We start from the raw sequence: 72,089 nt of genomic DNA on the forward strand, positions 1-72,089 counted from the left end.
ACTGATGGGATGAATGGACTTGGAGGCTCATTATTTCATCTAACAACCATAATTTGAGTTTACTATATTCTATGCTTTGCTTTAATCCATGAGCTTATGGCAATAAATGGGAGAAAATATTTCTGTTCCAGTGGATTTTATATTTGTTAGGCATGACAAATATCAGGAAATAAAGTTGGAGAGGTGACCATTAGCCTATTCAAATAGAGAGTCTCATCATTTGTGATTTAAAAGTTTGACATTATTCATTACTATAATAGAGTATGTTTAGAAGATTCTGGAGAGGTATGTGTGGGGGGGTTGGGGGGGTGTGTGTATTAAGGGGAGTGAATGGCATGACATAATAATATCCACATGTGTAAAAATGGTAACAACAGATCTTTAGGGCTACAATATGGAGTATACACCTGCTGCAGACAATGAAAGATGTCTGTTTCTAAGTTTCTGGGGTGAGGAAAAGAGAGATGTGTTCTCTCCTATGTGAAGAAAATTGGAGTGAATGTAAGAAAGGAAGGAGTTGGATTCCATAATAACATGGATATAGAATGTGCCAATTCATGGTTCTCAGGCATCAGTGTTTGAGTGGTGTCTTGATCATTTGTTCAGCAAATTCAACCTGAAGAGACCAGTCTTTTCAATAACTCTCATCCTCAAAATTCAAGACTGACAATTCTGTTCACATTTATGATTACACTTACCCATTACCCCACCTCTTTGTGGTTGATCTTTGCAACAACTATTCAGATCACTGTATTATGGACCTCAAGCATGGCTTAGAATAAGCTAACACAAAAGATAGTAAACTTGCAGCTTGAGAAAATGCTGGATTTATGTTTTATTATTTATCTTGACTTAGTTTAATAGGTGTTTAGAGTTGAATTCTATTTTGAGAACTCATAGGAGAGCATAGATTTTTTTGTTTTGTTTTTATGTTAGAACACTCTATACCGTTTTATTCCATGAGAAATAAATTTGGGTGTATCTAGAGTCTCTTTATTTTCTTTCTCCTTAAAGAAAGTGGTTATGTTTCATAGTTCAGTGTATTACTTATGTACAGTTTTTAATCTTGCTTCTACATTGTAGACCCCAACAAAAGAAAACAACTGTAGCTGGAGAAATTTATTGTTACTTGAAATTATTTTTACTTTTGGAATGTTTGTTTGCATTTATGACATAAAATATTGTTGGAGAGCTGGGCGGTGGTGGCACACGCCTTTAATCCCAGCACTCGGGAGGCAGAGACAGGCCGATCTCTGTGAGTTTGAGGCCAGGCTGGACCGACAGCCTCCAAAACAATACAGAGAAACCCTGTCTCGTAAAACCAAAAAAAAATCAAAAAAATATTGTTGGAGAATAATGACTGCAACTAGTTTTCATCCCTGTTTCCCCAGCCACCAGCCTCTTTCCTCTCAAAGCTGACGATCAATTAAAAGCTACCTGAGTTTGCTTATGGCAACAGTGTTGAAGAAAGGTAAGGTTTCTAGGGGATGAGAAGTCAGTGTATTGGAAAACAGTCATATAAATGTTAAATCACTTAAAATTCTGTCAGGAAAGGTGTGAAGAATGGACTATGGCCCAGGGCCTTAAAGCATCAATAATTGAGTGGAAATGGCATAGAGGTAATTAGATGCTAGTGACGAAGAGAAAGTAGGTATTATATGCTACCAGCATAGATCTCAGAGTGGAATACGTTTCTAGAACAACAAGGGAGAAAGGTTATGGCTAGACAATGGTACTGGAAAAGAAAACACCACCTACTTACTACACTTCCTAGGTGTGAGATCTGAAGAATGTGTAAAAGCAAATACACAATGATAAGTTGTTTCAGGGAAGAGAAGGCCCTCAGATAGGGCAAGGAAGGAAAAGGAAATTACAGAGAAAGAACTGAAAATAGAAAATGTGCTAACAATGGCTTAAGATGTTCAGAGGATAACAGTGCAAAGAGAGTATCCTTGTACAATTTAACTCTTCCCCAACCCATGCTTTCCCATAAGGGACACAGCGTGATGTTAGCAAAATGGTGTTATTTAACACATGCTAATAAGGGAAACATTGTAACATGGACTAGTAATATATTTATGTTAATGCAGATATTATCTTCTCATCAGTTAGAAATCTCATTCTGAAACAGATAGCTGAGTATTTGACATTCATTGCTCGCCAGGGCAAACTTTCGACTTTGATAGCTTTTAGTACCTGCTTTAAAACAGGCTTGGATAAAGAGCAACTATAAGTAGATTTAGTCAAAGAATGTTGGGATAATTCACTGAGTTGTTAAGGGCCATCTATGCATTTAGCTATAAACAATGCTCTGTGGAGTCATGAAAAATAGCAGTTTATGTCCCTTGTGCCTTTTCAACATCAGTTTTCATTATCAATTTTGTTTTTCTTAGTCACTGATAAAATTATTTTAATTTTATTTCCCAACTGAGTATAAAATTCATTTTTATGCTCCTTTCCCCCAATCTGTATCTGGTCAAAAGGTGATGGAGAGAGGGGGTAGAGTTGCCTTAGCAACCAGGATATGCAACAATAAGTAAAAAGTCCTATGAGATTTGGGGCAAAGACTTATAGTTCATAATATAAATAACTTCCTTAAAATGCAATTTTGATCTTTCTTCAACTTTAGGGAAAAGAAATAATTTAAATGGTATTTGCATTTTTTAAATAGACTCTCTAGCTTGCGGATTAGAGGAAGATAATACAGCAAAGAAGAGACAAGTATCTATAGACAGAAATAACAGTAAAATCTTTTTTACATAAAGGATTCCAGAATGAGAAGCAATGTAGATGTACCAAAGGGCTTTTGGGATGGGCTGAGGGGTAGATTAAAAACCAGGTGAAGATTTGTTGCCTCCAGTGCACAGGAAGTGTCAGGTCCTCTTCAGGTAACTCTCTCTCCCTTCCAAGCACATAGAGCATGCCTATTCAGTGAATTTTACTCAAGTTAGTTGAAGATTGATGATTATAAAAGCCATTGAGAATCAGCATATTAATTGCTGTATTCCAAACCCATTCCTTCTCCTTGCTCTAAGAACAAAGATCATTTAAACCTGTACTGTGCATGCCTTCCTCTTGCAGGATATTGCATATCTGTAAACTCTGGACACAGAGGCTGAAGTCATGAATTTGAGGATCACTCGAGCTACATAATAACTGTCTCAAACAAAACAAAACCTCATTAAAAAGAACATGCCCAGTCACCAAAATGGATTTCAAACTAGAACTATTCAGGAGAGTCGTGTTCATAGAAGGAAACACAAAACAAACAAGCAAAAAAAAAAAAAAACATCAAGAGTCTATCACAAGCCAAGAATCTCTGGAGTCTACTTGCATCGCAGTCTTGGCCCCTAAGACCTCTGCTTGAGGTGAGACTGGATTCTCCCCAGGCCCAACTCCCTCCATCTCCTCCCTGGAACTTCTTCCCCAGCAGCTCGAAATAAACAGAGTCTGCCTGCAACACAGTCTTGGCCCCCCTATGCCCTCCAGTTGAGCTTGAGCTTTAGTTTTGCCACTTCTATACCCTTTGCTAGAGCTTGAGGAGAACACGAGAAGAGGTTGAACCATCGAGGGTTGCCAACATCAAAGTCTTGGCCCACCTACACTCAATGGGAAACAAGAGGAGAGGGAGAGACCCCACCTGCACCCACTGGAAGAAGGGATGGGAAGACAACAGGATAAGAACACAACAACAGAAAGGCAAATATGACACCACCAGAATCTAGGAAATCTACACCAGCAAGACCAGAACATCCGACACAGATGCAGCAGAAGAGAAGGACCTTTAAAATAACTTTAGGAAGATGTTAGACACCATCAAAGAGGAAATGAGATAATCCCTTAAAGAAATGGAAGAAAAAACAAAAAATTACATAAAATGGAGGAAAATACAAACCAAAAATTCAAGAAATGAACAAATGTCTTAAAGAAAGCAAGGAAAGTCAAGAAAAAACAACCAAACAAGTGAAGGAAAAAATTCAAACAGTTCAAGACTTGAAAGCTGAAATACCTAATAAAATATTGGCAAATCGAATCCAAGATCACATCAGAAAAATCAAGTAGGCTGCATCCCAGCAATGCAAGGATGGTTCAACATATGAAAATCCATCAACGTAATCCACTATATGAACAAACTGAAAAAGAAAAAAAAGCACATGAGCATCTCACTAGATGCTGAAAAGCTTTGGACAAATTCAATACCCCTTCATGATAAAGGTCCTGGAGAGATCAGGGATAACAGGAACACACCTGATCATAATAAAGGCAATATAAAATAAACAAACAACAGCCAACATCAAACTAAATAGAGAGAAACTCAACGGGATTCCTCAAAAAGCAGGAACAAGACAAGGCTGTCCACTCTCTCCGTATCTCTTCCGTATTGTACTTGATGTTCTAGCTAGAGCAATAAGACAACAAGAGGATATCAAGGGAGTACAAATTGGAAAGGAAGAAGTCAAACTTTCACTATTTGTAGATCGTATGAAAGTTTGCATAAGTGACCCAAAAAAGTCTACCTGGTAATTCCTACAGCTGATAAACACCTTCAGCAAAATGTCAGCATATAATATTAACTCAAAAAGTCAATAGCCCTACTACATACAGATGATAAATGGGCTAAGAAAGAAATCAGAGAAACATCGCCCTTTATAAGAGCCATAAGCAACATAAAATATCTTGGTATAATGCTAACCAAACAAGTAAAATACCTGTATAGAAAGAACTTTGAGACTTTAAAGAAAGAAATTAAAGAAGATACCAGAAAATGGGAAGATCTCCCATGCTCTTGGATAGGTAGGATCAACATAGTAAAAACTGCAATCTTTCCAAAAGCAATCTGTGGACTCAATGCAATCTCCATCAAAATACCATCACAATTCTTCACAGATATTGAAAGAACAATACTCAACTTTATATGGAAAAACAAAAATCCTTGGGAATCAGGGGTAGCTTGGGGGGAGGTTGGTAGGGGCCATGGGAAGATGGGAGGGAGAGAGATTGGGGGAATTGATATGTAAAATGATTGTTTCTAAAGAAAAAAAAGGAAAAAGATTCAGCAAATGAGCTGAAGAGACAGCTAGAGGTTAAGAGCACTGGTTGCTCTTCCAAGGTCCTGAGTTCAAGTCCCAGAAACCCATATAGTGGTTTACAACCATCTGTAATGAGATGTGGTGCCATCTTCTGGCATGCAGGCATACACGCAGGCAGAACACTATACATAATAAATGAATAAATCTTTTTTAAAAAAGGAGGCTATTACATTCTAAACATGTACACACCAAACATGTTCACATCAATTTTCAAAACATGTCCTACTTAATCTAAATTGCAAATTAAACCCAGCATTGTGATAGTGGGTGACTTTGGTAACCAACTCTCACCCATGGGCACAAAAATAAACAAGACAGCTGGTGTTTACTTTAGACTGCTTTCTTATAACACCCAGGACCACCAGTCCAGGGGTGGGACAGTCTATAGTGAGCAGGGCTCTCTGACACCAGTAATCAATCAAGAAAATGATGAAGGGCATTTCCAAAGGCTTATGTGGTCAGACATTTTTTTAAACAGAGATTCCTTTATCTGAAATGATGATAGCTTGGGTCAAGTTGACATAACCAATAAACTCCAAAATCTAAAATTAATGAACAAATTTCTAGATGTACACAGCATACCAACATTTACCGAAAGAGGGAATGAATCTTTAAACAGACCTACAACCAGCAATGAGATTGAAATCATAATAAAAGTCTCTCAACTAAAGAAGCCCAGGGCAGGATGATTCACAGCAGAATTTCAAAGAACTATCAACAATAGTACTTTAATTAGTCTATAAACTAAGAAAGGAAGGAAAGCTTCCCAATACTTTTTCTGATGCCAAAATTACCTTGACACCAAAACCAGATAATAGCACAGCAAAATAAGAGAAATGCAGACCAATCTCTCTGATGAACATAGTTGCAAAAGTCTCAACAAAACACTGGCAAAATGAACCTAAGATCATATCAAAAAGATCACTAATCTTGACCAAGTTGGCTTCATTATCACTATGCAAGGATGAATCAACATGCATAAATCAATAAATGTTATCCATCACATAAATAGACTGTAAGACATAAATCATTTTATCATTGGATAGAAAAGCCGTCCCTTCATGATAAGTGTCCTAGAGATACAGTGTCCTAGAAATACAGAGGGCATATTTCCTCACAGCAGAAGGATGTATAATATGCTCACAGCTAAATGGTAAAAACAAACAAACAAACAAACAAAAACATTATTTCCACCAAGATCAGGAACATCCTGCTTGTGGTTTGAGACATAAGCTCTCAGCTACTCCTATCACATGCCTTTGCTGTGCCATCATGCACTCCAGCTCTTTGGAGCTATAAGCCCAATTGAATACTTTCTTTTATAAGATACCTTTCTCATCTTGCTCATGGTATTTTATATAGCAATAGAAGAGTAAAAATACATACAGATAAAAGACAACCTCAAAATGTAGTGTACTTTAGATACTATTTGAGAATCTATGCTCCGGTAGTAAGAGGAAATAAAGAAAATGAGAAAAATACACTAGGACCTCAAAGTCTAAAAGAGAATGGAGATAGAGGCTTAGGGAAAACTAGTTCTAATGGCTGGTCTAATCAAAACTGAGGATATATAAATGAACCTTATGAAAGTCCACTTGTTTTCAAGATAATTGTGTGTATATGTATGTGTATGTGTGTGTGAAAACAGAACTTTGTCAGAAATATCAAACATCAGTAAACAATACTACTCCCAAATGACATAGGTTAATAAATGACAATCATAGTGCTAGTTATGGGTTACCTCTCTATGAGTTGTTGGTCTCAGGGCAAATAATACAGAAACTGTCATTTCTCATGTTTCCTGACTGTAATTAGATGGAAAGACACTGTGGTTAAAGATGTTACTCACTTTGGCTGCAGAACACAGAGAAATAAGTTATAAATTAACTGAGAAACTATGTCTGCTTGCTAGCTTTCATAGGGCTGAATGCTGTTATATAGGCTTGATGTAGGGGTTGTAGAGATATCAATGATACTATCTGGTGCTGAAGCCTGTATGCTACAATACTAACATGCCACAAAATATGTGTTCACTGAGGAAATAATGGCATGATTATTATGGGAGAAGCCAAGTTCATTTTTATTAGACCTGAGGCCTATTCCACAAGAGGAAATTCATGCCTGGTATTGTAAATATGGTCAAACCCTGATTAGAGTGGTTACAGGCCTCTGGGAGAACTTATTAATGTTACTCTTCTAAATGGTCATGTTGTCAAAATGTCTTCTAAATATTTCAATTAATATCCACATATTTGTGCTTCTTATTGCAGCGGGTAGTTGGCTAATTCAGAAATGCCCTACAGTTAAAAATTCTGAAAATAAGCAACTATGAGTGCTCAAACACAAATAGATAGCAGTGCCAACTCCTTCACCAAAGCTCAGGGAACATAACAAAAAGGGGTCAGAAAGAATAAGAACCAAAGGATGAGAAGGAGAGCTGTGGCATGCTGTCCTCGAATATGGCATGGCTATTGTGCACATGAACTCATAGCAGATGTAGTTAGCACTATACGATCTATGTATGATCAAGTCAGTTGAAAATGTAAGCATGGGTTGTGGATGGGATCCCAAGGTGTCACCCTTAACTGAGAATCTATTGTTTCAAGAAGGAAAGTCAGTTTTCTTTAGGAACATAGACAGTAGTACGTTGTCTATACCTTAGTGAATGACTCCACATACACATAAGGCCAGCACTAATTGGAATCAGGGGGTTAAAAAACAAAATTATATTATTATAATATGAATGGACAATTGTAAAAAGAAAACATAAGTATGGAGGAGATGAAGGCCCTGGGGGAATTATAGGAGATGAGTGAAAAGTAAATATTAACCGGATATATTATATACATATACAAAATTTTCAAAGAATAAATAATGTTTTTAATTCCCAGAAAGGAAAACTAACAAACAATGAGAATAAGTTCAACAAATGGGCATAAAATTGGCAAATAACAATATGTTGTAGACAAATTTGAAGAAATATAAGGTTCAAAATTAGTTATCAATATCTGGTTCAAAATCAAATTCTTAAAATTTCTGTATTCATTCTTACTAATCAAAATAGGCAGATAATAACATCACATACTTCAGTGTTATTAAGTGATTTGCATGAGACAATGTGTAGAATGCACTGTCACCATTAGCTATACATTTACTGATGACACAGTTACCACACATTTAAAAAATATTTTTAATTAAATAATTAACTTTACTCATTTATTTTACATCCTAATTGCAGTTTTTACTCCCTCCTCTCCTCCTAGTCCCTCCTCTTACCTCCCTACTAGCAACCCATATCTGTTCAGAGAGGGGCAGGTATCCCATTGGTGTCAACAAACCATGGCATACCAAGTTGAAGTGATACAAGCTCTTCCACTTGTATTAAGGCTGGGTCAAGGCAATCCAGTATGAGGAATAAGTCGTAGAAGCTAGCCAAACTTTCAGTAGAAAGAATTAGCTGGGACCCCACAGGATGGTTACTTGGAAAAAGTGCTTGACACTAATCCTAACAACCAGAGTCCTATTCCCTGGACCTGAATAGTAGAAGTAAGAACCAACTCTAATACGTTGTCCTCTGACTTCCACACATGTACTGTTACCCAGATGTGTACACACACACACACACACACACACACACACACACACACACACACACAAATCAAAAAGATAATTTTAAAAAAACTATCTGGAGTCCTGATAGTGGGAAATGTCTTCATTTTTTGCTATACTCAAATGAGTAAGGACTTACCAAGCCTACAATATTACATAGAAAAGGTTGAAGTATTTAATTTACATGTTTGAATACATAACTGTAAAACCAATAGTTTTAATAATTGAAAGTGTGAGAATCAAAATTGGTGACTTAAAATGCAATTTCAATAACCACTTGGCACAGGGCAATGTTATAATTTTATAAAAACATTGTTAGCCAATAAAAATATCTATGCAATGACTGAAAATTATCAAAGTATTTGAGCATAACATTTTTAGAAGAAACACAAAAAAGTAGGCATTAAACACACTAAAAATAGGAAACTTAGTACATATCAAACTGAGTTTGAGAGACTGGAATTTGGTTAAAAAACATACAATTCAGTTCCATAAGAATTATCTTCATTATTCTTTGTTTCAATATTTTTTCATTATTACCTTTGTTTAATCTCTACTACTTACTAGGACCAAGGCTGTCTTAGAGAAGGCCTCAATGGTCTTGTTCAAAGCAACTCTCTCTGCAAAGTTAAACAAGCATTTAAGGTGTACTGTATAACTTCAGCTCCCGCAGTACTACTATTGAGGTTCAGAAAATCTTAATTTCAAAAATAATACTTCGAACTTCAAGTTGAGAACTTGTTGCAGACAGGAGACAGAGGGAAATGGAAAACAATAATCATTATTAAATCAAAAACAGATAAAATGGTGGTTATTGATATGTTCTAATTATCTGCTTTTTGTTGCTATATCAAAATGCCAAAGGCCTTTGAAAATTATGATAAGGTGTGTGGGGGACCTTGGTGGATTTCATGGCAGGTGAGGGTGACGAAGGTTGGGACAAACATGCCAAGCAGTCAGAGCTTAGTGAGAAGTTTCATTAGAAAGTAAAAGGGGGAATTATAGAGAAAAGAGGTAAACAGAAACAGAGACAGAGAGAGGATAGAAGGGAAGAGGGAGACAGGAAAAGTCCTGTCTGCCCCAAGAGATTAGTGGTAAAGAAGTTGGGAAGAGGGCACAGGGAATGAAAGAGTAAAAAGAGAGCATAAGTGGGCGGGGGTCTTTCTTTTAAAGGGGTCCTTTATATCTACATGCAGACTAGTAGTCATGGAACTCTGGGCTGACCAGGATACTGCCTGAGTACATTCTGCCAGGTGACAGGGTTAGATCAGCCTGAATCCTTACAAAAGTGAATTATCAGTAACCCATCAGTTTGACTACTGGTGACAACTCAGAACCAGAACCATGTGGATGTGAGAGAAAGATTCATGAGTCGGGTTCTCTCTTTTATAGTAACTTGGTATCATATGTGCTAGTTCTCTCACAAAGGGAAAAAGCAAACTTTTCTGAGGGCAGTATTCTCAATGCTCCACCTAGAATCTACAACTAAATGGTTTCTTCAATTCTTACAGATTCATACTGGGGAGCAAGATTACAACATGCTGCTTTGGAAAAATGTCAAACTACCTTCTATATAGTTATATTATTTATATTATATATAGATTTGTGCTGATCTCAACCTTGGTCAGTGGAGCTTCTTATTGTAGTGAGCAGTGGTTAACACAGAGATTAATAACAGATCAAATTATTGAGTACAAGCAACTGTTAGTGTCCAGATATAGATGGTGTATACATATCTATTCTGCCTTCCAAGCCTCTGGCATCATCTCAGAAGATGACACAGAAGGCATGCTAGAGTCAGAGTATGGGAAGGCACGCTTTGAAATGTTGTCCTCTGGACATGGCATGGCTTTTGCACACTGAAGTCACAGCAGCTGTGCTAACCTATATAAGACTTGTACCAGATTAAGCCAGTAAAAATTTCCAGCATGGTGGGGTGTGGGTTACTGTGGCCCCATCCCTTCAATGAGGGCAGGAGAGACAATTTTGATTAAGAATGTTGCCGCTGGTGCTAGCATGTTGTCTATGCTCCTGGGGATAACCTCATGCCCATGAACATATGGGCAACACTCAGCTGAACTCAAAGAATTTAAAACAACAACAAAACAACAAAAACAAAAAAGGACATGAAGTTGGTATGTTGTGGGAGCCTGGGAGCAGTTGGAAGTAGGAAGTGGGAGTGGATATGATCAAGATACATTGTATACATACATTAAATTTTCAAATGATAAAAACAATGCCTACAGACTTTGTGTAGTGGCTAATCATGTTTGCCAACCTGACTACATCTAGAATCAACTAAAGCTCAAACTTCTCAGCACTCCTAAACAATAATTTTCTCTTAGTGGGATAATTTGATTGGGTTACACTTATTGACTGCCCATGGGAAAGAATATGGATAAAGGTGACTTTGTTCTTTGCTTTTCACTCTTGTTGAAAAGTTTATTTGTTCTGTTACTATTGCCAGTGCTAAATCCAATGCCATCCGGATTCCAACATATAGACTGAAAACGATCAGCTCTTCAAGAATCTTCTGGGACTCAAACACCATACTGGGACTGCTAAGATATACCCAGCCTTGTGGACTGAACAACTACCAGATTTTTGGTCTTTCCACCTTGAGACAAACATTCTTGGACTAGCTAGACTACATCTTATAAATCAGTCTAATGCCATAAACTAACAAAAGTCTTCATTAAAGAATTGTAGCTTTCCTTCTAGTAGCCCATTGGGCACTTCCAACTGCAATACTCTAAAATAAATAATGGTTTCCTATCCAAATAAGTCATATTATGTCTGATTGAAGACAGAATTAAGCCTTCTTTCAAGGCAAAAGGAGAGACTATGGATCAAAGCAGAGGAGCTGCCCCTTCCAATTAAGACAGGCTAATGTATCACCTGGGTGAAGTGGTACACTGTAGTTCCACAGTAATACCTTATATTCCAGCAATCTAGAAAATGAAAGGGGAGCCAGTGAGATGATTGAATTGTTGTAGTGTTTACTGTGTAAGTGTGAGGATCTAGTTGGAATCCCCAGCAATCACATAAAAATCTTGACATGGCTATGCATTCCTATAATACAAGCACTGAGGAGGCAGAGACAGGAGGATTGCTTGGACATTTTGAAAAGTTAATTTTTCCAATTGTTATCTTTAGGTTCAGTAAAAGATGTTTTATCAAATATAACTTCCTATATAATTCTAAATCTAGATATCATCAATTAGAAAAGTAATTTATATTCAACTATCTGTATCAATCAACACTTCTAGAAGTGATTGGCAGACAGACCGAGTTAAATTAGTCAGAAGTCTACCAGGAGAGTCTAAGGGGAAATTTGAAGAATGGAGAGAGATAGAAGTTGGTGGGCATGGTAGTTTTTAATGAAAATGCAACCATCAGGCTGGTATGTTTGAATACTTGGTTTCCAGTTAGTGGAATTATTTTGAAAAGATAACAGGTATGCCCTTATTGGAGTAGGTATGCCCTTGTTTCCTACCATGGTGGTTGTGTCCTAACTCTCTAAAACTATAAGCAAGGCCCCAATTAAATATTCCTTTTTTATAAGAGTTACCTTAGTCATGGTGTCTCTTGATAGCAATTTAACAGTAACTAAGATAATGGGTTTGCTCTACAAAAACTAGCAGTGGCTATCTCTTAAGTTGTCATCATACTCTACTGAGAAGAAACAAGGCTAATGTCAAGTATATTGATAACTATTGAATTTTGTGAAATATCCCTGGATAAACAAAATCTTTGAAGACGTAGGAATGATGAAATTCTGCTTCCTAAGTTATCTAATACATTACAAGATCATGCTTTCACCAATACTATACCAGAAGCCAGGGAACTATTAGAAAAAAAATTATTTCTTAGTAAATTATTTGGCTAACTAAATGGATTTCCATCTCTAGTGGCACTTCACATTCTCACATGCTAATATAATCTGGCCATTAACAGTATCATACGTACTTTATTAATAATTTAACCTTTGTATCTGCCATTATTTAAGAAATAATAAATTTAATACCTTTTAGTTGAAATGATATCATGGCATCCACTTTGATTGATATGTGATATTGACTAACACATTTTATCCTTCCAGGAAATAAAACTTTGCTTTGACTCTAATCTTTGATATTCTTCCCATGTGCTGATAAAAATCTCTTGTCTCTCAATATATCTATATATCATATATTTGAATAAGAAAAGACTTGGTTCCTAGAAGTTCCCCTTGCTTTAGTAAAAGCCAAATGCTTTGAAACATCATTTCATACAGTGCAATGTTAAGAAACTCATGAGCAGTACAAGTATTCTGAGGAGCAATTATATTCTATATCCATCAAGTTACATTGTATATTCATATTCGTATGGCTCTACCAAGGGGAGATGTTGCAGAGATACTTCACTCTTAAAGGAGAGTCCACAAGTATATCTAGGATCCATTTATTAAGACAGTCCATGTGGATTGACCAAGGTAACACTTCTTTTCACAAGCTACCCAAGCTTTGCCATGCCTGATTCAAAATCCTCATAGGTAATCAATATGGGGGAAAGTGATGAAGGCCTTGGAATAGTACTAAAGAGAAGCCAATATGGTGTATGGTTTGTAAACAAACATCTGCAGTGAATTTATGTTAGAGTACAAGTTGAGGATGCTCATTAACACCCAGCAAGAATTAAAAAAAAAAAAAGCCCATCAATTGATCCAATGGAAGACTAAGGTAAACTAGCTCCATAGACTCAGTGACACCTAGTGGCTAATCTGAGTGCCAGGCAACACAGAATGGCATTTGGCCATCTAGTCAGAAACAAGCAAAATGTGTTTATTTTACAATGGAGTCCTTAAAGAACCACAATACTGGTTCTTACCTAAAAGAATACTATTTTGACCCATATACTAGATATATAAAGCATCTACATTTCCAGCCACTAATTATAGACTGTCATTAGTAAAAGCCAGCTTTCTGTAAACCTGTTTCCATTTGGTGGGTTGGGTTGGTTTTGTCAGAGATGATCCTATAGAAGGGCTGATGTGTATTTAAAATAGGCCCTGGAACCTGCCTTTCCAGTATACAGCCACCAGCATTTGAGTCAGAAAGACAAAATCAGTAGTGGAGTTGCATTCAAATTCTACCTCCAATGCCAAAAGCCATAGGGCCCTTAAGTTATTGAACATATTTGAGCCCTATTTTTAAAGGTCTCTAAACTATATAGAAGTAATAACTACTACTAGAATTAAGTTATTATGCATACTTTAATGAATTTATCTCTGTATAGTCCTAAACACACAATTTAAAAATTATAAATGTTAGAATTTTAAAGTCTTTTAAAAGGATACGATGCAGAGAGTTTAAAAGTCACAAAGGAAAAGGTACACAGACAGGCTGTTTATGTGTTGTAATTTATTTGAGTTTAGTACCTCTCACATGCTAGCAGGCTTTCTAACATTGAATAATCTCCCATTCCTTTTCATCATTTTAAAATTTTGCGACAGACTTTCACTAAATTTGCCAGGATGACGTTGAATTTAAAATCCTTCTGCTTCAGCCACCTGAAGATCTAGGATTACAAGTCTGTGCCATCAGAACCCCAAACAGATTTTCTTTAATTTTATAACTTTGTAAATATCAAACTATTATTATTTTTCCCTTGACTGTTCAAAGTGTGTAAAAATCTGTATAGTATTGACAGACTGGAATAAATGTCAGAATTTTAGGATCAGGTAATTTCCCCTTCCCTTACATTTTTGCAGTAGCCTTTATAACACCAAATGATACCTTCTTTGGCTGTGTGGTGCTTTCTCAGAATGATGTTTTAGAACACATAAGGAGGTTGAATTGCACCTGTGGTTATTAGTGTTTGTACAGTGACTTACAATCAGACTGCTGCTGTTTCAGAAAAGTAGCTTGCCCGCACTGGATCATAAATTCAGAAGCAAATTAATCACACAGTATTGTTAAGTAAGCTCTTCCTCAGACCCTCTCCTCGCAGAATTCCATTCAGCGTTTATCACCTTATAAGTTTATATCCCTGCTGATAGCAGAAAATAAATCTTACGCAGTAACAACACTGTGATCAAAAGTTAACATATCTGTTTGCTACTGAGAGTTATTATCCTTAATTACATTCCTGTCTTCTTTCATGTGACCACATTGAAGTTAGGCCTATGAGTTCTCAGCAGCACTGAATATAGAAATGGCTGCCCATGGGACATGCTCAGTCAGAATATGACATCTGTCCTGGGTGTCGCCCTGGCAGGCACTGAGGAGGCTAAAAAGATTTATCCAGACTACTTCTGGCTACCTCTATGCTTTTATTTAAATTGGTGAATGTTTAAAAATAGGCAGGGAATCATCTTCAGAAGCCACAGGATCATGGTCTTTTCATTCCTTTTGTCACTAATCTTTACAAGAGCAAAGGGCAGCTATGTGATATATAATAATAAGCTAAATTGTGTCTCAAGATGATAGAAGGCTCATCCTGCGTGGAGATGGATTGTGTCTCTCAGTGTCAAGTGAAAATGTTTTTGCCTGGAAGATAACAGGCTTGAAATTTTTTACTGAAGACAGGGGAATAAGAGAGATAAATGTCTTGGACAATAAGAATACAGTACAGAAAATAGTGTGGGGATTGATGGTGAGTAGCAACCAAAGGAGGCAGAAAATACCTCAAATACCCAGATACTGGAGAACAATTCAGTAAGAAAACGTACATTTTATTTAAAAGAGTTATTAAAACAGTATGTAAGAGATACCCATAAGACTATAAGATGCATCAAGGATTAAAGGTAATCTACCTACTCTGAATGATGAAATTTTACCACAAGAAAACCTTTAGGACCATGGCTCAGCACACAAGGTAAGAAAATGGCAGTTGGAGGCTGTGGGAGTTTACGTCACTTACCTACTTACAAGGTACACAATACAAAACTATTATAAATGGAAAGTGTAGGCGTAATGAGAAATTTCAACAGCACTGAATGTTTCTAAATGTCTTATTAGTTTCGGTAGAAAACAATCCAGCTGACACAAAATATCCCTCCCTCTCTCACATCCTTAGAGAGCAGAAGAAGCAATTAAATGGCGCGCTGCCCCATATTGCATTCTGACAGGCAAGGCAGCATTATAAGCCACGTTGAGAGAAGACTGAAAAGGTCAATTTGGGATCCAGCTACTGCTATCAGAAACTCTGGAATTGTCCTCAGATTAAATAAAACCAAACTTAAGTTCTCAGAGATGGTAAGATTTTTTTTTAAATCGAAGTTAAACCACACAGTTCTGCTTCTTACTTGTACATACTGCTGGGTTCTATTACATTAATTATAGAGCTACACTTTGTGACTTTTTTTCTTGTTTGACATCTAGTTTTCCCCACATTTTCTTAAAATAATATTGCTGTAAGTTGTCTCCATTTATAATCATGGACTCTAGCAAGGAGTTTGTACCTGAATAAATATCTAGAGCTGGATGATTATTGACCACTGTTAGAGATTAGCACTCAATTACATTACTCTGTCCACTTGTCAATACAGCATTCTCTGGCCATTTAAGGCTTTCTAATCTAATGATTTAATCTTTTTAGTTAGTCCCAAGACTGAGTATGATACAGACATAAATTAAAAATGTACATTGTATTTTGACATTTTTAGCCATTTTATTTTTTCCCCTACTTCTTTATAGGCATTTTCAAAATAGTCCATTTATTAGTACATATAAATAGGACACTGTCACATGATTATAACACATGTCCCCTTTTAGCATATGGCCTCTTTGTTTTACCTAAGCAATGTAGTCATTTTAAGAACCAATATCATAATTTAAAGACAAATTTATCATCAAAGATACTATAGTGGAAAGATACTCCATTGTTTATTTTTCAAATTGGAAATCATAGATATTTGTATAAAGAACAAATGATATGACCAAAAGAGAGCTAGATAGAACAAGATGATGATAAAGTACTGATTTTGTTTTTATTAATGCCCTTGTTCATTAATTTTGGTACAATATACTTTAGATATTTAAAATCTAATAACATGCCTCAACTATGTTTATAGCAGCTTTATTGAACCTGGAAATAACGGGGTTGCATTTCAGGGTTAAGTAAAAACTTGGCACAAGGGACTCTCCCAAGAGTCTACAAGGATGACTCCGTCTAAGACTTCTAGCAATAGCAGACAAGTAGCCTGAATTGGTCATATCCTGTGACCAGGCAAGACTTCAAATGGAGGGAAACCAACCAAGCCACATAACCTTTAACCTACATTCTGTCCTGCATATGGCCTAAAGATTGCGGGAGTGGCCAACCAGTGACGTGACTAGTACAGCCTAAATCCCCTGCCTAGAGTATCAGAACCAACAGGCTGGATGAGATGGAGACCTATAGAACCAAACATTACTGGAGGGAAAAAGTCAATGTAATGACACCTAATTATATTCTGCTATACACATAGATTGGTGCCTAGCCAAATGTCATCAGAGAGGCTTCATCCAGCAACTGATGGAAACAGATGCAGACCCACAAACAAACTTAGGTGGGTGTTTGGGGAATCTTGCAGAAGATTAGGAGAAAGGACTGTAGGAGCCAGAAGTTGGAGTATCTTTTCATTTCTTTAATGGAGAGTTTGCAGGGCTGGAAAGATGACTTTGAGTGTAAGAGCACTGGTTGCTCTTCCAGAGGACTCAAGTTTAATCTCCAGTACCCACATGGAAAGTTAGAACTGGAGATTTAGAAACACAAAAATGTATTTTTATTATTCTTCCCTGTTTTTCTTCTTATATACAAAGCCCGATGAACTGGCTTCTCTGTAAGGTCTTCCAATTGACATTATCAAGTGCAAAAACATCCTCTCAAGCTGTGTAGAACATAACACACTAAATAATAAGTTGTAGAAAATGAGTTTCATGACTCGAAATTTTTTCATCCTATTGACTAATACAGGAAAACAATCAAGCTGTTCAATACTATATTTATTTAGCTATGTTAATTCTACTTTAATAATTAAAAGTCTTAGAAATAAAAGGAGCAGAGAAAATCCAATATTTTTAAAAATGATGAGGCTACTGATTGTAGCCTCTAATAGTTCTTGATGACTAAGATCCTCAAGCCCCTAAAGCAATGTTAGGGCGATAAATGGAGGAAGCCAAGTCACTGACAGCCCCAGAAAGGTTAAGTAGAATGACTCTGGGAGTCATGCTCTCTGATTCAACTGATAAATGCACAGAGTTTGCACAACACAGGTAAATCCGATTGAAAAGTGTGGAGCACAGAGAGAGACATTTACATTTCCTGTACTGGTAACTACTTGTTCTCAAAAATGAATCTCTCATATACAACTCTTGAAGGATACTCTAATTGTGCTTCATATGAAAAAGTGTACAATGATAAATATACCCAGGTATCTCAACTGGGCAAATGATACTATAAAAGGAGAAAACTCATCTATTCCCGCACAGTATTTACCAGATTGTTTACAACAACCTCAGTTTAAATATACATTATTATTTATCATATATATTTTCTACACTGACTGCTATGAAAGATACTAGCAAGCTTTACTATTGAGTGTAGAAACTCTGCCACAGTTCAGAACTCTTTTAAAAAGCTTTATTTTTTCTTATTTTATGTATATGAGTGTCTGCCTACATGTATGTATATGCACTATGTGTATACTTTTGGAACTCAGAACTATAGTGATAGATGGTTGTAATGGAGTTGGGACACTCTTAATTTAGTTTTGAAAGATGGGTAGACATAATTCAAGGGCCAACTGCAACTTGAAACTATTCTCTCACAGTGCCTTAAACAAAACAAAACAACAGAACTAGAACTCCTCAGGCATTAGCCTGTCAACAGAATAATTCACTGTAAGATACTTTGCTGCCCATTTGATATTTCTTCTCACAAACAATGACAAAACATAATGAGCCAATGCTCAGCAGGAGTGGTCATATTAGCAAAACTGCTGAACAATAATCAAAGAGAATGGATCATGGTGTTCAAGCTCCAGCAGTGACTACTCCTTTGTGGGGCTATTAACAAAACCAGATGATTGGATCAGAATTAAATTTTAATGAAGTCAAGAGAGCATAGATAGAAGGCATAAAGGAAGTGTTTTCTGAGCCCTTGGCCATGGTGAGCACTTGTAGTCAACTTGTACAAATTAATGGCATTGTCACTTTTGGAAAAATACTAACCAGTGATCACATATGCAGTCATCTGTGACTGTCACATATCACCAGCCCTGGCTTGTTTTTGCTTTATTTTAACTAAAAATGATCAACTTCATTATGCAAAGAGGGGAAAGTAAGGTTGTATTTCCCAGGCACGAAACAGGTATAAACTCAGCATTTCCTACATAAATCAAATTTCTTCATATTATATGCACATGTGTGTACGATGGTTCAGATGCATGTGTGAACTCATATATGAGCAGGCACACGTGTGTCTGAGTGTGGAAGCCTAACATTGATACTGGAAATCTTCCTTGGTGGCTCTTCTACTTTACTCTTTGAGATAGGTCTCCTAACCAAAGCTAGAGCTCACTGATGTTAGTGACTTTACTCAGCAGCTAGGACCTGGGAATCACCGGGCTCTGCTTTCCAATTTTAGGGTTACAGCTGGTATTTGTATGGATTCTGGGGATTTGTAGCATGAACTTTAGCTACTGAGTCATCCCATATGATTTAAAAAAAAACCAAACCTCTGCAGATACTAATTTATTTCAGTTTCTTTACTATTTTTTATAAAAAGAATTGGATCTCTTAAAATATGACTGTTTTTAATCATTCCATATTTTTAAAGCTGTTATAAAATAATTATATGGAAATTTACATATCCATTTTTTTTCTTTCCTTGTTTTCCTTGCTTTTTAACATGAATTCCTGAGACGATTGCACCAATTATTTTCTGCATTGAACAGGAACAGGATCAACTTACTGGCCTAGCAAAGTGCTTTCTAGGTTCTGTCAGGATATCTATTTGAAATATGCAAGTGCTGACTACTCATCCAGGCTTTGGGATGATTTTTTAGTAAGGGAAACAAACAGACTTTCCTTTCATGACAACACATGCACACACACACAAAACCCTAAAATAATATTTAAATAAAAATATCAACAATACAAAACATGAATTGACTCAAAAAGGGCCAAGAAAGAAGAAATGAGAACCACAGAACAACAGTATATGAAAAATGCAACAGAGATCAGTACAATCAAGTTAAAATATTATAGTTACACTGTGCATGTGAACAAATGAACAACTTAAAAAAAGAGATATCCTCATGTTATAAAAAGATCACTAGCAATATGACATTTAAAAGGAATACAACTAAAATATATATAGAAAACTTGCAGTTAAAGAGATGAAAATTGCTCTTAACAAACTTGAAGCATTTAAGAAAACATAAGTTGGGTGGGGCCATTCATTTAGGGATGGTCACTGACTTTGTGCCTGCAGTGGTTATTTTATAAGTCTTTTTTTTCTATGTGTTTTTCACATCATGAATCTTGATTTCATTTATTCCCCATCCCATTTCATCTGCCCTCCATCCCTGAACTCCACACCAAATAAAACAAAAATTCACGAGGAAGAAAATAAAATGAGAAAATGAAAAAGGGAAGGAATTAAAAATCTCTCCATGGCAGCTGCAGTGTGACTCAATAGTCACACTGTATACCATTGTCCACATAATAGTATTTGCAAGTGTTCACTGAAAAGTTATTGGTCTGGTTTGGGGCCCCTGGTCTCCACTAGAAGCTCGATGCAGGGCCCGCGCTAGGACTCTTATTGGAATCCTACTGCCACCCTGTGTTTTGGAGATCCTGTAGCTGTAGGTGCATGGTTCAGATCCCTTCACATGCTCCAGTGGATCATAGATTTGGGGTGGATTTGGGGCTGGGCAGGTTATAACCCTCGGTCTGCGCCTAGACAGCTATAGGGTTGGTATGCCAGATGGGAAATGGGGACAGCTCTCCCATGGTCACAATTTCAGGGCTGGCTTAACTAGACCTGTGCTAACTGCGTTGGCTCTATTGTTCTGCCCTGGCGAGATACAGGGAACATTTTCCTGAGTGTTGCAACTGGTGAATCAGGGGTGGCTCTCCCACTCTTATAACCACAGGGTCAACTTTCCCACTTGCCTTCAACATTGATCATCTGAAGGGGGGGCAGGAACAATTCTCCCCTGCCCATGTTGCCACAAAACAGATGGGTAAAGGGGACAGGACGCCCACGGTCACAGTTTCGGGCATGGCTCACCCATATCTGAGCTAACAGTGTTGGTTCAGCTGTGCTGCTTTGGGGAGGTGCAGGGCCTGCTCTCCCAAGTGTTACAGATGGTGGGGATCAGGGATAACTGTCCCACTCTTATGACCATAGGGTCATCTCTCTCACCTCCCCCAAGCCATTGATGGGTGGTAGTGCATGCCAGGCAGGTGGGGGTGGCTTTCCCCCACCCATGCTCCCACAAGACAGATAAGAAATGGGGGCCACTCTCCCACGTTTACAACTTTAAAAGGGCCTCTTAAATGCCACCTTAACAAACCACATCAACTTTAGTGGCATAGGCAACTCAAATTTCTATTTCTAATTTCTACAGAAGTTTGAAAAGGATAACAGTGGGTCTACTAGCCAGGAGTCTCCAGAGAGGTAGAACAAATAAAATGTACACATTCAAAGAGGGGACTTACTAATATTGTCTTGGATGATTAGCAAAGCCCCACTAGAGCCTCAGAGCAAGAGAAACCAATGATACAGCTTCAACCTGAGGTTGAAGCTGAGTTAGAGCCCTGGAGGTCTGTTCATACAAGTCAATATACAAAGGCTAAGGAATCTGATGTTTGCCATCACCACTATTACCATCACCACCAGAAGCAGCAGAAGCAGAAGCAAAGGCAAAAGCAAGCAAAGCCACCTGCTCAAGAACAGCAGAATATCTGTCACAGTTTTTTCCTTCTAGTGTTGTCCATAGGGATCTTGGCCTCCCTCCCTTCAACCCAACATACTGGCCAGTGTTGAGCAAATTCAGAGTGAGTCTCCTTTGACTTGGTCCACTGACTCAAATTCCATCAGTCTCTAGAAGTAGCTTCACAAACACACCAGAAGTGTTTTGGGCCAATTTTCTTTTTTTTTTCTTTTATCATTTTTATTTTAATTTTAAATAGCTTGTTTTACATGTCAATCCCAGTTCCCTCTCCATCCCCTCCTCCTGCACTCCCCTTCCCCCCCCCCAGCCTCCCACCCTATTGCCAAATCCTTCCACATAGGGGATATCTAGAGTCTGTCATTTCACTCTGGGTAGGGTCCAGGCACTCCTCTAAGAGTCCAGGCTGAGAGAGCATCCCTCTTTGTGCTATGGGTACACAATGACTGTTTGTATTCCAGGGATAGACATTGATCCATAGCTCAGGGCCCCATAGGTTTCCCAGGCCTTCTCACTGACACTCACATTTGGGGGGGTTCCAGATCAGTCCCATGCTGGCCTCCCTGCTGTCGGTCTGGGGTCCAAGAGCTCTCCCCTGTTCAGATCAGCTATCTCTGCTGGTTTTGCCAGCCCATTCTTTGCCAATTTGCTCATCATTCCTCTCTCTGTCACTGGGTTCCTTGGGTTCAGTTCAGTGATTAATTGTGTGTTTGCCTCTGCTTCCATTAATCACTGGATGAAGGCTCCCAGATGGTTATAGACATCAAGTTCATTATCAGGAATGGGCATTCGAGGTGGTCTCTACACTATTGCTTAGCTTGCCAATTGGTGTCATCCCTTTAGATCACTCGAGGTCACTCCGGTGCCTGATCTGTCTTCTAACCTATGATTCCCTCTTCCCCCTATTCTACCCCCCAGTCAACTTCCTGTTCCCCCATGACCTACTCTCTCTTCCTCTTCTGGGCCAATTTTCTAGATGTTTTTTAATCCAGTCAAGATGTCAACTAAGATTAAGCATCTGGGTGGGCTAAAACTCAGTGTTAGCAGATGATGTCTGTGGGCCTAGGGGAACATTCCTTTTCTTATCTATCCTGTTATACCTGCCTGTATCTCTTTCTTATCAAGTTTCCTCATTCAAAGCCAGTAATATAGCCTCTTCAAATTTCTCTACCTTTTATTTAGAAGGTCTTATGTTTCCATTAATCCAAAATCCTCAACTTAGTCATATCTTTCAAAATTGTTTAGCAAGCAAGGGGACATATCCATTAGCTGCTGGCATTAGGAAATGAACATCTTAGAAGGTGTTATTCTCTCCATCAGAAAACCCAAACATAGCCTGCTGAATAATCAAGACACTTGTGCATATCCAAGCTTACCCAAGCAAGACATCTTTTGTAATACCAGAGCCTCTCTCAGATACACATGACTGCAGTGGAATGGCATATAGAATTTCATATTTGTCTAGGGATGAATGTGTCACATCTCCTAAATGTTTCTATTAGTGATGATTTTGGTTGTTTTTAATGGAATCAGCATCAGTTGACCATCCTAAGAGCTAAAATTATTGTCAAACTTAGACTTTCACTTTTAGGAAAGTACTGTTTTTTTCTGTAGCCTCCATGTTAAATAACCTATTTTCTATGATCAAAGTGGAACACTCTGTCACCTCTGGAAAGAGGGACCTTGGGGTATTAAAGTTTCAAGAGAAAAAGAAATAGCCATAATTACCACAGGAGACCCTGTAGCTTGCTGCCTTTTGTCCTTTAGATGCTAAAATTAACAAATAAAAAGAAAGGGAATTGTATGGTTTCTAGAAGTTCCATAACTTTTATGACTTATTATCATTGTTATTAGTTATTACTACTACCATTATTTTGTATCCACCTTTTATTTTTTAATATTTTTGTTCTCATCCTGATCTTATTTAATTAGAATAATTCTACATACTACTTCTGTGTATTTCTCTTACCATATTTGAAATTTTTCATTTGCAAATGTTTCTTAATATTCATTTATTATTTATTTTAATATCCACAAATACCCAGATCCAAGCCTTTCTCATCATCTTTATTTAAAATAATTTAAAATCTTGTTCTTTCATTTAGAAGACATCTATTGACTTCATATTGCTGCTATCAATAATAATTCTGTCACTTGAAGTCCAAACTGTCAGCATGGCATCAAAATATATCAATAAAAATATTTACTTGCATTGAAATCAGGAGAGGGAAATAGTGACAAGTAGACATATGGGGAGAAACACTTAAAACTATAAGAAATTGTCTCATTGATATCAATTTAAAGCCAAACCAAATTTTAACAGAAATTATTAAATTATGATGAGAATTCCATTTGGCTGAACTTCAGTGAGCTACCCAAGTAATTAAGGAACAAAACTAAATAATGTTACACAAACAAACCCTATTGCATAATGATTCTTTAAAATATTTTGTTTTATTTGTATGTGAGTGTGTATGTATGAGTATGTGTATGTGTGTGAGTGGGAGAGAGAGAGAGACAGAGACAGAGACAGAGACAGAGAAAGAGATTGAGAGGTGTGTGTGTGTGTGTGTGTGTGTGTGTGTGTGTGTGTGTGTGTGAGGGGGGGGTGGGCCAGATGATAATGTTAAATCCCCTGTGTCAGTCATCACACAGGGATATTGAGAGCAGATTCCAGTCCCCTTAAGGAGAAACAAGTATTCTATTGATGAGCCATCTCTCCAGGACCCACATAACAAATTCTAAATAATTAATTTGGATTGCCAGGAAATTTAGAAACAAGATTCAAAATACCCACAGTTACTAACTTTTTGGACATCATATTGGGGCAATAATCTGCTTCAATTAAACAAGAATAAATAGGTTCATAAGCACCAGAGGAATGATAAAGACATTCCTATTTACAAATATTATGATTTATCAGAGGAAGTTGATATTCGATGATCTATACATAATAATTAAACGATGACATAGCTGTGTTCTAAGATGTATGTTAGGAAAAATAACAAAATATTAATAAAATTATTTCATCTTTCAAAAATTTTTCAGAAAAGGCAAATGAAATTTTATTCTTTCTAGACCAATAAATTTCTAGGTCTAGGTAGGATCCTATATACTATGGAAGCTTCCTATACACTATTTGAGAGACCCTATCAATTTTTCAACTTTTTGTCTTTGATTCATACTAGCAAGGCAAAGTGAATTTCTTCTCAGAGACAAATGTAATAAAAACTGCATCTGTGATGTTTAGTTTTCCAGCCTTTTATCTAAATCTCAACCAATAGAAAAGATAGCATAGCTAAATATTAAAAGAATTTTAAAATGAACACATGAATTCATTCGTGTGTGTGTGTGTGTGTGTGTGTGTTTGTGTTTATGAGCCCAGTGAATGCATGTGTCCCATGAGATATGTGTGAGGGTTATAGGAAAATTGGAGGGAGGTAGGTGTAAGTTCTTGACTTCCACCCTGACGGAGACAATCTTTTATTGTTTGCTACTTCATATTCCTGGCTACCTGGCCAGTGAACACCTAGATACTCTCCTGTCTTCACTTCCTATCTCTTCTTAGGAGCGTGAGGACTATACATGTGTACTACCGCACCCAGCTTTGGGGATTTGAACTCAATTTGTCATGCTTTCCCAGCAATTACTTTACCCGAAAAGCCATCTCCCAGTCCCCTTGTGAATTATTTAGATTTTTTTCTAAAAAATTATTTAGACTCTAGACCTGATATTAAAATAAAGTTACTGTCACTTTGAACAATTGACATATGAACAAGGAAAATTCAAATGTCAGGAATTGTCTCTTTACTGGCTTCATAGAACATGAAGCATTCTTCTCCACATATTTTCTTCAATTTATGAATTTAGGTAAAGTCACAGGGAAATGTATGCCAATGCATGTATTTAGCTAATTGTATTGCTAATGTTTGAGTGTCCGTAATTTTACTTATTCAGCTTATTTACAGTTGGATGTGATTTTGAGATATCCTGACATCCAAGTATTAAAAGAGAGAAAAATGTAAATGTAAAAATCATCAGTTCTCCTGTATTGGATTATGGGCTGCTTAAAGTAGCCAAAGCTATCTTTACAGAATTACTTTTAGGTTATATGTTTTGTTTGCACATAATTATGTGAACCACATGCATGCCTAGTACTTGCTGAGGCCAACTGAGGGTGTCAAATCTCCTATAACTAGAATTATAGATGCTTGTGAACCACCACATGGGTGTTGGAAACCTAACTGAGATCCTCTGTAAGATAAGTATGTGTTCTTAGCTACTGAGTCATCTCTCCAGTCTCTGTATTCAAACTTTTTCATAACAAAAATTTAATAATAGCTCTACAGCTTATATTCATCTTTCCAATATACATCTAACTTTATTGTCAATATTAATTCAATTGTATATTTTATTACTAAAACTTTACATTAAAATTTTAAGTGTTTGTTAGTATATTAGCAAGTGAAAATATAAATATTATCTTCACTTTACTTGTTGATTTGAAATATATTAGTGTCTTACATTTTAAGAATAGATCTCTCATTATTTTTAGTTTTGGGGAAAGATCAATGTTATAGTTTAATTGGATATTTAAAATACTTCAGAAACAATCCAAAAATGTCTTCCTCTGCTGCTTCCTAGTTTTTGATAATTCCCACAGTTGCTTACATACTTCCTAGAAACTGCCATGCAATTTGATATGGGAAAATAAAGATTAATTTTCTCCATTGTTAGAACCTTCATTAGAATACATCAGTTGTTTATAATGTTTGCTATTTCATGTAAATTCCTCCAACTAGGAAATCTTTTGGGATTCTTATGAAAGAAGATGGACCTACTAATATGCGTTAATAGTGATAAATGCATTTTTCTTCTTAAATGAGCTTAAAGATCCTAAATATTTGGAAAATAAAAATAATTTAATAGTTAAAATGAAGCATGGTACAGTTCTACCTCAAATGTTTTCTGATTTTGCTATGAATTCTTTATTTCCTTTGCTTTGTGAAGGAACAAACAGTGGTTTTGTACTTGTATGGAATAGAAATATTCAGACTTAAGAATGGGAACTCATTAAAAGTTGTCTCCGAGAGAGGACCCATAATTTGTGAGACTAGAGTTTAGAGTTTGGTGTTCAGGAAAGAGAAGATTCCATGAATAGCAAAGTTATATAATTTGATCACATTTTTATCTGTTTAATATGTAACAAAGTGAGAGAAGCATTGTTCATTAGGATGTAAGTTAGTATAACTATTATGGCAAATGGCACGGAAGCTTCTCAAAGAAAAATAAATCAGAAGACATAGGTACTATGAAATCTAGGATTTCTAGTTCAGGGTATATACATAAAGGAACTGCAATAGAATGTGAAATAGGTATCACCACTCCTATGCCTATTGCTGCATTACCCACAATAGCCAAAATATAAAAGCAAGGAATCTGTCCTTCAATAGATGAATGGATGAAGAAAATGTCCCACATACAATGGATTTCCATTCAGCCTTAAAAAGAATGATGTTGTCATTTACTACATTGAAAGTGAATCTAGAGAACATCAAGCCCAATGTAAGGTGACACAAAGTGATAGATATGTAATAGCCTCACTAATACGCAAAAGAAAATACTCATATTCTTAGGGGCACAGTGCTGGTGAGGTGTTGGCTAAAGGTACAAACTTCAGTTGAGGAAGAGGCAAATTCTAGTAACCAGAGTTAAGCACATATATCTTTTATTTTGAAATGGCTTTTTTAAAAAGTTATTTTGACATATTCTCAACAGAACAAAAACTGAATGAAGCTGAAAACAACATTCTTTCTGACTGGCTCCTCTAACTGCGTAAGTTCACTCAATTATGTAGTCTTTTGGTCTGGTTAGTTTCAGTGTATAATAGTCTTTGTTTGCGACTTTGTTTTATGTTAAAAATTACTTTTTAAATTAATGGGATAATATACTAAGCATGTTTTAATTATGATACACAACCATATATCACATTAAATCCCACAATATATACAATTAATATTTTCATGTTAAAATAACTTTTAAAATATAAGTATATATTTAAGCATCAAACTAAAATATAAAATCCTTGCAAGATAACTATACAGAAGAATGGGTTCAAGAAAGTCTAAGACCACACCAGACACCTTTTAAACTAGAGACTAGAGCTAGGATTCCCTTGACATGCTGTGAGACCTTCGAATGAGTCTCAGTGTGTTCAACAAAGCCCAGCCATACAGTTAAAATGGAAAACGAAGCTGTATAATTCATCAATGGTATTTGAGTCTTTGAATATTTTAGCAAAACCTCCTGCTTTATAAACAAATGAACAGATGGCTTCTTCTGGACAGAACTGCAGGGCCCAGTCTATCACTTTCATTATTGACTAAAGGACACTGTCAGTCATGTTCTCAAGATTTTCTCCATTTTACTGATGGACAAATGTTATTACCTATTAACTGTTAAAAGTTTAGCCTTGATTACAAAAGGAAAGATTCACTGGGGGTGGAGTTAGCTCGGTGCCCTTCAATTGCTGCATGGTATTCTCAGAACACTTATGGGAAGTGGGTAGAGATTGGCAGCCTATAGACACTATAGATTCTAAAATGATCACTACCAATATTCTCCTGGCTTTTAAGTATCTCTAACACACATCAAGTGAGTAGACTAGTTTGCTTCAGTAAACAACATGAATGAATAGTGCTAAGACTAAAACAAAAATAGATTAATAGCCCAAACTCTCAGTCTTTATTATATAAAGCATATATTGGCTTCCTCATTGATAGTAACCCTAATATTCTAAACCCTGATAATGCATAACAGATATGCCATATGTTTTAAATACACAAAACATTATATAAAACATCTGGTGACAGTGAATATTCATTTTTATTTTTCCCAGTTTTTAATTTTGTATGTGTGTGTGTGTTTCTCTGTGGATATAGGCACATGAGTGCAGGACCTGCAGAGGCCAGAAGCATAAACTAATGATACATGATATGTAAGGGGACTGAAAAACTTGACAGAGGTGTATGACAAGCTGGTGATTCAAACTTACCCTTTGATGATTACTCTCACCTATGACACAGCAATGGCCTTTTTTTAGAGTTGGGTTTTAGACTTGAGGCCAGCGTCCAGGAACTTTAGACCAGCTAAGTTCGTAAGCAGAAGGCCTGACACACTGGAGTCTCTGCTGCTACACAGAAGAAAGACAAAAACAAAGACCAGATGTAGTAAACACATTCAAGCTAAAGGTTTTGGGGGTCCATTAAATACCCATAACCAATGAAGTTAGGGGCCATGGAGATGACTTAGGGGCTATTAAAAATATCCAACATTTCCTGGAGGACTGGAGGCTGATGGCCGAGAGATAATCTCTAAACTAGGTCTGGCAAAAAACATTCCTGGCAAAAAGAAAATGAAATGATTCTTCATGATATTCTGCTTTACTTGTAGACTGGAGCCTGTCATAATCGCCAGCATTCAGGCTCCTTCCAGCAATTGACAAAACAAATGCAGAGACCCACAGTGAAACATTAGGTCGAGCTCAGAAATTCCTGGGGAAGAAGAGGAGGAAGGATTGTAGAATCCAGAGGGGTCAAGAACATCATAAGAATATCTAGAGAATCAACAAACCTGGACTCAGAGTGGCTCACAGGACTTGATTAAATATGTTATTTATTATTTATTATTCAGAGAGAAGTCACTTACATAATAAACTGATGACTGGCAAGTTCCAGCTCCAAGTAGGCACACACAGGCTGCTGCTCTCCATGACTGTACTAGAACCCCAGACCAAATACCATATGCTCACTTACACACCTGTGGTCATGCCCATCAGCGCCACATGTGAGAGTTAGATTCTTGGTACCCACAACAAGCAGCTCATCAATTCCTGTAAACTCAGATGCACATTTACTGCACCATGTTCACTCTCACACATATACACACATGTGCACTCATGCTTGTGCATGTGTGAGCGTGCGTGCACACACACACACACAATTTTTTTTAAAGGAAACAATGTTGCTCATAATGACAACATGAACTCGGGGTACATTTCATTCAAGCTCAGCTAGCATTTGTCTGCTTATCCCAGTAAAGTGTGACTATAGCACCTGACAGCTTAACAACCCCCAGCCATTCAATCACAGAACAAGTAATGGTTCTCCATTTATTCAGGTCTTTGAACTCTCCCATAAGTGTTTTAAAACATTCTTCATATAGACCCCAAATATTTTGTTGGATTTGCATTTGAATATTTTCTTCATCTTGATGTCAATAACTATTTTCTGTAAGCATACAGAAAATACTTATGAAGTCCAGGCTGGCCTGACAATTGTAATTCAGCCACACCTTCTAAATCCTCGGATTATATGCCTGCACCACCACATTAAACACGAAAATGTTAGTGTTGTTTTGTTTTAATTTCAAAATTTTACTAGATCATTGCTAATGTATATGAAAGCAACTAGCTTTTAAATATCAAACATATGCTGTAATTAGTTTACTTGTAGTGGTTTTTATTTGATCTACAGAATTTTCAACACATTGCAATATATTACTTTTGTTTCCTGGTTTGTTTTAATTAGGTTGTTTTATGAGACAGGGGTTCTCTGTGTATCTTAGGAGTCTGTCCTGGAACTCTCTCTGTAGACCAGGCTAGCCAAAAACTCTTAGAGATCAGCCTGCTTCTGGCTCCCAAGGGCTGGGATTAAAGGCGTGCACCACGACCACCTAGAAAAATATACCAGTTTTTTTTAATATACAACTTGTTGCTCATTTATTTACCTTAAATTTGTCTTATTTTTCTTTTTCACTGAGATAAGCTCTTACTGCGTATCCCAGGATTTTCTTAACTTTGCTGTGTAGCTCTGAACATGCTTGAACTGATTTCTTCTGCTTACAGTCTCAAATGTTGTTGTTATAGATAGATGTGAACCAGCACTACATTTCCTTATCTTATTGAAACAGACAGTATATTGGTACTATTTTGAATATGACTGATGGATGAGAGTATTTTTACCTTGAAATATAATTATAATCATTGAATATAATCTTGCTGTCGTTTTTGCACATGGTATTTAATAAATGGAAGTTTTCTAGTTCTGGTTTGTTGAGAAATTTTATTAAGGATAGTAGATTTTAAAATATGTTTTATATTAATGAGTAGGATTCATAGATTTGTCTTATTTAGCCTCTTCATGTAAAAGACTTTCTGACTGATTTTCAAATATTGAACCTGCCTTAGATTTCCAAAATAAATCCCCATCAGTTGTGATGATGAAATTTTAATAATTGAACTCAATTTGGAACATTTCTTTTTAATATACAAGCAAAACAATGAATTTTATTGTAAATGTTTTATTAATATTTCCATAAATTATAATAAATATTAATTTTCATATTTATTTATAATATACTTAAACTCTTAATACCCATTTTTGACCCATCTAAAATTATAAAGTCAGAAATTCATGTGTGGAGATGCTTGAACTATGTTCCGCCAAGTACTGTTTGCAATTTCTATTCTTTATATTAATGAAATTTTACATTTATGATTGTTATTTGTTCTATCTGGGTGAATTTTAATGTTACATAGAAAAGCAGATGTATTTTGCTGTTACTCCAGTATTTTATAAATACCCATTAGATCATTAATTGATGGTATTGTTCAGTGCAACCACATTCGACTGATTTTCTGTTTGTTTGAATCATCAGTCTCTGACAAACATTGTTAAAGTCTTAAAATACAGTACCTTACTACTCTTTTTTCAGATTCCTTTTTTCCTTAAATTTTATTTTTTATTGGAAATAAAGTTATTTCTGTACTATATATTCTGATGACAGTTTCTCTTTCCTTACTTTCTTCCACACTTTCCCTAGCTCCCTACCCTTCCAACTCTATGCCTCTACTCCTTCCTCTGGCTGAATATTCCCAATATATTTTTTGAATCATTTTGACTAGTCGGATATTTTTCTCCTCTGGTGAGAACAGAACTTTCTTAGGGAAAGTTTGTCAATCTTTAATAAAATACACTCGTCTCCATTTATTCCCAAAAGTCATTGCATTAGAAAATTTAGTAAACTATGTGTGTGTGTGTAGTTAATAAATGCTATTTGTTTGTTTTCACATTCCCAGGGTATTTTTCTGAATAAGTGAGAGATTCAGGAAAGAAACTTCTGGATAAATGAGGAGTTACTATAGTATATATCAGTGTGGGCTGACTCAAAACTAAAGACAGAAAAAGTAAGGCCTTACAGTTATAGTTACTACTCAAAGTCTTGTTATTAATTCTGAAATTTGCCTCATTAAATATGTGAGAACTGAATGTTTATGTTTTCTGTGTGCAGGTTAGTGCTATAGATTTAATTGAAAAAAAACCATGGAAATGCCAACCTTTTAACTAAATTGCAGTTTCCTGTGCTATCTCTTTAAATTATAGCCATAAAACAAGATGAATGCCCCATATCATATTTTTTTAACAAACTGGACTCCCAGTGGCTCTTTAAAATTGCTTTGATAAATTATAAGATAGATGTAAATCTCAACTTTCTTAAATGACAATGAAAGTGACATCCCAATTCCAGATTTATTTTTGATGAATGATTAATTTTTATAATAGTTTCAATTTCCCTCTTAAGACAGTATTTTCCTAAAAATGTTACTGAATCCCACTTAGAGGCAAGATTTGACAAAGATTTCCATATTATATTGGTGAACAGCCAAGAAGATGCCTCTGGAGGTCAATTGTTCCTAAGAAACTTCCATGGAGGAGAGGCAGCATTCTAGCAAATACTTGACTTTACTGCAAAAAGCTAACTACAGGAGCCATCAAGCTATAAGGCTGACTTTAGAATGCCCTGATAAACACATCTGTTTTAGAATAATAGTAGTTGGTTTATCTGAAAGTCAGATGAGGTGCCATGGCAGTTAAGGTTTTCAGGACTGAGGTGATGGTCTCTCCCTACATCACTACCTGCTGTGACCTTCAATAAGGGTAATGCACTCTGCCAGGAACCTTTATATTCCTGGAGACATAATGCTACAACATTTCTAAATTCAGTAATAGATGCACAGGTGTGATTTGAGGTTAGTGAACAGTAGGAGACTGACTCATCAGCTTTAGATTCTGAGTCATACTTTGAAAGAACTTCAATTAGTTGACTTGCCTAATTTCATCAGATTCCATAAATTTTAGAACAGTAATATGGTCCTTTGAAAAATTAGGCCTATAAACTCTATTTATGTTTACTCTGGAATATATTGTTTAATGTTTTTCATTCTCATTTGTTTATTCCTTGGCAGCAACTGAGGTCACATCAATGACGTACTATGTCCTTCTTACTTTAATAAATTGGCTACACTCTCTTTGTTAAATAAACAGAATGAAATTGTAATATTAACATAAAGCATATTTATAAAAATCATTCTGTAATCATTGGCTCTCTTCATACTATTTTTGTACTAAGATGGTTTTATTTAGAGTTCAAATTATGATGTAGAATAAACAATAGGATGTAAATGTCATTAAATTGTTATAAAAATGTGGTAACATTTAAAATGTTTTCAAATAATGACACTTATAGTAAAAAACAAAACATTTTGAGTTTTTGATGCCTTCCTTGCCATTTGTTAATAATAAAATCTTCCTAGTAGCTGTGTCACTCTGAGTGAAACCAACAGCCTCAGTACAGTACTCAATTTAGGAAAGTCAATTAAGGAGACTGAGTGCTGTCTTGTGGTGGTCTATCTCAATGAGTTCTAAGTTGCACCATGTTTATCAACTTAGAATGAATGTGGAAACTAAGATATCTCAGCAATTCTCAAGGTCAGTCTTCTGTTGTTGGCTGTCACTGGTTTGTTCTCTGTGCGTACCTGTCTGGGGTGCCTATGTGAAAATCCCAGCAAGAAAAAGTCCACCTTCTGCTATCCAGATACATTGCTTTTTACTTGTAATCCTGAGTCCTACTCAGTGTGAGTTATTAATCATTCATCTACAACCGTTTTCCTCTCTGTGTGTCTGTCTCTGACTCTCTCTCTCTGTGTCTCAGTCTCTGTGTCTCTGTCTCTGTCTCTGTCTCTGTCTCTGTGTGTGTGTGTGCATGTATGTGTGTGTTTGTTGCTGTTTTAAGACAAAGTCTGATATAGGTTAGGTTGGTGTCAAACTTGCTGTGCTACAGAAGATGACACTTAATCCCTAATCCTGATCCTCCAAGTGCTGAGGTTACACATTTGAGCTACGATATCCAGCTACAATTACAACATTTCTAAGAAAAATCTTCTCATTAACTTTAGAATAAGGTGTCATGAATGTGGGAGCTCAGTGGTAGAGCACTGGCCTGGTACATGGGTTTTATTCCCAACAGGAAAAATAATTACAAGTGACAACTGGGCAAAAGTTTAGAAATTCCAATGTGAAAACTTTGTTAAAAATTTCTATGTTTATCAGTCATTTAAGTAGAGTATATTAAAATCCATTTTAAGACTTCATGCTTTTCTTCATAGGGACTCACACAGTGAGTGGTGGCAAGTTTGGCTCTCTGTTCAGTTGTTCAAATCCCTATGTCTCTGCCTCATTCATTAAAAATGAGTGTTATAGCTGGGGCAATGAATTGTAGTATCTTGAAAGTAAAAGGAAACGAAAAACATTAAAAGGCACACAAATTTCTGCATTTAGCTGAGCCAATTGGGCTTTCACATTCCTCTGTTTTGGCCCTTCAGTGGGACCAAATATCATGAAACAAGTCTAAGATAAGTGTAAAAGAACTCTTCTCTGTGTATGCCAACTGGCTCAGAGTTGTATCCAGAGAAACTGATGCTAGTGACTTATAAAACATCTAAGAATAAAATTTCTAATTAAAATATAGATTAAGGTGTAGTGAAAGCTCATATTAAATAAGGAAAAACAAAAGTTTCAAAGAATGCCAACTATAATAATTGTGTTATTCTTCTGCTCACATACCTCAGAATAAACTTTTACACTTTTTTTATTCTTGAGAATTTCATATATGTATCCATTGGAATATGATCATTTCTACTGCTGCCCTTCAGTTCTTCATATATAAAATATTTATGAGATCTTAATTACCTTAGAGAAAAATCAGAGTAATCTGCTATTCTATTAGCGTATCAGAAATTGGTTGACGATGGCAGAGACTGAGTGAGAGGCCTATGATTGACAGCTAAACTCTGTCTTTTAGGGGTGAGGGATGCTAACAAAGATTTTGAAAATTAAATAGAGAAATAAATTGAAACATACTATTGGAAATACAGTTTGTTTAGCAAATATTATTAACTAACCCAATTTGTTCATTACATTACTGGCAACTGAACACCTGCTCCCTATTCTCAATATTTTGAAAATAACACAGTATATGCCTTGCACTGCAGCTTCTTTGAAAATATGGGTGTTTGAGATCTACAACAGTAAACACATTCAGCACCCTCAAATGTTGTACTGTATTAGACCATTTGTGATTTGGGAAAATTGCAAAGCCATAGGAGCTAACACAGTGATGGAAATAGCATTAAAATGTTATTTCCTAGGAAGCCAGCTGCATAAGGTCATAGAGAAGGCAACCTGCATGCTCAACTCCATGAATAAGATAAAAATGTCTGTGCAATTCAATTATTTGAAATTTACAATAAAGAAGAGATTGGATGGTGTGTGTGCGTGTGTGTATGTATGTGTGTGTGTATGTATGTATGCTTACAAAATCTTCAAGGACTAATCTATTGCTAAAATTAAGCAATGTACAATAGATAATTCTTTTAAGCAACAAGAGAGAGGATTAAGTACATGCTATAAAAATGTAAGTTTTCTGAATTTTGTTTTAAGGTTGATCATTGGCTATTATTCCCATCACTATGTTTACCTGCCATTTTGTTTAGGCAATGTAAAAATTCAGAAGAACATTAAACTGTTGAAAAGCACATTCACAAAAGGATTCCTTCTTCCCTTCCTCAGTATTACAATTAATGATGAGGATTTGGAGAGGAAAACTAGAACTTCATATTTTGCTAGTGAGAACTTGAACTGTTGTGACCACTTAGCATTTTGGCAGTTTTTCAATATGTTAAGCCTAAAGTCCCTATATAATCTTAAATTCCCAAGAGAATTGAACACATTTGTTTACATAATATTTATGCACTGAAGTTCACCACAGCATTTTCAGTCAGAAGAAACAATGAAAATGAAAGTTCATGAACAAACAATGGATGAACAAAATCAAAGTGTTTGTACAATGCCATACTACACAACAATAAGAAGGAATTATTGACTTACAGATGTTATAGTATACATGGACCTTGAAAAGACTATACTTGGTGAAAGACATTAGTTTTTTGAGATTACATATTATATTATTTCATTATTAAGCACTCTATAGAGTAGCTAAACCCACAGAGACATAAAGCAGACTAGCAACTACCAGGGCCTAGGAATACTTTATAACAATTAAACTATAATACTAGTTAAGTAATTCTGTGAATAGCCTTAAAATATTATGTACTTTAAGGTGGTTACATTTGCTGCATGGGGATTATGTATTTACAAAGATGTTACAAAGAATTCTATACTTTCAAGATAATTTCACACACATTGACATAATATTATGAAGCTGCCATCTATAATAGATATAACAAAGAAATTTTTATCTTGGACAAATGAACTAGTATCCAATGTTGGCTTTCTTCAAAAGAAATAATGAATACTCCATTGTTTAGTTCTATTGATCAGAACTCACTGATTTACATTTGACTATGTTCAAATGTCTGTAGAACAATAGATGGGATATTAACTGTTTGAAAGATTAAAAACCTTTCCCCAGAAAAAATGCAAGTGAACACAGATTACACAATGGTACATGCAATTTCATACTTTATATTCAACCTGATAATTACTTAGTGAATGTTGATTCATCATAATAACCAATTATAAAAATCTACAAAATACAATGGATCATAAATATAAACATGCCCATAATCTCAGAATCAATGTAATTTTTAAATTAGAACAAAACACTGTCAAAAATATCAATTTCCACAGAAAATTCCACAAGCACTGATGCCTTCCATTTATTTGTGTTTTCCAAACTTACAGTTCCACATATAGCATATTGTGTGTTTTAAAATATTTATTGTGTGAAGAATCAAGGAATGATGTCTCTGGGTATTAATTGGTATCTCTCCTAGGTTTTTTTTAACAAATTAAAGATGAAACATTTCAAATTGTATTTCACTAAGTCATCTACATGTGAAAAGTACCCATCCCTAACAAGTAGTTTGCTTTCATTCAGCAAATAAAGTTTAAATTAATAAGTATAATATAATATCTGTTGAGATTTGCTTTGTGAGTAGGTATGTTTTGTGAGTAGGTACATTCTTTTCTGTCAGACTGACCTGTACATTGGTGAGAGTGGTGTTTTGAAGTCTCCAACTATTAGTGTGTGGGGTATGATGTGCAATTTAAGCTTTAGTAATGTTTCTTTTACATGTGTGGGTACCCTCCTATTAGGGCATAAGCATTCAGAATTGAGATTCCATCTTCATGGTTTTTTTCTATGATGAATATGAAATGTCCTTCTCTACCTCGTTTGATTAATTTTAATTTGAAGTCTATTTTGTTAGATATCAGGATAGCTTACTTCTTAGGTCCCTTTGATTGGAAAGTCTTTGACTAACCCTATACACTGGAGTAATGTGTGTCTTTGAAGTTTAGGTGTGTTTCTACTAAGCAGCAGAAGGTTGGCTCCTGTTTTCTTATCCATTCTGTTAGCCTGTGTCTTATTATACGTGAATTGAGTCCATTGATATTAAGGGATACTACTTACCAGAGATTATTAATTCCAGTTATTTTTTGATTTGTTGTTGGTGGTAATGTGTGTGTTTCCCTTCTTTGTGATTTGCTGGTGTGAGGTTATCTACTGCCTGTGCTTTTCGTGAGTGCAGCTAACTTCCTTGGGTTGGAGTTTTCTTTCGAGTACTTTCTGTAAGTCTGGATTTGTGGATATGTACTGTTTAAATATGGTTTTATCATGACATACCTTGTTTTCTTCATCTACGGTGATTGAAAGCTTTGCTGGGTGGCATCCTTGGTCTCTCAGTATCTGTCTAGGACCTTCTGGCTTCCAGTCTCCATTGAGGAGTCAGGTGTTATTCTGATGGGTCTGCCATTATATATTACTTGGCCTTATTTCTTTGCAACTCTTAATTTCTTTCTTTATTCTGCATGTTTATTGTTTTGATTATTATATGGTAAGGGAACTTTTTTGTTCAGTCTATTTGGTTTTCTGTTATCTTCTTGAATCCTAGGCTTTTCCTTCTTTAGGTTGGGAAAGGTTTTTTTTTTTTTACCCATGATTTTCTGTGTCATTGAGCTGGACTACTTCTCCGTCTTCCCTTACTATTCTTAGGTTTGGTCTTTTCATGGTGCCCCAGATTTTCTGGACATTTTGTGTTATGACTTTGTTGCCTTTAATGTTTTCTTTGGCTGGTGAAACTATTTCCTATTGTATCTTCAATGCCTGAGATTCTCTCTTCAATCTCTTGCATTATGCTGGCTATGTTTGCATCTGTAGTTCTGTTAATTTACCAGATTTTCCATTTCTATAATTCCCTTGCTTTGTTTATTTCTAGTCTGTGTTGCTACACATTCACATGGATTTAACCTTTTCTGATTTGCTTATTTCCTTCCTCCTCCCAGGATTCCTTCTATTCTCCCCTCTCTGGATAAATTCTATCACTCTTCTTTCTTTCCTCTGGCATACATGGAAAGTAGGGAAGTTAAATGTACTTCCTACTGACCTAATATACAGGAAATGCAAGAACAGAGAATATGCCTGTCTTTGTACAGCATCACGCTATTTCAGGAGGGTAACAAGATGCAAGGGCACAGCAAGTGATCAGCTACAAATTCCCTTTGTCATGAGGAATCCATCTCCTTGATAACAAACCTATGTTTTGATTATAGCAGTAATCCAAACGAGGTATCTAGTGATATAATTACTCCTTAAAGTCACCACCTTTCAACCTTTCTGCATCTTGTGCTAAGTTTCCAACACATAAACTTCAGCCAATATATTCACATCACCACAACATGTTTCCACTTTAGAAAACTTTATTGGTTTCAGATTTGTGATAAACACTTTCAGCCATTCTCCTATACTGTGTTTCTGTCCCATACTTCTCTTTTTTTCCTTCCTTTCTGGTTCTAAACATATTAATCACACTCATTTAAAAGGCATGTCTGCAAATGTCAATATCTGGATCAATTTTCCTTTTTTCTGTAATCCATCATATTTGCTTTTATCTTCAAATGTCTAGAAAATATTTACTGAATCCTGAATATTTGTGCAAATGAATCAGAAGATTTAAATTGTGTTTTCTACTCAGGAGAGTCTTCACCTCTTATGTTATAAACTCCTTAATCTAACAGGAGCTTGAGATGGGGTAGATATTGGTTATAATGTTGGTTAAGTCCATTTTGTTCAGCTGACTCTGATTTTCGACGTGCCCCACTACAATCTGAGGTGCAGCCATGAGGTTTGTCATTTTCTTCTGATGAATGTGAAAAACTTAGCTTGAGCCACAAGAACTGTGACTTCCTTATTCCCAAAATCAAACAAATACTCTGGGCTGCAAATACATGAAGCTTTCCCTAACCTCAGATCACTGCAGAATTCTCATTCTGTTTTTGGGAAATGATTGGTCTTGTTTCTCAATGCCAGGGAGCACTGAAATTCAGAATATATCCCATGGGGAACTATTTTCATTTCAGTGCCCTACAATTCCTGATTGCCTCATGTCCCTTGTGTGTAGCTTCCACTATTATCAGAGCAGTAGATTGTTATTTAATAATTGTTTTGTGTGTCCTTCCAAAGCTATGAATTTCATAAACGCAGAAATGATCATGATTTTCTGTGTATTTTCAGAATACCAGATACAAAGTGGGGATTTTTGTTAATAAATTGAAAATTATATGAACATGTATCATAAAAACTTACCATTTTTGTTTGGAATTATGAAATTATGTTGACATCAACTATTTCCGTTAATTGTTTTGATTTTGTGCCCATCATAGGTAATTTGTATATAAACATGCTAATTTGCCTCATTATTCTTCCCCCTGCTAAATTTATCCCAGAAATATATCTCAACATTGAAAAATATGCATATTTTTGCAATAACTAAAGTGAAAATGGCAAGTTTAATCATAAATGTAGCATCATTAGGCATTTTATCAGATTTTATTACTGATATTTATTAAAAATATATATGCTTCCCTCAAAATACTCTATTTCCATTTCTTATTAAGCTATTAAAATTACTATAAACGTTTCATCTTTTTGAAGCAGGCACTCATTTTAAACTTTACTCCAAAACATTTATGCAGGTCAAAACTGAAAACCTGAATGTGTGATTTCCTACAGAGAACTGGATCAGGTACAATACTTATCCCCTCTAATTGCTTGCCCTTTAAAGCATGGCTACTTTAAGTTATAATGGTATTTCTTCCTGTTAAGAAGAAACATGTAGTAGACCTCACTTAAAAGGTTAATGAAAAGATATGGTCCTTTCTAATTGATATAAATGCCAGGTGAGACACATGGCTGATGCACAGTATTAGGGGACCTCTGTCACTATACAGCAGCCTCTCAGAGCATCCCTTTGCAAGCCGTCACTTTGCATTAGTTGTCCATTTCAATCCCTTACAGGGCTTTATTAAAATACAAATATGGATCAGATTTGAAGGTGACTCCAATGAACACTTTCTTCTTTGGATACTTCCAAGGCTATGGGGCCGGTTTTCATTCTAATGTGACACAATAATTCAGTTGAGTTGTCTAGTTATCTAGTTATTATCCTAGTGGAACTGTTTATACTTGGACAGATTTAAATTAAATCATTAAAATATTTATTCTACTGCACTCTTTTAAAATACTCAGTAGCCAGATGAAGCTGGCAGCAATCATATTAAACTGAGAATATATATATATATGTACATATATATATATATGCAACATTACTTCCTTTTGAACAAACTAACCTAGAGTTTTCAACCGACTAGGAGTTAGAGATTTTGATTTTTTGTGAAAGGTCTGAGTAAAATTAATAAAGGTCCTCTTGAATCATATCTGAATACATTTTGAGACAAACATGAGCTATGTATCCATTTAGAGATTATTTAACCAAATAATTTATGTTCACCTTGCCAAAGATACAATAATATAAACTTTTTACTTAGTGAGAAGCAAGTTATTGGTTGGAAAGTCAAAGGTAAAACTGGAATTTAATGTAAGTCCACTGACATGTTGCCCCTCATACTGCTATCCCATGCCAACTCATTTAGCAATATTTCAATACTGGTTCTTTACTAACAGCAGATACATACATGAGAAAATGAGCAATCTGTTAATACTTCAGAATGAAGTCATTGCTTACTGGTGAAATTATGTTACCAGTTAGGGATTTGCATTGCAAAAAACGAAATGGCACATATTTCAGACTCAGACTGTAAAAAAAAAAGTATTTCCAGTAGCTGGCACTTTTTTATATAACAATTTCATTTCCTGTTATAAACAAATACATATTCATGCTTTTACCAGCTTACAGATGTATGTTAATATCTTCACTAAAGAAAAATGTCATTATTTATCTCATATAATCTCTGCTTGTTGCATTGGTGAATGAGATCCATTTGTATATCTTCCAATGAGGCTAAATCTCTTTCAAAAGTCACTGTGTCATCATGAACTTATATGTTTCACAGTATATATTTATTTATAATGGCTATAATTATAAAAAATGATGAGGGCAGCCGGGCATTGGTGGCGCATGCCTTTAATTCCAACACTAGGGAGGCAGAGGTGGGCGGATCTCTGTGAGCTCTAGGCCAGCCTGGTCTACAGAGCAAGTTCCAGGACAGCGTCTAAAACAATATGGAGAAACCCTGTCTTGAAAAACTAAAAAAAATGGTGAGGGAATGGAAGACAATATATAGCAATATTTAGCTTTTGTGTCACCTGCAATTTCCACATTCCTATATCGTGCTGGGTTTTAGATTTATGAAGCAAAAAAGAAAATGTTTACTTTTTTTTATTTTCAAGGCAACTTTCAGATCAAAATGAAAGACTGTAGGAGACAGAGACAGTGAATGACTAGAGAAAACAATGTTTCCTAGGCAGAAGAGGGCATTTCACACATGAACTCAAAGTAGTTCTGACAGCATGTACAAGACAAGTACAAAATCAAGCAAAGGAAAAAAATTCCAACACAGAGAAGAGAGGTAAGCAAGAGATGCTGAGAAGATATTAGCAATTAATGACTTCTAGGAGGAGTGTCAGTTTTCTTCAAGTTGTAGTCCCTGAGATGATATACTCATGATGTGACAGATGGGCTCATGCACATACCAGTTGGGCTAACTGGGCTTAATGAGTTTAATAAAAGAAAACACAATTTGGGAAGGAATTGAGGTGGTGTTATAAGGGAGGATAGAGGGAAAGAAAATTATCATATACTTGAACAAGCCATTATATCTATAATGAAATTCTCAAATAATAGAAAAATATGTCCTATTGCTGTCTAGAGACCATTTAAAGCAAAGTGTCTTAACGTCATATATCTCATTGTGTTGTTAATTCAAATAGGCATTCTTATATAATCCCTGTCACAGCAGCATTTTCTGTGACAGCTAAGCTTGGGCGGCAACCCTGCTTACAAAGTAGCATCATAAGGTATCCTTATAACTTTCTTATAATTATACTCACAAAGCTCCTTAGAAAGGAAGCAACATGGGTAATGGGATGGCAGAAAAAGTAAAAACACTAACATATTCACAGTACACCAATCTAGTAAGATAGACATTTTTCATAAAATTCATGAACTTAATAATAAATTTAAAGATACTAGAAAAATAAGTATATGCAGAAAGAGTTATAAATAAGACAGAATTAATTTTCAAATTTTAGCCAGCTTGAAGGATGCACAAAATATAGTTCTCAATGGTGACAAAATAAGTACACATATTAAGAAGACTTACTATGACTTGTGTCCCAAGATCTTACTCATGAGTAAATAATATCTGTAGCATTTATTCTAATAATATTTAGATAAAACCTATGAGATAGAGTTATCAAAAAAGATCATGGAATTCACAGGGTGGTCATGAATCTAAAAAGTTAGAGATGTCATAGAGAAAACATCATAACAACCCATGCACAAGATGATAAGTGTTAGGCACTATTGGTGTAAGTGGTGCAAAGTGAGAAAAGAGGGAGATATTTCACGTTTATGCAGTTTTAACTGTCAAATTTGTACAATCTAGAATGTCCTGGAACAAGAGTCTTAATATGGAATTGTTTGGATTTTATTATTGCTAGGCATATCTGTGATGGTCTTGAACATGTTGGTTGAAGTGGGAAGTTCTAGCTCAGTGTAGGCAGCACCATCCCCTATATGGCAGATCTAGAAATACGTAAATTTAAGGAGCAAGCTGAACAAAAACAAGAATGAATATATGTTTTAATTTCTCTTTGCTATTGACAGTGGTGGATGTGACGAAACTAGATATTTAAAGTTCCAGTCTGAGTTCCCTGTGATGATGGACTGTAACCTGAACCTGAAAGTCAAAAATTATATTACCATTCAAAACTGTTTTATGAGGGCATTTTATCACAGCAATAGAAATGAACCTATAACAGCATGTGAGAACTGCAAGTAAAATGCCCACTTCATCATAGTGTATATGATTTGAAAGAGATCATGTTACTGTGTTGGTTTTCCCTTGTCCAAGTTAAACAGTGCTCCCCTGCAGGTCCTATTCTCTGAGGCTCTTCTAGAGACAGTTATTCTCAGATGAGTACTCTATATTTCCTAACATGTTTTGAGGAACCTGAGGGGCATTAAGATCTGCCCAGGCTTTGATCAGCAGAATTTCATTATAGATTCTCATTGGAAATAAATTGATAGTTTATCTTCTTTGTGTTTCTATATTATCATCAAGATCATTGTCATTTTCAAGCTCCATATTTTTTTCAGTTTCTGCTCTATTGCATTCAAAACAAAGTATTAAAATTGCATTTGAATTTGACTTTTGAATTCTTCCTGATTTATATTTCTCTCTATCTTTGTCTAGTCCCAAGGAGGTCACTAAGCTCTTTAAAGAATATTATTCCTGTGATGACAGGGTGGTGGAAAACTTCTTAAGGTGAAAATTATTATTACGGTTATCAAAAGGCATTCAAAATATTATGGTGAGCAGGGGAAAATAAATGAAAATATCATCTATGTGGCAGTTGATTTAGGTAAGAAAATAGTTGAATGATTTTTGTGCAGCTTTGACTTGATGGAACATTCTTACTCTTCCCAAAACTCTTTGCAGCTGTCGAGTTACTTGACTATTGATTATTGTATTACCGTATTGCCACGCTGGTTGCATAAGCTTGTCAGGACTTCAGTGTGTCTCATAAACTTATTTTACTGAACCACTGCTTTGATTTCATAAAAGGTCATTGTTTACTGAAATTATTTCTATGGTAGGTATTTATTTGAAGCAATATTCATAAAATTGAAGAATTCTAGTAGTGAATATTGACTGGTCAACAATTCCTTGAGTATGTAAGAGAGAAAGGATATTAACATAGTAACAGCAGATGGGGCCGGTGGTATATCCCTTTCCTTGAATGCCTTAGTATTTTGAATCCCAGAGAGTTTGCAATTAATAATGAAAAAAAGCATTGAAACAAATGTATAATGACTACTGAGTCCAGAATAAAACAAGATGCATCTCATTGTCTATCATTTTTAAGCTGCATTTGTGCCTGGCACATCATTGTAGTCACCATTTCAGCTTTAAATTTTTATGGAAAAACAAAGTTTTAAATTTTGAATGCCTTTATTAGTGAAAACTCAAACATGGCCTTTAACTTCTTAAAACTTAGCACCTTTCGTGTTCAAAAGATCACTATTTTTCTTGTTTTCTTTTTTGTGCCTCTCCTCACTTATCTTTGCATATTTCCAGGCCCATTGCCTCATCCACCTGATTCACTATTTTGTTCTGCAGGACTTTTAGTGACTAAAATATCTTCATTATGTACTTCAAAATGGAAAAGGTCACTATGTGAGAGATCAAAAATCCCCTAAACCTTTGATATAAAAAATTGGATAGAGCAAATGAAAATCCCACCAAAGTACTTTGAAGGCGATGAAAGAAGCAAGCCAAGAGAATAGGCTTTATTCAAGTGTAGAGTAAATGAATCATATCACATAATGAGGGACTGAAAAAGTTTCTGAATAGAATTTAAATTGATAGCTTGAAGAGGAAATAGATAGCCCCATTCATCTAATACCTCTTTCTAGCAGACTGTCATTCCAAAGCTTTAATACCATTACTCTTTCAGTAAATGCTGTGATTCTCTGCTACACTTGTGGACAGGAGTGAAAATGTGAAATCTGCTATATCAGATAACATTCTGTACTCATTCCTAAAATGGATTTTATTCAGAAAATGTGAAATAAATTAACTTAGAATACCTGAATCTCTTCTGTAGAACCATATATGTAAAGCTGATAAGAGATTATATTGGATACTTTATAATAAGCATCTCTAGATTGTAGCCCCATGAAGTGCCTCATCTGAGTTTTCTAGCAAGTCTACTCTAATGGACATTCTTTACAGGTATTCAACTACTATCTTTTATTCTTACTGAAGTTCTATTATTTGGCTCTAAGAAGTTTCTCTCTTTCTAACTAAAAACTAGCTGAATCCCTTCATGAAGCTAAGTTGTCATGAATCAGATAATTGTTTTTCTTCCAAATTCTCATTTTTCTGGTGCATCTTCATTTATAAACCTTTTGTCTATACTTGTTCTCCATGCAAATTCAACTGAATTGGAATAAAGATTTCACTAACAATAGAGAAAAAGTACTATGATGCTTCACAGTTGATAAAGACCTTGGTTTTTAATCACAATGTATCCCCATATTAAAACTGGAAGTACAAGATTGCTGAACCTTAGCCATGTACATTTTCTTCATTGGTGATGGAATTGTGACTTTTTTGATTTGTTTTTTTACTTTATGATCTTAGTGTTTGGCTGCGGCACCAAGGAATACTACAGTTGGGCATGAAAGTAGGCATGAGAAAAAGAAGCTTTGCAGGCATAGACCTTCCGGGAAAGTGTGCTATTTCAGGCAGATGTTAACTCCTCTTTCTCAGCCAATCTCTATCTCCCTTACGTAAATACATCCCTCATGTACAGGTACTACTTCTCCATTTCCAACCCATCTTTTTTAGTCTCCGTCTTCAATTTTCAACTCCTCCACATGAATAACTGCCTGATGGGAACTGAATTAAGCACTTCCTACTTATAAAATATTTATGTAACTTTAGGTACTATAAAGTTCATAGCTCAGAGTGTAGATTCTAAGGTATGAACTGTGTAGAATCGAAAATGACCCTTCCATCTAAAATGGATTTAGATGGAAGGGTCATTTTCGATATGATATATCTTACTTTCAAAGCCTTGGAGCTACTTTAATCTATTTCTTATGATCCCTAAACCATAGACTGCATGTTCCATGAAGACAGACAAAATCTGACTCAGTTCATGTAATACTGAAATTCTCAGAACAGAACAGGGATCACAGTAATAACTCAATAAATATTCAATCAATGAACAAAAAAACAGAAATGGATCATATATGGATCATAGTGATAGTAGTGGAGTTAAAATTGTCAACATTGATGAGTGATATCAAAAGCGGACAGAAACATGGAAGGGAGGCTCTGTAAGGAACTTGAGCAACCAAGTTTTCATGGTGCTGTCTCTGACCTGTGTGTGAAGTCATGAATGCACAAACACAAGAAATATTGAGTGTGGAAATTATCCCACCTGCATGGGCTTAACCTAATCACTCACAGTTCAGGTTTCTCATTTTATAAAATAGGACAACTGCACCTAACACACAGAGGTTTTAACTCAATGGATATGAATCTACACTAGTTATAAAATGGACTTGATTTGTGTTACTAACTAAAGATTTACTGTGTACAACATTATAAACATTTACATAGAAATAGGGTATGTACAACTAAGATAAACACATATCCTATAGTTGTCAAAGACTATATTTGAATGACAGAAGATCCACTCAAATAAAGCAAAAGTAACTGTATTTATAATTAGTGGTAGTAACATTAGTATCATTAACACAAAGTATTTGATTCTATAGATGGTTTATACAGTATGATAGTAACTGAATGTCAGAATTGGGTACAGGTGGTGGTTGCTTACTTTATTTACTAATATTTTAGGGATGTTACTTATAGAAGTTATCTTATCCATCACATGATTTTTTATTTTAATTTTAAATAGCTTGTTTTACATGTCAATCCCAGTTCCCTCTCCCTCCCCTGCTACTGCACCCCCACCCCCACTCCCAGCCTCCCGCCCTATTGCCAATTTCTTGCACATAGGGGATATCTAGAGTCTGCATTTCACTCAGGGTAGGGTCCAGGCACTCCCCTAAGAGTCCAGGCTGAGAGAGCCTCCCTCTTTGTGCTATGGGCACACGACGTCTTTTTTGTATTCCAGGGATAAACACTGATCCACTGCTCAGGGCCCCATAGGTTGCCCAGGCCTCCTCACTGACACTCACATTCGGGGGGGTCTGGATCACCACCATGCTGGCCTCCCAGCTGTCAGTCTGGGGTCCAAGAGCTCTCCCCTGTTCAGATCATCTGTCTCTGCTGGTTTTGCCAGCCCATTCTTTGCCAATTTGCTCATCACTCCTCTCTCTCTGTCACTGGGTTCCTTGGGTTCAGTTCAGTGCTTAACTGTGGATGTTTGCCTCTGTTTCCATCAGTCACAGGATGAAGGTTCCCGGATGGTTATAGACATCAAGTTCATTATCAGGAATGGGCATTTGAGGTGGTCTCTACACTATTGCTTAGCTTTCCAGTTGGTGTCATCCGTTTACATCTCTAGAGGTCACTCTGGTGCCTGATGTGTCTTCTAACCTATGATTCTCTCATTCACCTATTCTACCCCCCCACTCAACCTTCCTGTTCCCCCATGAGCTACTCTCTCTTCCTCTTCTCCCCCTCTCTTCTTCCCAGCTCCCACTTCCCCCCACCCCTCGCCGTGTTCCCCATCTGTTCAGAGGATCTTGCCTCATTCTTCTCTTGGGTACTATGCATATCTTTTAGGTAATTTCCTATTTCCCAGACTCTCTCTGTCAGTGGAAGTGCAGACTGGCACTATCCTGATCCATGTATAAAATCCATATATGAGTGAGTACATACCATGTTTGTCTTTTTGTGACTGGGTTACCTCACTCAGGATGGTTTCTTCCAGTGCTATCCATTTACCTGCGAATTTCAAGATTCCATTGTTTTTTTTCTGCTGAGTAATACTCCATTGTGTAAATGTACCACATTTTCTCTATCCACTCTTCAGTTGAGGGGCATCCAGGTTGCTTCCAGGTTCTGGCTATTACAAATAATGCTGCTATGAACAGAGTAGAGCAGATGCCCTTGTTGTATGAATTTGCCTCATTTGGATATATGCCTAAGAGTGGAATTGCTGGGTCTTGTGGTAGATTGATTCCCATTTTCCTGAGGAATCTCCATACTGCTTTCCAAAGTGGCTGTATGAGTTGGCACTCTCACCAGCAGTGGAGGAGTGTTCCCCTCTCTCCACATACTCTCCAGCATAAATTGTCTTCGGTGTTTTTTATTTTAGCCATTCTGACAGGAGTAAGATGGTATTTCAGAGTTGTTTTGATTTACATTTCCCTGATGGCTAAGGATGTTGAGCATTTTCTTAAGTGTCTCTTGGCCATTTTAGCCTCCTCTATTGAGAATTCTCTATTTAGTTCTGTACCCCAACTTTTAATTGGATCCTTTGGTGTTTTGGAGACTTGCTTCTTGAGTTCTTTGTAAATTTTGGAGATTAGCCCTCTCTCAGATGTGGGGTTAGTGAATATCTTTTCCCATTCTGTGGACTGCCTTTTTTTCTTGTTGACTGTGTCCTTTGCATTACAGAAGCGTTTTAGTTTCAGGAGGTCCCATTTGTTTGTTGATCTCAGTGTTTGTGCCACTGGTGTTATGTTCAGGAAGTGGTCTCCTGTACCAACTCATTGAAGAGTATCTCCCACTTTCTCTTCTAAAAGTTTCAGTGTGGCTGGATTTATGTTGAGATCTTTGATCCATTTGGACTTAAGTTTTGTACAAGGCGATAAACATGGATCTATCTGCAGTCTTCTGCATACCAGATTGTTTTAAATGTTCAATCTACTATAAAAGTACCAGCAATTTCATGACCATATTCTATAGTCAATTTACAAAAACAGTGAATAAAGTGTTGATTTTTAACTAATATGATTCTAGTTTTGAATTATATAAATATTATACTAAGATGACACTGCAATCTCCAATCATTATGAATGGAAGCGCTTTTAGCAAATGCAGACCTGACATGATAGATGCTCAAATTCACTGAAAATTTTTACAAATATGGAATCCTAATACATGAACATGCTAGAAGAAAACTATCAAAATGACTAGATTTTTAAAAAAGGAGTTCAAAATATATTATTTTCCCACAAAAAAAGCAGAATCTCATGCGGTAAAGAGGAAGAGAGTAAGACATCCAGGCCTTGTTTGGTTCTTTTCACTAAACACTTATCTTATTTGAATAGCAATACGGCATTACAAAAATCCCTCTGTCATTTCAGACACACATAGAAAATTAGGAAGTAAAGTATTTACTGTATGGTATCCTGTATTCTCATGTAAACATATGAACCTGGTAGTAGTGGGAAAGTTGACAACTATTTGTGTCTCTCCCTTGAATAATTATTCAGAATCAATCTCTCTCTCTCCTCCCTCCATCATTCTCTCCCCTTCCCTATCTTCTATCCACTTCACCCTGTTTTCTGCTCTGATAGGAAAGCGTTTCTATTACCAGTTCATTAATTATCTGTAAACTCTGAACCCAAGAAAACTGGATACTATAAATTTGAAGACCTAGTACCCAGAAGCCTTAAGTCTGAGTCATAGAACAATAGAACAATTGTCCCAATTCAAGTTGTCAGAAAGACAGGTTTCAAAACTTTAATTCCCAGTTTGTGGTATAAACTTATAATTTCATCTATTAACTGCTGTCTTAAGTAGCTCATAACATGCATATCCTAATATGTGTCATATTTTATTTAGAAAAATAATTTTCTGGGAGTGTATTAGTTTGTGGTAACTCAAAGATTATTAGTCATAAAAATTGTTTTATTAAAATTATATTTTTCTGAATGAATGCTTATCTCTAAATAGGTAGATACTTAATTTTATATATATGGGTGTTTTGCCTGAATGCATATATGTGTACCATGTGTGACTGGTTCCTATAGAAGTCAGAGGAGGGTATTAAATCCCTTAGAAATAGGATCACTGATGGTTGTCAGCTATCATGTGGTTGCTAGGAACTGAATTATATCATTCAGAAAATCACCAAGCAACCTTAACTGCTGAGTCATGTCTTCAGCCCCACTTTTTACATTCCTAAATAGCATCACCAATCTTTTACTAGTCATAGAAGATTATATTGATCACTAGTAACCATAGCCTAACCTTCACCTGGTATGAAGAGTTCAGCTCTCAAACCATTCCCATGTGTCATTTTGTTTGCTTCCCAATTTTGATGTTTACATTTATTGTCTCTAAAAGATAAAGACCATAATAAAGAGATTTGTCAAAAATGTTGCAACCATCTGTAGTAGAGCATTGCAGATGTGGGGAACTGCTATGATGGACACTGGAGATTTCTATGTGAAGTCCTGCTGGCAGCTGGGTTGATACACAAGATGGTCCACCCTTCTACCAATGGCCAAGCTTCTTAAATGTAATTAAAGTACACAATATTCACCATTTTCTTAAGCTTTATGAGGGGAATCAAATGGAAAGCACCAGGACCACTTAATTTTATATAATACATTCTTCTAAAGATTTTGTGAATGTCCAAATATCACAATATAATGGCTTGGTTTGGAATTGCTGATTTTTAAGAGGAACCAAAACCTAATAGTACACTAGATACTACAACAAGCTATATTTTATTGCAAAAAAGTTAAATTTTCTACAAAGGGAGACAGAGAGAGAAAATAAAAGTAGCCTTTAGGGAAGAAGAAAAAGGTGAGTCTGTAAGAGTATTTGAAGGTAATACTTCAATTCACTTAGAAACCAAAAGGCTTCAGAACTCTTGTGTTGGTATCAAAGTAGAATAATCAAAACATGAATGTTCCTCAAGCCCTGATTTTAATCTTTTAAATAAAGTGTTCATGTTGTTATTTAATTTCTTTCTTGCGTTGGCAGTCAAAAAGCTTATTGCTGCCCAGAGATTTTTCCAGCTTGTTTTTAAAGCTCTTGGTGCTATCACAACTGGGCTCATTTGTATGGGCATAACTCTCTGTATTAATTTCAATACTCATGTTCTGTAGAAGAAACTGATAAAACCAAGTCAGTCTTTCTCTAGCTGATAGGTAGATTAAAATTTTCCATGGGAGAGCTGTAGGGAGTTCTCTATTGTCCCACAAGGACACTGCATTTTTTGTGAGAGGTAACAACCTGAAGAAGGGATAAAGCAGATATTCGAGACACAAAAAATCCAAATCCACCAGGAAACTCAAGCTAAAAATACAAACCAGAATAATCACTCTATTGCTCTGGGCAGTAGCTATATGTAAACATACAGAATTAGTGTGCATGCTCAGAGCCTCACCTTAGTCTCTGCGGAATACAAAGAAAATTAGTTTTGAAACTTCATGATTGGGAAGGAAATTTCACAACAGGTAATAGCCTCTAAAATTTTCACTGTGACAAGTATGGCAAAATCATCAGAAAAAATAAAACACAATATGCCATAACAACTTAAAATATAAAGATGTTCCTTTAGCATAGCTGAAGTATTTTCCTGAAATCCTGGATTAACACTAAGAATTTGTGATATATAATATTTGTGAGATATATATACATATGCATGCACATTTCATAGGGCTTTGAAATTAACACTAAATCCAAACATTTATTTAATCTAGATAAAAAATGTTCTGCAAAAGGAAATGGATTTCCTAACTGGGTAGGACAAATTAAAGTATACATACACACATATATACATTATATATTATATTTTGTTTGATTACTGTGTGAGTTTATAATCATTACCATAAACATCAAAGATCTGGTATGTTTAATAATAATTGTTTAAAAGATACAAAGACTACACATTGAGGTATCATTCAGTTTTAAGCAATCCATGTACAAAGTAAAACTGGTTCTCACTTTTTATTCGGTGTTCTGTAATTCCACCTGTCTTCATCTTTCTGAATAAAGTGTAATGATTATCTCAGAGTCTAGCATCCTGATCACAGCATCAACTTCTGGTTTTAAGATTTGCTTGTAATTATGTGTATTTGTGTGTGCCTACATGTGGTTATGTGCACAAGTGTGCAGATAACTGGATTAGGTTGGTGTTTCATTCAATTGTTTATATTTTAATAAGCATGAGTAACTCTTGAAAATTCATGAATGTATGACTGAGAAGTATCATGTATGCAACTTCACAGAGAGAAATCCAGTGAATAGTGTACCACACTCTGGAACATCTATAAAACATTTCCACAGTGGAAAGAATAGTAAATAATAAGCCACACTATTTCATCTTACAAATTACTGATCAATAAATCACATTTTTAAAGCTGCTTAGTAATTATTAGCTGAAACTTCAAGCAATAGTATTCTCATTTACATATTAACACATTTATAGCAATAATTTCTGTTACAGGCTTGTACATGTGAAACAAATTATTCATGAAATTCAGAATTATTTTGTTAATTCATAATTAAGATGCTGTTATTGGGGCTAAAATATATATATATACCTTATATAAAAACTATAGAACAGCTATAAAAACCAAATGTAGACAATCTTTAAAAAAATGCAAAGAGTAGTAGTTGGGATGAGTAGATTCCTCACTTTAAGAAAAAAATATTTTTATTAAAGGCAATGGTACTATAATTTTTCTAAATATCAGTTTGATTTAAATATTTAGCATATAATGAAATAATTAACTTTAAAATGTATTCAAAACACTTTCAAGCGATTGAACCACTGCAGGTTAGTACTATGAACATAGGAACAGAAGAGGATCACAGAGAATCACAGCTGAGGTCAGCTTGAGAGGAACAGAAGACAATAGGACCTCATGCTTGACAAAAACCTACATGGCCATTTTGTTGACTTGCTGGAGTTCAATGTAAACTACAATAAAAATGAGGAACAATCTAGGGCCTACATTTTGATGGCCACTATGGTTTTTAGTCTTTCTATCAGGAACCTAACCTGATTTTTACAGTGAAGAGCCAAGGTAAAAATTGTCATGGTACTTATGAAGGAGAGAATAATCAGGAAAGGGAAGTAGGCTCAGGGAATTGTCCTTACTGAAGTCCACTCTTCAGGGGAAAAGATGTGAAATGGAGCAGGGTGTGACTCTGCCTTGTCTAGTCATTCTGCCTCCCTCAGAAGAGTAGGACTTAAATGGGGTGGACAGTAAAGATCATAGCCAAGGAACTACAACAGTAAAGTTTAATCTTGGAATCCTAGAAAACAGAGTGACTTCACCTCAGTGCTTCTGTAAAACAATAGTGAAATAGAGCAAAAGCTATGAGCAGTGGCTTTCACAAGAAGTCCTTCAAAGACAACAGAGGACACAGAACAAAGAATAATAGACAAATTGGAAATCTATATCACAGCACTCTGAACAGACAGTAACTTAAGGGAAGCAACTCTATCCTTCAAAACTAAAGGCAACACATTTATCTGCATAATATTTTATATACATATACATAGTATCTTATATTTATAAGACTGTATATAAAGAATTATTGAAACTCAAGAATAATAAAAAAGTGGAGAAAATACCTGAGAGAACATCTTACCTAGGAAGTTGTATAGGTGGCAAATAAGCACAAAGAACGAAGCTTGATGCCATAATTCAGATAAATCAAGAATTAAACATCATTGAGGCATCACTATAGATTCACTAGGATGAGAATCCAAAGGCTGATGAGCACAAATGCTGGTATGGACATGGGCAATGGGAACTCTTGCTAATAGGAATGAAAATGGCTAGATGGTCAGGGTTTCTTACAAAATTAAAATAGTCTTGCTAAATAAAACAAAAACCTCCTTGGAATTTATATAAATTATCTGAAATCATTATGGCAGAACAAAACTTGTGTCTGGATATTTATAGCAGCTTCAGTCATAACTGCTAAATTGTAGAGATATCCAAGATGTCCTTCAAGAAGGGAATGGATGTAACTCTGTTACATTATGACAATAGATTCCATTCACCACTCAAATAAAGGCAGTCAGAAGCACAGAAATTATTTAGTACATGCTGCTCTTTGAAAAAGCCAATATAAAAGTGCAGTGAGGTTCCAGCTACACAGCCTTCTGGGAAAGATCAAACTGTGAGTAAAAAGGGTGTCAGTTCTGGGGCTAGAAGGTTGAGAATCTGAAGCTAGAATTTTTTTAAGAGAGTGATCCGACAATGATGTGAACTAAAAACCAAACACAATGCTTCATTTTTAAGTTCTTAGCTGAATAAATAGGGAAGGATTTGCTCAAAAACGCATACAATGGCATAGTAGGCAATTGGCATTTACAAACAGGCAAAGTGGGTGGCAGCAACATAGTAAAGGGTGGAAGGAAGATATGAGATATTCTAAGTTTAGAATTTAGGTGGAATGGATATGTTTAGTTTAGGATAAGTAGATTATAACTTAATTAATTATCACCCTCTACGTATATATGTTGTATATGTTTGAGTTTGTATCAAATTTAAATCTTCTATTTAGACTAAAAGGGGAATTGTAGGAGTGAACCCCACAAAGCTATCCGCCCAACAGGGTGGGGTCAAGGTAGAGATAAAAGGAAGTGAAAGAAAAAAGGGCTGCCTTTTTCTCCTGGAAGCCAGCCACACTTCTAACTCCTGGTCTGTGCGACTCTCTCTCTCTCTCTGGTAAATAAATATATTGCTTTCCCTATATAGCATCGAATATTGTTATAAAACCTTAATGCTATAAACTATTTTGCTCATGTTATACCTAAAGTTAAATGTTCTTATGTGATTTGTATGAACAAAGCCCCACATTTCTTCTCATATCCCATCCTCCCTCTATAGATTCTTATAATTATGATATCTTAAGTGCATAGAGAAAAGCAGCATCTTACTACAGCCCTTATAATAAACTTCTGTATTTTTTAATTTAATTTTAAAAAAATATGAATGTTAAAACTAAAACTTATATTTAATACTTATGAAATTTTTATTGAAATAATGTTTTTAAATGAGTGAAATAACAGAAAATAACATGTTTCTTTCTTTCCAACATAATATTTTTTTTGATTAGCTGAAAATTTCACACATTGCACCCTGAACACATTTGCTTTCTATTCCTCCCAGGTTCACCCAATACCCTATGTCCCACCAACAAATTAAAAAAATACACCATGAACAATTTGTGTTGCCCATATGCTCATTGGAGCATGATCAAATTCCCAGTGGTCAGCCCTTTAAAGAAAAATAAATAGTCCTTTCCCATCCCCACACAAAAACCTGAGTTGGGATGGTTTCTTTGTTTTGGTAATGCTATCATTTTAATTGAGAATATATTTTATATAATATATTCTATCTATGGTTCCCCTCCCCCAACTCCTCCCAGATCCTCACCACTTCTTCACCTACACAAATCCATAATTTTTATTTATTTCTCATTAAAATATAATCAGGCTTCTAAAAACTAATAAATGTGTTTCTTAAGAACACTGAAACAGTTGTGTGGAGTAAAAATTCAGACATGGAGTTTTGGATAAGGGTTATTATCAGAGAAAAGAGACACTGAAGAAAAATATCATGCCAATCATCTAGAGACACAATACCAAGAAGTCTGTTCCTGCGAATAAGTTGAGAGAGAGCATGAGGCAAAAAATTAATCTGCCATTTGTAATAGAAATCTTCACTTCCATCAGGAAGCATCAACACCAAAAATAACTAAAATATTAAATATCCAGAAAAAGAGTAAGCATAGAGTGGACCTGAATAGTATTATAAATGAGTTTCATTTAATTGACATTTACATTACACTTTATTCCCATCAGCATTTGAAAAATTCATCATCATAGACGCTATTCAGTGCCAGAAAGATACCTGAAAAAAACTTGAAAAATACAGAAATTTAAAAAAGAACAAGTACAACCAAGAGGCTGAGAATAGGGCTCAGTGCACATTGTTAAAGGAAGAAGACCTGAGTTCAAACCCCCAGGCCCCCACATAAAAGCCAGAAATTGCTGCATGTGTAACTAATTCCAGCATTGGAATGCAAAGACCAGTGGATCTCTAAAGTTATCTGGCCAGCCTGCTTGGGAAAAATGACAAAGTTCAAATTCAATGAGATCTTGTGTGTCTGAAAGTAAGGTGTAAGTATTAGCATGATGTCTCAGTATGCAAAGGCTCACCTCCAAACTGCATGATGTCAGTTCAATCCCCAGGATCCATGTAGTAGAACAGCACGCACGGCACGCACGCATACACACACACACACACACACACACACACACACACACACACACACACACCCCCTAATAAATAAGCAAAAAATATAATTAAATAAAAAATAAAATAAGCTGACAAAGAATAGGACACCAGATGTACAATCTCTTTGGCCCTCCATAGGAGTGCATATGCCCACCCCCACCTCTCTCTCTCTCTCTGTCTGTCTGTCTGTCTGTCTGTCTGTCTGTCTCTCTCTCTCTCTCTCTCTCTCTGTCTCTCTCACACACACATACACACACACACACGGTTGTACATATACAATACACACAATCATATGCATGCCCCCCCAACACACAGTATGTTGACAGACTACAGTGAATTGATTAGCAACAGAAATATAGCTACAAAATCCCTAAATATTTGGCAACCAGTAACACACTAACACATGAGGCTAACAGCACTTAAGTTGAAGATTGTAAGAGCCAGATCAGGTATTTTTCTACGATATTGTGTCTACTATAAATGTCAGAAGCTGTACATACAAAATCTCACCAACATGACTACCTAAACATTAGCTGAACAAGGAAAATACCAATAAACATGCCAAAGTGATTGGACGGTAGAGGGTAGCTCATGAGGTCTTAGTCCTATATGAAGAACTACAGGCAACTCAGGAATGCTGAGAGTGGGAGAAATTGTCTTCCCCAGGGAAAAGCACAACTAGTTATCCAATACCAAATGGTCAGTCCTGAAAACATACATACATTTATACATAAATGCATGCATACATACCATTCTACAGACTTAGCAGTTTAGATTTAGGAATGCATATGACAACATTTAATGAGGAAAGAGACCATGAATTTGAAAAAAAGCAAGGAAGGGTATATGGAATGGTTGGAGGGAGGTACGGTAAGGAATAAAAAAAAAATGAAATTATATCATTAGGTCAAAACTAAAAGAAAAATAAAAGTGTTCAAGAAAAGTTAGATATTTTGAAAAAGTGAGTATAACAATGCAACTTGTTAAAATTAGTGGGATGTACTAGCTAGAAAAATAGGATCAATAATGATTATCTGTATTCCACATTGTGAAAGTAGAGAAATAAGCAAAATGAAACCTGAAGTCAGTTGAGGGACAAAATGAATGGTCACTAGAGCAGAAATCAATGCCTGGTGTTTCCACATCATGTACCGATGTGAATCAAGTCAATACAATGTACACCTCCAATCTACACAGTATCTGTCAACTATATCTCAAAAAGGGAAAAATGAAAGTGAAACTTAAAATGGCCAATGGAAAATGATGCTGAAAGCACATATTTTATATATACAAATCTATATGTATTCAGTACTTTTAAATAAAAAGTACAGCATATACTTACATTCCATAAATATGAATTTTATAGTTTTAAACAAACTTGCAAATTTGTGAACCTTAGGTGATTAAAGAGCAAGTCTATGGAAGTGTCACTGTGATTCCACATCTAGATTGACATTTCCTTCCCCACTCATGCTCCTCAGCTGGTGATCTTCAAGGGCTCCAAGTCACTCACCCTAACACACATACTCAAGCACCAATACTCATTATACAGACATCATCAAAACCTAAACTTTTACTAGATTATTTTGTTGCTAACAGCTATCACAAGAATTAAAGGTCCAAGTAGAGATACCCAGATGGACAGTTATTTCGAGGAAAAGGAACTAACACCGTGGTCTTGACTTGGAACTGAAAATATTTAGTGGCAAATATTATATTGCACTTCTTCCCAACTTCAGAACATAAGAGCTGGGTTATATATAAATATGGTACTGTTATATAACTGTAAGAGCTGTGAAAGCATGGTCTTTACTACACAACACAGAGAGGAACAAAAATGAGAATGTGAAAACGTGGGTGTACACATAAAACAAACACATTTAAGAGAGAAAGATAAAGAAAAACAAATGGAGGAAAAAAATCTTTAAAATGTCACTGTGAAGAACAGCATTTGTCAAACAAAACAGGCTCACCAATACTAACACATATTTGAAAAGGACACAGAGAGTCTATGTGTGTTTGAGAAATATTCTGAATTTTCTCTGAAACTACACAGATTTTGGTTTAGTCTTGCTATGTAGGTGAAGCTGTCAAACTCATGGCGATCCTCCCCTGTTTTAGCCTCTGGGAAGCCTGAAGTGGCTGTGGAATCCCAGGGTACACTTGGAGGCTGTCTGTCAACTAGGCTGTGGTAGTCCCTTGTCAGCTCAGGAAGTATAAAGTGCCACCTTGGTAGTTTGCCTGGTGTCTCAGTTAGGGTTAATATGGCTGTGATGAAACTCCATGACTGAAAGCAAATGGGGGAAAACCTTACACTTCCATATCACTGCTCATCATTGAAGGAAGTCAGGACAGGAACTCAAAACAGGACAGGAACCTGCAAGTAGGAGCTGAAACAGAGGCTAAAGAAGGGTTTTGCTTACTGGCTTGCTGCCCTCCCCCAATGGTTTGCTTAGCCTGCTTTCTAATAGGACCCAGAAGCAGCCTCACCCACAATTGGCTGGGTCCTCCCCAACAATCACGCATTAAGAAAGACAATGTCCTGGAAGCTAACATTGCATTATCTTAATTGATGTTCCCTCTACTCACATGATTTGAACTTATGTCAAGTTGACATCAAAGCAGTCAGTACAGCTAGCCTCTTGTCTACTTGACACTCAAACACATCACTTTTCAATGAGAAACTTTCTTTTCTATTATCCTCAAAATCTCATATTAAAATACAAACAACTTTTAAAAATCCAGCCTTTACAAATTCAAATACATTAACATTTCTTTAAAATATTTATTTTCTTTAAAACTCCAAAAATCTACTTTAAAGGTTCAAAGTATTTTACCTTTGGGTTGCTGTAAAAATCAAAATTAAGTTAGATATTTTCTTCAAGAGGGAAGAACCAGGGCAGAGTAAAAATCAAAGCAAAAGCAAACTCAACAATGTGAATAAATCAATATCCAATTACCTGGAATTCACTCATAATTTTCTGGGTGCCTCCAATGACACTGGATCACTTATGCAGCTCTGTCCTTTGTAGCACACATACCTTGTCTTTTAGGTTCTGGCTGGTACCACTCCAGTGCTGCTGGGGTCCCTGCATGGTGTTGGTATCGCCAAAATTTCTGGTATCTTCTGCTGCAACGGGGTTGCGTTTTCACAAATAGCCTCTCATAGCCAAGCCCCAATGTCTCCGCACGACACCTTCAATATGGGGCCTTCAACTGCCACGGAGGCTTCACCTTAACAAATGGTGTTTCCTAGCCTCTCACAGTGCCAAGCCTCGGCTGTTCTCCATGACCCTTTTATACCTTCAAAACCAGAACCACCTGGGTAACTCTTATACTACCAAGTTTGGCTGCCAGCACAAAGTCACAATTTTTCCCACCTCTTGAACACTTTCTTTGCGTTCACTCTCAGGAAATACGTCCCAGAAGACTTTTTTTCTCAATAATGCTGGTCACTTCTTAATCACTGCTAATTTCTCAGTTCCTGCTGGCCAGCATTGAGTCGACCAGCGAGGCAAAGGCTTTGTTAGTAATTCTGGTTTCTTGTTAATCGCAGCTAATTCTTCAGCCCCAGCTAACCAGAACCACAGAATCATTAATTCAAAACAACAAATGGCCTGATAGTCTTTAAATTTCCCTCTGAAACTTCACAAGTCAGGCCCCCCATCCTCTGCATCGGCTTCAACATTCTTATCTTCGAAGTTCCTACAGAACAGCTCACCAAGCATGAACACTCAGAGGACTTTCTTGCACAAAGTCCCAAACCCTTCCACAATCCTCCCTCTATATGGCTAGTCTGTGGACCTGTAATGGTGACCACATCCCTTTTGGGTGTGGCTTCAGGCAGCAGGAAGCAGGAAGAGAGGGGCTTGAGGCTGCTTTTCTTTGCAAGCTTTTTCAATTAGGCCGAAGATCAGGTAGGAAGAGCAGGAAAATGCTCTAGCAGTTGTTTGTATTTTTCTGTGTAATTGTTCCCCAGGAAGCACCCATTTGTCATTTATCTTGGGTCTAGTGATATAATTACATCCTCGCCTTCACCTCCCCAAAACAACATTGTCAGGTCTGCCGCAGCAATACCCCCCAATCCTAGTACCAAATTGTTTTAGGATTGCTCTTGCTTGATGAAACGCCATGACTTAAAGCAGTTAGGAAGGAAAGGGTCTATGTGGCTTATGCTTCCACATCACTGTTTGTCACTAAAGGAAGTTAAGACAGGAACTCAAAACAGGCCACGAACTAACCTCGAGGCAGGAGCTGATGTACAGACAGTAGAGGGACTCTGCTTAATGGCTTGTTCCTCATGGTCCACGCAGACTGCTTTTTTTAAATGGAACTCATGGATGGTCCCACCCACAATTGGCTGGGCCCTCTTCATCAATCACCAATTAAGAAAATGCCCTACAAGCTATCAAGGCATTGTTTTAGCTGACGTTTTCCCTCTCAGATGACTTTAGCTTGTGTCAAATTGACAAAACTATCAGTAAACATGGACTATTTTAAATGCTCTGGATGACAACTGAGGAGTCATGGAAATAGAACAACTTAGTTACCAGCATTTGCTCCCTCAACTGCAAATTTGAAAATCTGAGAAAAATTAAATAACACTCATCAGGATGAAAAACTAAACCATGCCGAACAAAAATGGTCCTACATAACTACAGTATCATACACGTGGTACTTCACAGGTTCTCAATTCTAAAAACTGTATATTCTCTAGTTATTCTTTCTGACCATGTTTTACTATGTGACATTATTTCAAGTAGTGTTTAAATCTTGCTTGTTTGTTGTTCACTTACTCTAACACATTAGAAATCAGTGTTAGTATTCAGGCATCTGTACTGGCCTGTCCTTGGGTTATGACAGAATATACCCTCAGCTGTAGCCACTAAAAGCACCACCTGTGCATATTCACTATGTTTCCTTTTAAAAGGTCCCTGCCCACCTCCCATCCTTCTCTCTCTCTTTCTTTCTCTCCCTGTCTCTCTTTCCCCCTCTCCCCCTGCTCCTCTCCCCCCTGCCCCTCTTTCCTTTTTTCCTCTCTCCTGCTGCTACTGTCTCCCAAGGCTGGACTTCCCCCCTTCCCTTTCCTCTTTTTATGATACATTTTCCTAAACCCTCTGCTTGAACCCTGTTGCTTGCCATCTTTCTCTCAAGAGTTGCTTTTCTTAAGTTACACCAATCAGGACATCACAGAGATCATTTGTTGTTTCCATAACAGAGTATAGCAAATGTTGCTTTATGCATTTTGAGGGTGTTTTACTAAGTGCATTGAATTTCATTGATATCTCTCTCTTCATCTCAAATAATGTTTTCTTTATGTGGGAAAGGTATTGTCAAGTCCCTCTTTGTGTTAAATATTTTTTAACCTTTCAATGTTATCTCATACACAGAGAGTTATTTGATTTGGGTTTGCCATCCACATACTTAATACTGCATTTTAAATAAGGCCGTTATGGCTGATTGATATGTTAATGTTCCAGGATGCTGTTTTCTATATGTAGTAATTTAAACTATTCTAAATTCCTTTCCATTTTTAGACTAGATACTTTGCTTTTATATATTCTTTTATTCTCAATGCCTCTTCTTGCTCATTTAGGTTGTTTGAATTCTCAGCTAACACATAGCATATCAGCCTGAAAGATGACAGCAAAAGTTTTTGTGTATTTTTGGAAATAATCCAAGATATTCTGATATGAGGACATTTGCAAGATCTAACATAGGCAGTATTTTTGTGTTTAGACAGGGTCTCACTATGTAGCTGAGGCTATCTTCAAATTCATTGCAAACCTCCCAAAAAACTGAAGTATAGGTATGTTCCACCCTTCCTAGAAGTATTTGAACCATTAGGAAAGGAAGAGACAATACAATGAAGCCTTGTTCAGTTTATGCATTCACTTTGGATTATATAACAGTGGAAGCCAAAAAAGGTGGCAATGAATTGTGAAGAGGGAACTCCTTACAGGAAAGTTATAGAGAGATGCCCAGGAAGCCTGAGTCTGCTGCTGAGTACTGAGCCATTCATGCATCGACCAGACAAAGGTCTAGATGCAGGAGACTTTTGAGGAAGTAGAATTGTGATGCAGAGTGCAGAGCATGGATATATGTAGAAAGGAGGCCCCAAGATATCCAGGGGCAGCTACTAAAGACTGTACTCTGGTTTTTCTGATCCCATCTTATTTCACCTCTCTTTCCCCTGTCCAGCTCCCATGCTTTCCCACTGTCATTTCCTGCTCTTTTCTCTTCCTCGCCCATGCCTTTTTGTTTTGTGTCCCTCTGGGTTTGACCAAGGCTATCTTTGTAGTCTTAGTATTGGAATTTTCCACTGGGACAGAGACTTGTGGCCTCCCAAGATGCTGAGAATAAATGAGAGATGAGGACTCAGACCTAATCAATTCGTTTACACAAAGCTATTGACTATACCAACCAAACAAAGTAAAGATGCATGTTGGCTGTTGTGAACATTCATCACTGGTGATGTCTTCAGGGGATAATTCAAATAGATCAATAGTGAAAGCTAGTCTATAAATGCCCTTTCAAATCCCGAAACAGCTCATTAAGATTTTGGATTGATCTGTGAGTAGAGTGGCTCCCTAAAAGCCTCAATATTCTTTAATAAATGCAACCAAATCCAACCACTCATCCTCTTAAAAGTCTAGTGGCTATCATCAAATAAACAAAATCACCAGACATCTAAAACAGCAGGGTAATGTGACATGTAACGTATTTTTTAAAATGAAAGTTTTTAGCAAGAGACTCAAAAGTGACAGATGCAATAGGATTAGTAGTTCAGAAGGAACTATTTTAGGCTTTACTGCTTATTTCCCTCCTATTGTTTCTTAAATTTTTAGGCTTTTTTCTCCTGTACATTTGCTTCCACATTCAGTATCACAACTATAAAGAACATTTTTCTTGAAATGTATCTTTTCTTCTGCCTTTCTAGTCCATTTTTAAATTTAGAGACCTTGTTCTTTATCCTTAGGAATTATGACTAATAATTCTTTTTCTTTCATTTCATTTGTCATTATACATAGGTTTTCCTATAAAGGGTATAATCACTGAATGGAAAAAACACAGTCAAATGTCTATGTTCAAATATAAGTAACAGGACAGTGAAAACAGAAGAGATATGTGATCTGTGATAAGTAAAATATTAAAAATGAGACAAAATGAAAATATTAAAAAAAACTTACAATCTAAGTTGCTTGAGACACAAATTCAGACAGCATGTACCTGGTAATAAGTGGACAGATACATTAGTCCAAAGAAAAACACAAGGGTGAGACAGGCAAATCTCTTAATTCGAGACCAGCCTGGTCTATAGAGCAAGTACCAGGAGAGCCAGAACTACACATACACAGAGGAAAACAAACAAGCAAAAAAATGAAACAACCACGAGCTTTGGAATGTCTCTGTGCTTAGTTAACCCTCCATCAAGTGACAGATGTTTAAATGCATTTGGGTATTTAAACAAAGTTAACTTTAAAACTATTTTAGTGTTAGGAGTCCTAGAACACCAAGCTACCCAGCAGTCACATAGATGTAGAAGGCCTAGATTGGTCCCATTCAGGTTCCCTGATCATTGGTTCAGACTCTGTGGCCTCCTATGAGCCCAGGTTAGTTGATTCTGTGGGTTTACTTGTTATGTCATTGACCCTGCTGGCTTTTACAATACTTCCTTCCCTCTTTTCATCAGGATTCCCCCAGCTGCACCTAATGTTTGGCAGCGGGTCTCTGCATCTGTCTCCATCAGTTACTGAGTGAAGGCTCTCTAATGACAATTGGTATAAGCACTGATCTATGAACATAGCAGAGTATTGTTAGGCATCATTACATTGACATCTTTTTCTTCAACCATGTTCAATTCTATCCTAGGTCTCTGGGCCATCCAGCCACTGGGGTCCTGGCACTCCAGGCAGCGTAAGGAGTGGGCTCAGTCTTGTGGCGTGGATCCCAGGCTGGACCAGTCATTTTTTTGGCCGCCTCTATAACCTCTGTGTCATCTTTACCCCAACACATTCCATTGGCAGGACAGACTGTGGGTGCCTGGGTTAGTGTCCCAATCTCTCCACTGGAAGTCTTGCCTGGCCACAGGAGATGGCCAGTTTAGGATGCATATCCTATTATTTCTAGGAGTCTTAGCTGGGGTTATCCTTGTAGATTCCTGAGAGTTTCCCTTGTCCCAAGTTTCTACCTGACCCCAAAATGGGCCCCCTTTCCAGCTATCTTTTCCAGTGCCCTTACCCTCAGGGCTGTTCCTAATGCTTTGGCTGGCTTTTGGGAACTAATTCCTCTTACTGAGTTACCTTCCCCAGCCTTAAAACAAGGAGGTACTTAATCCTATCAAAACTTGATATGCCATGCTTTGTTGATACTCATGGGAGGCCTGCCCCTTTCTGAACAGAAACAGAGGAGGAATGGATTGGGGGAAGGGAAAAGTTGGGTGGAAAGTAAAGAGGAGGACTATGGTCACAATGTAAAATGAATAAATTTAATTAAAAGTTTTAAAAATCTATCCCAATTACATGCATAAGTTAACTTGGAATAGGTCATAGATTTAATTGCAAAAGCAAAAATTATAAATCTCTGATCAGGAGAGATGGCTCAGCTGCTAAGACTCTTGCTGCTTTTCCTGAAGGACCTTGGTTTGGTGAGAAGACCCAAGCAGCAGCTTACAAGCATTTATGACTCCAGATTCACTGATGCCCTTTTCTGGCCTCAGAGGGCACCAGACAAGCAAGTGATGCACGTACACACATGCAGGCAAAAAACTCACACACGTGAAATAAACATAAATGAACCTTTACAGAAATCTATGAAACTTCTAAAAATAACACACTAGGGTGACTTTGGGGTAGCAAACATTAAAATGCATAAATACCAAAGTGCTAAATTGTAAAATTTTGCACTTATAAATAAATGTGAAGGTAATCCAGAGACTGAAGAAAACATTAAAAGGAAATGGTAGCTACATTATCCCAAATACTCTCACTGGCCAGAGAAATGACTCATCAACCAAAAGTCTTTGCTGCCCATCCTGACAACCTTAGTTCATCCTCTGGAATTTGTCCTTTTACCCCCACATGCATGCAGAGCACACACAAAGACACACACACACACACAATATAAAATGAAACACTTTTTTTCATCAATCCCCTCTCTTACTTTTTTTTAATTTTTAAATTTAAATTTAAATTAGAAACAAGGATACTTCACATGTCAATCCCAGGTCCCTCTCCTTTCCCTCCCCTACTCTCACGCCCTCCCACCAACCCCCCAACATCCCCTCATTTCCCAGGGAGGGTGAGGACCTCCATGGGGGTGTCCATAGTCTATCATTTCATCCAGGGCAGGGCCTAGACCCTTCCCCAAGAGTCCAGGGTGAGAGTGCATTTTTCATTGTTGGATGGGCACCCAAAGTCCATTTGTATACCCGGGATAAATACTGACCTAAGGCCCAATAGATTGTCTAGACCTCCCCACTGACACCCACATTCATGGGGTCATGATCAGTCTCATGCTAGATTCCCAAACACTTTGAACACAAGTCAATAATAAGGAAATAAGGAAGCAAACATAAATTAAAAATGGATAGAAATAACTTCATCAGAGATGCTAAGGGCTAATAAAAAGACAAAGAGAAGTAGGTGGTTAGCCATTAAGGAAACACAAATGGAACAATGAGAAACCAGCTCACACAATAGAGAATATAAAATCACGATTCATTTCCCTTTTGTGTGAGGGTGCGGAACAACTAGAAATCTTAGAATCATGAGGCTGGCTAAAATAAGCAACACAGAAAACAGCCCATGTAATGGACTTCTTTTAGGAAACCGCAGATTGTGCGAAGGTAATTTATCTTAAAGAAAGCAAAAGGCTGGCTGGGTGAGCAGCTAAGAGCATGCATGGGCTTTGCATGTAACATATTCCAAGGTCATTTTAGCAGTCCTTTTTCTGGTGGATATAAAACCTTCCTTCAAACGGACAATAACAACAGCTGTCCTGATTGTGCTGGGTGTTTACTGACATCACTATATTTCCTTAATGCCAGCTGGATTAAGATGGGAATTGTGTTTCCATAAAGGCCCTTCCTCACATGGGTCCAGATGGGAGATGGTCAAAAAGAGAAAGAGTTGAGGCAACAGTAATCTCTGCAAAGTCAGAATTTGTGAAGCATTCTTCCTTCCTCTGCTTTTATCTTACTCACCTTATTTCTACCACAATACACTTGACTAAGGAGCCACAGAAGTACACAGAACCCACAGCTTCTCATAGATCTAACGGCCAAGGCCTCTTCACCGCTGATTAGGATGACTGGACTTGAGTCCTCAGTGTACAGGGCTATTGTTTTTCTCTTGTTATGAATTCTTACTATATACTTTCCTAGTTTCCATGCCAACTGTGAGGTTAACTCCCATTGTGAATATCTTACATTATGCCAAACCTATTGCTCTCTTGCCTTGACAATTTGTCCTTCCTTCCTTCTTATACATATCACATTTATACACAAATGACACAGACATTTTTACATCTAAGTACACCATTTTCAAGGACATATACATACTCCTACTGTTCCTGTTTTTATTGAATTTGAGGAATTTTTAAAAACAGAGTTCCACATTTATGACTATTTGACTTGAAATTTTGTAAGTTGACTTTTCAAATTTATAAGATGCTAATGAGCTGAGCAGTCAGTAGAAGCTGGACCTGAGATTTTGAATATTGATATTTACCTGTGCTGGAGAGGTATGAGAAAAATCATTTGTCATAATGCATACAATACTGAAAGTTAATATCAGGCCCACATGGCTGTGTAACTATGATGAGGCTCAGGTACACTGCTATGTACCTTCCTAACACTGGAGATTGAATTTATAAATTTATCTCTAACTTAAGGCCTAGGTAATCTATGGGGCTATGGGTAGTACTTATCTCTGGCATACAAATAGTCTTTGAGTGTCCATGCCACAATATGGGAGGCTCTCTCATCCAGGACTCTTGGGGGGAGGGCCTAGGCCCTGCCCTGGATGAAATGACAGTCACTGGAGATCTACTGTGGAGGGCCTCACCCTCCCTGGGGATCTGAGTGGAGATTGGGTGGAGAACTGGGGGACCTGGTGGGGAGGGTGGGGGAGGAAGTGAGGGAGGGGGGAGCTGGGATTGACATGTGAAACAAGATTGTTTCTAACCTAAATAAAATAATAATTATTATTAAAAATGAGTTTTTCAGTATATCACCCATCATGAAATAAAGAAGTATCTATTATAACAGTCAATGAATAACATTAAGAAAATATTTATATTGTGATATTTAATTACATTAGATATTAATCTCTGTTCCTAAGCCTGTTTCATTAATTGCTTTAAGTCATGTGAAATAGGACTCTAGACTTTTGTCAGAACCAAATGTTACTTAGACAGTCTTGCATTTCTCATTTTAGTATTCATATTCAACTACTTCATTTGAGAGACATTTATTAAACACATATTATATTCATACATTTCCAAAACAATACACATTTGAGAATTTTACAACAGAGAACACTCACACAATAGAAAACTAAGCTGAGGAGGAATCATGTGCAAGGTATTACATACAAAACTGAGTTAGGAAGAAATGCCTGAGAAGAAAGAGTGAAGTTTCCAAGGCAGCCTTGACAGGGGAGTCAGAGGAGAGTTTGTGTGGAAATCTTCCATTTCCATGTCCACCCCTTATTTTACTGTAGGATATCTTTATTCATCCTCCATTGAAACTGTTCTTTGTTCAAGGGGAGCAGGTTGGTGACTTCATTGTTGTACAATTCAATCTTACTAAATAAGTGTAAAATATTTGCATGAGTTGTTTTTTAATAACAGGTGTGTTAAATTTCCTTTGATATAAATAAAGTTATTTGGGGTGGCGAACCAAGACATACAGCCATCACAGACTTGATAAATGACATGGTGTGGAAGAGTGTTTGCTGTGCAAGAATGAGAACATAAACCTAGAATCTATGTTACAAAAATCTGGGCATACTTCTGCTTATCTGTAAGGGTGGCAGACACTAAAGTCCATCACTGAACTCCTTGACTTCTATCCTTGGTCCATGATCCAGTGACATTTCCTTCCTTAGGTAAATAGAGAGTGATAGAGAATTGGATGCCTTCCCCTGCCTCCATGTGCACATAGATGCATGTATCTGTATACACATATGCATATACACACATATAACACACTCACTCAAATACATATACACATACAAAATACAAACTGAAAAGAAATATAGCAAGTCTCAGAAAATTTCAAGTACATCTGCCACCTTGACATTTATTTCTTAGCAGTCTGAGAAATACTCTGCTTACTTGATCATATTTATTGAGGTAGTAATGCCTAGTTTACATCAGTTTTAAAGAACTTTAACCTATAGGCACCTATAAAATCTTGATAAGCTCTTTTTCTAAATCCATGTTGCATTTCTCGAGGCGTCCTTGCTGCTTGGTTGTGATGCTTCAGTTGGGATCACAGCGGAAGCCAGATGGCACACCCACAGAGCTAATTTCAAAGAGTTTAATGAATTTCCAAAACTAAGTGACCAAACAGTGGATAATGAAACACCCAACTATTATCAACACAGGAAGCTACTCCTGCAGTGCACAGAGAGGAAGTGAGCCTATTGGAGTCAAGCAATAACCAGGGCCTTGGAGAGAAATCCTTCTTGTTCCCCACAGGTATCTTTCCTTAGTCAACATAACCCAGAGTCTAGAAGGCCGCCAAGCCCGGCATTGTCATCACAGAGGTCAGTCTCTGGGAACAAGAATTGGGACATAAGAGTGGAGACTGAATCCCTAAGCAATCTTTCTTTTATAAGTATTTCCATTTTTCAATAAGCCAGGAATAGCACTCTTTTTTCCTTCAAATCACTTCCAATTTCATCTTAAAAACACATCCTTCATGAAGAGATTATGCAAAGTTTCTCTCTTGTTTTTATTTTGGTTTAATTTTTCATTTGAGTGGAATTTTTAGGTTCTCCGACCTTTTTTTAAAAAAAATCTCAATGATACCTTTACAATTTTATAAGTGCATAAGAGAAAACAGAGCACAGGTGAAGTGAAAAATCTTAGCAACCATTATGAGGTAATAGAGACAAAAACAAACATTCTTCTAAAGTTAAGTATAGGATAGAAACAGGCAGTTTATTAAGAAAGGAGAAAGCATTCCCAAGAATAGAGATAAGCTAGCAAGTGGAAGAAAGAGCTCAAAAACCTTGTTGTAAGGCCTCCATGCTGATTACTATCATCATCATCATCATCATCATCATCATCATCATCACCATCATCATCATTATTATGCTATCTCCCGGTGATAAACTTAGCAAATGGACTACTCTACTTTAGGTCTGACAAGTCAAGTCAGAGACATTTACTTTAGAAATGAACATATTTTTCTTCCCAGAAAGTCTAAGACAATTGAGACTTGACCCCAGACATTCACTTTTTACTGACCAAAGTAGTCCTTATACCCAAAGGAACAGACCAGAGAACCTTTTCAAAAGTTAACATTATCAAAGATTGTTAAAACTATGTCCTAGAGAGGCTGGAGTCCTCTTGCAGAGGACCTGGTTTCAGTTCACAGCACCCACATGGAAGCTAAAAAGTACCTGTAACTCCAATTCCAGGAGATCTGAAGCCTTCTGTGTACACATTGTATACACATGGTCATGTATATACCTGAAGGCAAGACAGTCATACTTACAAAAGTACAAAATAATGCCAAATCACAGAATATATGCAAATGCTGATATGTGGATTATGCAATGTAAGCATTCTTTAAAATTGAGAACTACAGAAATTAGTGAAGCTCATGTAGTCAACACCAGATTCATTTTGTTTCATAGATAAGGCAAGAGTTGAAGAGTAAATAGAGTCTAAATTTCTTAAGGAAGAGCCAAGGATGATTTTACCATGTTCTGTGAATCCAAGGTCAAGGATGCCTGCCTTGAGCATCCTTTCTACTCCTGTTCTCAGAGCCTTTTAAAGTAACTCATTGATCTCACACCTTTGTTAGCCTTTTATCATTATAGCACAAAATGCCTTAAATGTCGTGCTTTGTCTGCAATTACACATCAGTCTGTGCATCTAAGTGCAATATGGAACATGACAAATAATTTCAAAAGAAAGGCTGACAAGCTGCTCTATTCTTGTGGTGACTTCAAACATTTTAGTCATAATGAACACAGGACAATTTCACACTGGAAATTTTCAGACACTGCCCGAGGAAGAATTTAACAATTTTTGTGAAGTCCATATGTCTGAAATGAATATATCTGAGCTGAGGTAGACTGAATACTATCCTGAGGATGGTGCACATTTGTCAGAGTTTATTTTCTACCCTGTGACAGATCTGCAGTGATGGTCCAACTGACTCAGACTTTCTGGTTAATTTCTCACATCATAATATGATTTCTACCTTGGTAATCCAACAGATGGTTTATCTCTACCTGCCTTGGGTATAATGAGAAAGGGGATCAATATCAGTGCATGGCAGGGCCAATGTTGAAATTCTAACACAAATCATTGATACCTTCACACCTGTGCTCAGCAGTGGTGCACCTAGTTGTCCATGCCAGCTTACTAATTTAACTGCCATGGCCCCACATCTCTAATTTGGCATCCTGTAGAGAGAGACCATTTGGGGGCACCATCAGCTGTTTGCCTCCTTGTTGTTGTTATACATTTTTCTGGTTCTCCTGGGCAGAACTTTACTATTTTGTTCTAAAGCAAGGTCAGGATCACACACCTCCCCCGACCCGTTACCAACCATCTCCACCACTACGCTGGACAAACTCTCAAAGATGAAGTGTTCAGTGTAAAACATTGCAGTGTCAAAAAATAGATGTACTTTGTGTATGGAAGGGATCTTTTTTAAATTGAGTGACAAATTCATACTTTAGCTAGGTAGATTATATGAATGTTACTTGTTTTGAAGCCTTATCTAGGCAGTCCTCCCTGATTTGAGGTAAAGACCCTACTTCCCATTGTTCCATATACTGAGGCTGTGCTGTAGTTTAAGGTACGCACACAAGAAAGCATATTATTCTTAAAATTTGCTTAAAACCTATGGCTATACAATTTAATAAATTCTATAGTTAGATTTTAATTTTTACCTCACTATGTAAATGAGTACATTTGTATACTTGCTTGCAAAAATTAATGCAAACACATATGCTAAACAGAATATTTTACTTCAAGGATAATGAGTAATTTTTGAAAATGAAAGGAGAATAACATTCTGACACTTTTTTATTACACTGAAATTTTAAAGAAGCAAAGTAGTAGAAACAATTCAGAAAATATGCATGCCTCTATGCAACTAAGTGGTATTAATTAAACTATGAACATGTTGTTCAATACAAATATCAAGTCATCATTCTTTTACTTACTAACAGATGTTTTCACTGCACTAAAATGTCTGGGACAAGCATATGAATTTATTTCAAAACACAGGAACCCAGACATACTTGTTAGGCACATATTTCTATAATCATGTCTGTGGGAATTGTTACTAACTAGGCTCAGACAACAAATGATGCTACAAAGGAGGAGCATATGTTTTTGTTATTTCAAAATGTTAATATATCCAAGCAGAATGCTAAAATTCTATGATGCATTATAACAAAAGTGGTCTGCCATTTAATGAGTCTTGTTTGATTACCTGAGCTAAGCACTTGGCAAAAGTTTTCCTCAACCTCCATTTTGATCAATTTAGGGAATTTAGGGTATTAACACAAAATTCTTTGCTAGGTATTAGTTCTGTACATTTTAAAAATTAATACAAGCT

The sequence above is a fragment of the Mesocricetus auratus genome, unplaced genomic scaffold (assembly GCF_017639785.1).
Source record: "Mesocricetus auratus isolate SY011 unplaced genomic scaffold, BCM_Maur_2.0 Super-Scaffold_100010, whole genome shotgun sequence".
Lineage (NCBI taxonomy): Eukaryota > Metazoa > Chordata > Mammalia > Rodentia > Cricetidae > Mesocricetus > Mesocricetus auratus.